The 72,089-nt window shown below is 40.0% G+C and overlaps 1 protein-coding gene across 3 annotated transcripts; it reads left to right on the top strand.

The window, feature by feature from the left end:
• Positions 1-13,026: 13,026 nt before the first annotated feature.
• Positions 13,027-47,182, top strand: LOC128686734 (calpain-7). Of its 3 annotated transcripts, none has more exons than XM_070082370.1 (12): positions 13,027-13,167; positions 14,775-14,994; positions 16,253-16,413; positions 16,952-17,060; positions 18,979-19,095; positions 20,286-21,130; positions 22,510-22,754; positions 26,549-26,757; positions 30,760-30,968; positions 35,844-35,987; positions 43,541-43,623; positions 46,842-47,182. In XM_070082370.1, exons 2-12 carry the CDS (start codon positions 14,781-14,783, stop codon positions 46,984-46,986), a joined length of 2,481 nt encoding a protein of 826 aa, XP_069938471.1. In that variant the 5' UTR covers positions 13,027-13,167; positions 14,775-14,780; the 3' UTR covers positions 46,987-47,182. The 3 variants fall into 3 exon arrangements, with proteins under 3 accessions (XP_069938471.1, XP_069938474.1, XP_069938473.1); XM_070082373.1 differs by having other exon boundaries at positions 18,982-19,095; XM_070082372.1 differs by lacking the exon at positions 13,027-13,167 and adding an exon at positions 14,436-14,489.
• Positions 47,183-72,089: the final 24,907 nt, after the last annotated feature.

Here is a 72,089-nt window from a genome sequence, read left to right on the forward strand (position 1 = left end):
CCTTGATTATAATAATAATAATAATAATAATGCCAATTTAGGAAGAAGTGATCTTGCATTGACATGAATAAAGTGAAGGCCTGTTTTCATAAAACAATCATAATCATCAATATATGGCAATGGGTCATTTGTATTAAAATTAGGTAAATCAATGTCATCACTGCTAAAGGGTAACTGTGCCAAAGTGCATTTGTTACACACAAAATGAATTCTGGCACCGTTGCTATAATTGTACATACATCCATCATGCACCCACCCCTTACACATTTTACATAAGGTGCCTTTTCTGTTTTTCATGCGTACTTTAGTACAGTGTATGCATCTGTTTGGTAGTGTTTGAGATAATAATGGCTGTATTGTCTCACATTGACCTATGTATGCATTACATATGGAGTTAAGGTTATCATCCCTAGCTACTAGACCGTCATTATCGCCGTCATTTATCTGTCTGTTTTGCCTCTGCACAATAGTTTGAGGTCCTGGATTAATTTGGATATCACCACTTAAGAGCGCTACAATAAGAGCTGTGTGCCACTGTTTTTGTTTGGGTATGCGGTGTTGCCATACCTTGCGGCGATAGTGACATTTACTTTTCTGGTAGGATGGCAGCTGTTGGGCTTTTACTGTCCAGGGCGCTGTTACTCCATTCGCTTTTTCCAACCCCCATGACTGATTTCTTTCTTCATGGAATTGAAGAAGAAATATAAATATAATTATGGCAGCCTGTACCCCTCTAATGCCTGCCATTTTCACTCTTCGCTCTTTTACTCATATACAATAATATTTATTTCTCTTTTCCAGTCCCTAGTACACTTAGTATCTGCTTTAGCAATCACCACTGAATTACTAGTAAAATTTCCTCTTCAAAACCCTCTTCACTGCTCACTTTTCCCTTAACTTTTATTTTATTTATTTATTTATAATTTGAGCACACTTACAGAGGTACAAAAAAAAATACAGATAAGAGCAGCATGCCAAAGCCACTTATACTATGCATAGCATTACGGGCTGAACTTCACAAAACCCTTACAGTTAACCCCTTATTACACTTTCCCCTACCCACCTCACTTCACAGTCTGGCTTCACCAATTAACTTCTAACTCCTTTCCATTCTGGTAGACCAGAAAGGTTTAATCAATGGTTTTATCCTTCCAAATCCCCCTCAATTCCATTTATCGGGGGTTGTGTGGTGTTGTTGTCTCCTGACCTGTTCTGCTGACTCAGCCATTTTTAAAACACTGAGGGGAGTAACGCCACCTACAACCTGACTTTCCTTGAGTTTATAGATATATTTGGCTTTTTCTGCTATGATTCTCTCACTGTACACTGGTCAGCTGAATATAGGTCAGCTACTAAAACATTAACCTTGACTGTTTAACTATTCACTTCTTTCTCACGACTGGCACTGAGGGATATCTGACCTATAACCTTGGAGTTTTGTGCTGTTGATTTGACGATGTCTCCTGTGTTTCCCTTTCGTTAGCACTGGTACAGATGATATGATGGTGGTACAGATATGATGCTACTGTCAACAGATGAACGTCAGCAAAGATGAGAATTTCACTTCGCTAGTTGTACGTCTGGCAGTAGCTGCTGTTTGAATGCCGGTCAGCCATGTTTAAGATAAGATAAGATTTCGTTCGGATTTTTAACCCCGGAGGGTTAGCCACCCAGGATAACCCAAGAAAGTCAGTGCGTCATCGAGGACTGTCTAACTTATTTCCATTGGGGTCCTTAATCTTGTCCCCCAGGATGCGACCCACACCAGTCGACTAACACCCAGGTACCTATTTGCTGCTAGGTGAAGAGGACAACAGGTGTAAGGAAACGTGTCGAAATGTTTCCACCCGCCGGGAATCGAACCCGGGCCCTCCGTGTGTGAAGCGGGAGCTTTAGCCACCAGGCCACCGGGCCTGGTGGCCTGGTTTGGCACTGACGAAAAAAGTCCTACAGACTTGGCATTTCCTTGGAGATTTAGTTGATCAGGTTTTCTGCCATGTTGTCTTCCCGTTAAACACTGGTGCAGTTGATATGGAGGTCAGTTATTTCATTTAGTGGAAAACGTCTCATGTCTGGTTCACGTCTGGCAGCAGGTCTGGTACTTGAATGCCGGTCCCTCTTCTGTCATATTTAGTCCATTTCGTTGTCGTCACCGTCAGTTTTTATGTCACTATAGGTTCCTTGCATGTTGTTGCAGCAGTACTTGCAAATTTGGCCATCACTGGAGTTCGGATAGGCCCAGGGGACGGCAAGATATAGGAGCAGCCTTGTTGCTGCGGCTGCGGCTGCAGCTGCAGCTATTGGTCTTTACGACGGTCTTTACGACGGTCTCTACGACGGTCTCTACGACGTTTCTACAAGAAATTATAGTCATTTATATCAGGTATGGTGACGGTGATGTGGGTAGCGAGTCTGCTCACAGCACATATATATTTTGGAATTTTTTCCTTGTTTTTTATCGCTTTTTCTTGCATTATTCTTTCTAATAAAATAACTGACTATTTGGCATCATAAAACAGTAGGCGGAGATTATCCGTAGACTTAGAGACAACCAGGAACCATCTGGGAACACTGGGCAGTGTTCTCGCTCCAGAGAGTGCCAGGAGAAATCACTTCATTATTACGCTTATATCAGCTTATATTTCAACTCCACGGCTTATTTATCTATCAGAATTGATCTAATATGATATAATAAACACTATAAATAACATACAAACGTGTTATATACTCTAGACTGAAAAAAATAGGTCATAATATTACAAGATTGTCGAGAGTATTTTGATATAAATGAGTTACTGCTCTCCATGTCGTATTCTTTGGTCTCTAAGTAAGAGAAAACGGTGTTTTGAAGAGGATAACTGCACTAGAACATCAGTTTACTAACAAATACACCCAAACAAACGCGATTATCGCGATTTTTTTTTTTTTTTGAGACGGTGGGCCGGCCGGCGCTCCAGGCCAATATCTCGGAAGTAACTTATTCACCTAAGGTACCTATTTCTGCCTTTATTACTTAATTAAATGAAATAATATTCACAGAAATATAACTAACGGATGAGAACCTACACCTGAACATATATAATAAAATTGTCACTAGCCAAAACTGACATTTGTATTCATATCTTGTATGAAACTGTATATACAAAAGTTTTTATATATAAACTAATGCTTTGGCCTCTTACTGTACATTGTAATATTAGCATTTTATGTACCTAAACATTCCATAGCTATTCATCCCCTAATTTTGTATGTTTTATTTAGAGCACAGGTATACAATATACATGTAATCATACATGATTGACTGAAATCACTAAACATGAAGCTATAATAAGAAATACACCATCCTTGTAACTAAACGATTTACTACCCACACCTGAGTATACGTAACAAAAAAAGCTACAAAACTTGCATGTATAAACTCTGTATATGTAACTGTAACCATACATGAAAAACTTGCATCAACAAAAACAGTACCAGGGTTGTGACCTAAATTAATATACACTTAAAATGTAACAAAACCAAACGTATATAATTTTTTACATAAAACAAAGTGACATTAAACAAGAAGTTGATACATGCCTCCTCTCACTACACACAAGGTACACAGTATGGAAAATTTTATAGGAGTGATTACTTGTACGTACCTCAACATTACATGCATACGAGTAATCTCCTTGGGAGACAACAACGATATTGTTTACCGTAGTCACCCATGTAGACATGTGAGAAAACTTAACCACCTCTGGTCACTGCGGGGGGCCCCCTCGACCCTAAATTTTTCCCATATCTTCCGGGAGCCCAAAAAGGGGGGTTGCACCCTCAGGCGGCGCTACTAATTTTGTGGACTGTATAGATTATATAGTTTAACTGAATGAAAAAGGGGGAAAAAAGGTTTAAAAACCCCCCATTGGATTTTCCCATTAAGGGGGAAAAAAAAAAAAAAACTTGTACAGGGGGATCCACCCACCTTGGGGCCCAGATTTTCCCCTTCCGGGGAGGGTAAACCCTTGGGGGGAGGGGGTGGGCCCTGGGTTTTCCCCCCATTAAAACCTAAAAAAAAAAAAAACCCTTTAATCAATTTAAAAAAAAAACCAAAAAAAACCAAAAACCTAAGGCCAGAAACCAGTCTGCTATAACTAAAACTTTCCCCAACGGGGGATTGATGCCCCTTTTTTCCCCTCCATTCGCCACCCCTTTTTCGATGCCCTGCTACCCCGACACATTTTTCTTTTCCCAGCGGAGGGAAAATATCCGTTGGTTTGTCCCCCGGTTTTTAGAAGTCGGGTTTCCCATAAAAATTTCGCTATCTAGGGAGAAAAACCCCGGGGTTCCCCCGGAGCAGGCGATTTATTTCATTTCCCCGCATTCTTTTAAACAATGTTATTATCACTGATTTTACCATTCCCCAAGAGGGTTTAACGTCCCCAAATTATTATAAAATTGTTCTCCATTAAGATCAAAGACCGATGATGGGATTAACTCACGGTTTTTCCCCTGGACACATTCCATGGCGGGGGCCCGTCCTGGCCCTACTTTATCCACTTATTTTACCACTTTTCACGGTGGTCACTAAATCTCGTTCCCTCCTCTTCCCCCGGGAAAAATTCGACACTTCCTATTAAAATGAGGCCTATATTAATCCTTAGGCGCCGTAAACCCCAAATTTTCCCTGCCCCATGTTTCAAAACTTCCCCCACTTCAAAACACTCCCGCCCCTGGCCCCATTTCCCACCCTCGATCGCCCCCTCGCGGGGCGCAGTGGGAACAGTTGGTTCCATTAAAAAATACAAATTTTTGAAACCCCAAAACTTTAAAACACTTATTGGGCACTATGGCCCGGGAAATTAAATAATTTCCACCCGGGGGCAATTTGCCGGGGCCGGGGAAGGGGGCCCGTTGTTTGGAACCCCGGGCCCCTTAAAATTAAACGTCTTCCCCCGGGAAAACGTTCCCACCCCCCTCTCTTTTTGGCTGCTTTTTTTCCTAGTGGGTCTTCTAAATTTCTTCTTGCATTACTCGGTCAGTGTTTTTAATACCCCAAAAATTGTCATTTTCCCCTTAGATTTCCATCTGCACTGGTTAAACACCAAAAATTGGGGGAATTAATTTATTAATAATCAGAAATTTTCCCTGACCACGACACAACACTTTGACTTTCAAAACCCTTTGTCATCTGGTATAATGTAACTCCCTTTTTGGGGCCCCCACAATTTCGATGTTTTCAGTATCAATCAACACAATGTCACCGGGTTTGGGAATTTTTCTGTGGTTTTGCCTCTGGCGCACCATAAAAGTGTTCACGTGGTGTAAAAAAGGTATTTTTTCGCCAAAATTGGACCAATGATTTAATTCCTTATTTTTAAATCTTGAATTTTATCCTAAACAGGTCACGTTTTTGGGAACCCTCCCTTCCTGGGATTATCCCCTAAAATGGGTGCAGCTTCTAGCACCCTCCGCATATTCGTGGGAAGTCAGGATCCCCAGCGCCCGGGGGTGTGGCTCATGTATGACAGGGGGCGATTTTTTTAAGTTCTCTGCCTCCACCAACACTGGGAATTCCTCCAAATTAATTCTCTTCCCTGTGTAGCACCTTACGAAGACATCTTTTCACTGTGCCTATCTTTTCTTTCCCTTAATCCTTTTTTCCAAGGGGCTCTGGGAGTAAAAAATTTTCCAGACACACCTGCGGGGTCAACAAAGACTTACATCATCACTCTTTTTTAAATTCCATCAAGTTTTGAGCACCCCTACAAAATTTTAAAAATTATCTGGATCATCAATCTTGGACAGGATCCCCCTGTTTGCAAATTTCGGAACAGCTGTATGAACTGTTCTGCAGACAAGTCTGACCCACTTTGGAGGGGCGGCCCTGGTGGCTGTACAAGTAAATAAACATACATACCCTTCAGGGGAACACCATCAAAATTACCTGTTTAAAATTTTGGGCCCCTATGGTCCCCCCGGGTTAATCAAAGGGTTTTTCCAACTGCCGCATTTTGGGGGTGGGGAACCTGGGAAATTTTTGGGTTCATCCACCCCAAAACATATTACCCCGACTTGAAAACCCCTTTTCCCTTTTGCCGCCCTTTGGAACCCGGGAAAGGTTTTCCCAAATCATTTTAAAGGTTCCTGTACCCCGTGCATCCGTTATTATGTGCTTAAAGACAATAAAGGTTGTCAGGTGATGAGTTTTGGGCAGCAAGATGGGTTGCTTCCCATTTCCCCCAATTCAGCTTTTGTAACCTGCCTCGGGCCCTAATTACATCATCCTAAAATACACCCCCCAGCTTTTTTATTGACCCTTTTCCCAAATTTTCCGTCCTTTAAATTTAATCTCCCTGTGGGTTTCTTCTTGTACCCTCTTTTGGGAGTATTTCGGGGGATGGGGAAAATTATATGAGATTTCATCTTACTTAAAAATTTTTAAACCCCCAACCTTGCCCGCTAATCAGCTTGGTGGGGAAGAATCCTATTAATGTGGGCCCTAAAAAGGGACTCGCTGGGCGGTGCTCCCCGTAATTTCGACAGGAGCAATATGTCCCTTTTTGAAAGGCCATTTAAATTTTTGCCCACCAGCCAATTCCCCCCTTTTAAACCACTTTAAAGCACCCCAAAATTTTCATAAGTCAAGCCTCGAGACAAAAAATTCCCCCGGATTCTCACCCAAAGGAATTTTAAAAAGGGTTCATATCTGCCCCAAAGCTTTTATATTTCTCCTGCTTTTTGATTGATTTCGCGACTCTTTTTTGTACATACACAATCTTACTGTTTTCATTACGAATCCATTGTAAGGATACCTCGTTATCAGACCAAAAAACGGTTAATTTATATTTATCTCTCTTTAAATTTTGTTCTTATATAATTGGCTAATTTTCCCTTTCATAAAAAAAGGGGTTTAAATTTCCCTTTTGGGTAAGGGCGTGATTTTATTGGGGGATTTGCCTTAGACATAACAAAAGAAATGGCACTAATTTCATTGAAGGTAAAACGGCTCTCCCTATGCTAATTTGAAGCATTCAAAAAAAGTAGTACATTTTTTTCCCTTTGACAATTGCCCTTGTTGGAACCCAACATTGGGAATTTTACATATTCACCTTTAGTTCTTCCCACCTTTTTAACAATTCCTCAAAGGGGGGTTTTATCCCAAAAACATTTAAATTTCCCTCTTCTTGAAAAACAATTTTTCCTTTATGGTAAGTGGGGGACAAAAAAGCCTAGTGGATGGGAAACATTTTGAAAATTCCGAATAAGACTCTCTTGGTTTTTTTTGGGCATACCCGTGGGTTTTGGGCTTTAATGATAACAAGTTTTTCTGTGTCCCAATCAGTTCCCCGCCCTTTATGTTGGACCTTCAACTCCAGGTTTTTCTTTATTTATTTTGCCCCCTTTAAAATGGACAAAAGCTTTCCATTCCCTCAGGGGGTATTTTACCTTTCATTTTTTTCATTGCCCTTTATATATTATTGGGTTTTCTTTGTTTAGGGGTCCCCCCAAATTCCCTAAAATTTTTTCCATTATCCCTCGGGGGACCACCCGTCCGGGGAAAGGGGTGCATTTATGTTGCCTGGGAAAACGGACTGGAGGTTTGCCCAAACAATACACTCCGAAACGAAAAGTCTTGGGGATGGAAAAGGGTCATTGGTTTCGACCCCTAAAAACCCCGGTCAATCCCGGTCAGCCCCCGCAGACCCCTCCCGGGAAAAAAACCCCTTTTGTCCCCATAAAACCTAAATTTTAACCAAATTTTAATATGTCTCCCCAAATTTTTCCATCAAAAATTTTGGGTGTCTTTAAACAGTCATTCCAAAATTGGTACATTTTTTTTTCTCCTGGCCCCAAAATTAAAAAAACAATCCTCAAAAGAGTGGTTTTGGGTTTTTTTTTAAAATGGTGTGGCAAATAGTGACCAAAAAATCTGGGCTGCTCGGAGGTACCTCCTCTGAATTTATTTTTAACTGCTCCCTTAATATTATCATTTAAGCAGTCAACAGTTCAGGTGTCTTGTCAGTTTAAATTTGGGGGTCCTTTAATTTCCTCCCCCCATCCCTGGTGGTTGGTGGTCCCGGATGGTTCCTTCCCCCGGAAATCTCACCCAGTATTGTCCCGATTCAAATTTTAAAATCCTTCTGGTTTTTGTTCTTGAGTAAAGTTTGGACTTTTTTATTTCATTGATCCCCATGTTCCCAAATTTCCCAAAATTTTCCCCAGGTTCAACTTCATCCCCCCTTTGAAGTATATTTATACTTGGGGGGGTTTCATGATAAGACACAAAATGTATTTATGGCTTCCTCCATTTATTCATTTCAATTGAGGGAAACCTGCCATACATCCACTGACCTCCTGCGGTCCTTGGGAAAGGGGGACTCCATTTTCTTTTTCATTTCCCTTTTCAAAAGGGGGCATAATTCCCTACCTATAAAAATATTATTTAAAAGAATCATTATTTCGAAGGTTTCCCAAAATTTTTTACTTGAAACCCAAAGTTTTGTATTTTCAAGGGCCCCATTGTAGATTTTTCTCCCGGGACCCATACAATTATGGCATTAATACTTTTTTGTCATTGCCCAGCCTGGCAGTTACAAAACAGTGTCGTTGACTGGGCCTTCTTATTGAGGAAAAAACCAGATAACTTAGGGATAGCAGGATCTCCCCTTTTGTACCTTCATCCCTTTAAAGGGAATTACGTTTTATGGAAAAGGGACGTTGTGATCCCTGGTCCCGTAATGCTGTTCGGGTTTTTGGGTTTACGCCGTTTATCAAACAACCATCCCAAAACGGTAAAGGGGTACCTCAGCTAGGCCTCATTAAGCATTAGCTGCAATCTTTGGTTTGGCTCTGTTGTGTGGGGTTTTTTTACTATGGGGCTATTTTTCCCAAATTTTTAAAGATTAGATCCCCCCTTAACCCCCAGCTATTTGGGGTTTTTCCCCTTTTTACACCCATTAAAAAATTTGCAAGGATTTGGCAATCCCTTTCATTTGGGTTTCCCGGGCACCTGATACATCTGGGCTCTTCCAATCTTTCCCTTTCTTTCCCCTGAATTATAGGCATTACAGTTCTTAGAGAAATGAGTACCGTTGCAGAAGATACAATCTCTCCTTTCTTTGCCTGACCTCTTATCAACTGGGCTACCCTTATTGTGGTACTTCCTCCTCTTGCTTTGATGTGGAGAACCACTATTACTGGCCCCCTGTCACTTGATATGTGCCTACGTAACCCCGTTTAGTAGGTGACTTATGATTATTGATATTAGGATAAAGTTTCCTTTTGTGGAACTTGACAGGTGCACTGGGGTCTGTAGACGTGGTATTCCTAGAGGTAATGGGTTGGCTGGTCTGCAGTTGGACAATTAGCTCCTGCAGGCCCACTCTTATTTCTTCCAACCCGAAGTAACCCTTGTGATATCTGTTAGATAGCCACTCTACTGTCTTGTGGTTCAATTTATTCTGAATCAAGGCACTCAACAACCACTCTGCTCCCTCCAGATCATATTACTCAAGGTCTTAAGAGTGCTTTCTAGTTTGATCCTAAATTGCTGTAAGCTGTTGCGGTTGTGATCTGGAGTCTTCAAACTAGCCAAATTAGCTACTAGATCCAACCTACTTTGCTCCAAGTTACCGTAAGTGACCTCCAACAAGTCAACTGCCTCACTATAGGAGTCATCTACATTTGGGAATGCTTGTATGAGAACATGCGCATCTCCCCTTACTTGTCCCTTTAAATAGCATAATTTGGTAACACTTGCAAGATCACTCCTATCATGTACGACTGCTTTAAAGATAGACCAAAACTCCTCCCAGTTTTCTCCCGGATTAAACACAGGCATGCATAATTCTGGGAGTTTTGGTAGACACCTCTGATTTTCCTTACTAGGTTGACCAACAACATTGTTTACACCCTTTACCTTCTCCAAAGCCTTAGTTTTGCAGGACACAATGTTGTCCTCCACTTCATAATATTGATCCAGCAGCCACTCCCTTTCAGCATCATCTGCACAATTCACCAGAAGATCGCTCTCACAGTCCTTATACCACAATCTATATGACTCATATCTATTTTCTAAGGCATCTAGGTGTAGCTTTAATTCATCAGGGTTTACAGTTTCTTGTCTCATTAACTCCATACACTTGTTGTATGATTTAGTAACATGACCCTTCCGAGCTTGTAGTGACGCTTTCTTTGCTTTGGCATCCATGGACTTGCCAGCCACACTAACTTCCTCAGACCCAGCCATGGTTAGGGGATTAATAATCACCAATTATACAACTTAAGTAGACACCTTGTGAGAGTAATTCTTGCACTTTACTCTTGTATAAATCCTAGCCACCCATGTGCTAGTAATTAATTGGGCTAATTATCATCCACCACACGACCAATTAAATTTGTGTACCCTATACCCACTTTCTTCAATCAGTCACTTAATTATTAAGTAATTAATTCAATTAATTTTTCACTGATTGCATCCGGTTCGAAGGACCAGCGGGCAGATATGGAAAATTTTATAGGGGTGATTACTTTTACATACCTCAACATTACATACATACAAGTAATCTCCTTGGGAGACAACAACTATATTGTTTACCGTAGTCACCCGTGTAAACATTTGAGAAAACTTAACCACCTCTGGTCACTGCAGGTGGCCCCTCGACCCTCACAATCTTATCCATATCTATCTGAGACCAGTATAAATTGGGTAGCACCCTCAAGCACGGCGCTACTAATTAATTGTGGATTGTATAGATTATATTAGTTTAACTGAATGAAGGGGGGGTAGGTTACACATGGATATATCCATTAAGGAAAAAACATTTGTACATAATCCCACCACTTACCAGATATTCCCTGGTGGTCACTTGATGTGGCTGGATCACCCTTAACCTATCCAATTAAAACATACCTAACTGGCCAGTATCAGTCTGTTATAACTAGAAGGGTTACTTAACTGGGGGTGATTGATGCTCCTTATTTCCTCCATTCACCATCTCATTTCGATGTCCCGCTACACCGACACGGTTCTTATTCCAGCAGGACAAGGTATCCATTGGTTTGTCCCGGTTTAGAAGTCGTGATTCCATAAACTTCACTATCCTCGGTACGAGAATCACGCATTCACTCGGAGCAGGGTGATCTATTTCACATCCTGCATTCTCTTTACTTAATGTTATTATCACTGATTACATTACCATTCACAAGATGATTTAACGTCTCATAATTATTATACACATTAGAGGTCACTCCATTAAGATCTGAGGCCGATGAGTGAGGATTAACTCACAGGTATTTCCCCTGGACACACACCATGGCCGCGCACCAGTCACACCCGGTCGAACCATTATTCACTAATTTTACCACCTTTTTACGGTGGTCCCGTAAATCACGTTCCCTCACTCTTCACCAGGAACAGTTACGACACTTCCTATTATGAAGTGAGGCCTATATTAATCCTTAGGCCGCCGTGAACGCCAATTTCCTGATCCCATGTTTTCACAGCCTCCTCACTACATTCAAAACACTGCCACCACCTCGTGCCCCAGCTCGACCTATCCCCCCCCCTCACATCTGTGCAGGAGCAGCGGGAACCCAGTTGGTTCCATTCAAAATACAAATACATTTTGACCCAAATCAACACATTAAACACTTATTAGGCACCATAGCTTCGGAAATTAAATAATTTCCACAACAACTATTACTACTACTACTACTACTAATAATAATAATATCTTTATTTCTACAAGTACATGTACAAGGTATACAGTCCTAGCTGACATCAATGACATACTACTATATAGAAAGCCGCTTGTTATGCTGAGCATTTCGGGCAGATTAGGTCAATTTTGTCCCAGGATGCGACCCACACCAGTCGACTAACACCCAGGTACCCATTTAACTGATGGGTGAACGTGGACAGCAGGTGTCTTATAGAAACTACGTCCTAATGTTTGCAACCCTATTGAAGATGGACCCCCGAACCTCATTGTGTGAGCTGTCCCATAGCAGTCGAGATACGGGATATGATACGGGTATGATAATTGTACTAATGTGGACCTGTACCTAAATAAACTTATTTAATTTGAATGGTAGCACACTCCACCAATATTCAAAACTCTAAACCTACTCACCATACAAAACATCCATACTTATTACTGCATCTACTACATACATAGAACACTTAACTCGGATATAAACCCTCCCCTCAAACGTCTCCTTACCAACCTCAACAGAACACATGACCATAACACAAGGCACAGATCACTCTTTGATGTTTCTCGTGTCCATCTCGCACTATGCAAAAACTCAATGCACATAAAAGGCCCTAAAATCTGGAATTCATTACCTGTGAATGTAAAAGAAACACTGTCTGTTTATAAATTCAAGTCTCTTCTCAAAAATCACTTACTCACCCACAACTAAATAAATACCGAATAATTGTATCTCAAATTGTATCTCATAAATGTTTCTCATAATTGTATCTCATAAATGTTTAACCTGTGACCCAATCAAACTTTGTTATTTTTTTAATTACATTACCTAACAGAATACTCCATTCTACTGAATACACAGCAACACAGTAAATGACCATATGACCTGTCTTTGTAATACTCATTTGTGCTAAATTGTTATCTGTTTACAATAATGTTTTACCACTGAATATATCATTGCTTAGTTAATCTTAAGTTAATTTTAAGCCTACCCATAATGCTCTGCATACAAGGGGCTTTGGCATGTTGCACTTTAACTACTGTATTCCTAAGTACTTCTCTGTATCATGTTCAAATTAATAAATAAAGAAATAAATGAATAAATGGTGTTCCGACATCATGAGGAACACGGGTTCATGGGAAGCGCGGGTTCGTGGAGAGAAGCACAGGTTCATAGGGAGGAGCTTGGGTTTATGGGAAGGAGCATGGGTTTATGGGAAGGAGCATAGGGTTCATGGGGAGGAGCATGGGGTTCATGGGGAGGAGCATGGGGTTCATGGGGAGGAGCATGGGGTTCATGGGGTTTTGGGGAGGAGCACGGGTTCATAAGGAGGAGCAGGATTGCTGGTGTCCCCCGGCCTTGCCAACCCTTCAACCCAACAACAACAACAACAACACAGAAATGTCACAGCTGACCCAGTTGTTCCATGACGGCAGCCTTTAGATTATCTGTGTTACCTTCACCTGAGTGAGTTAAGTGCACTAACAGTTCCTAGAACAGTGTTAAGATTACTGTAACAAGATTCATATTCACGTAATGCTCTCAGAATAAAACCACAGTGTTTGGCTTTGTTGAAGTAGATTTTATTGGGATTATTAACCCAGTGGGTTAGTAATGTGAGGTTAAGCCAATAATGTCACTCATTATGGCGTATTACCTTTAGGGTCCTACGATGATCTTCCCCAACAGTTGGCTAACATCCAGGTACCTACTTGGTGCTAGGTGAGTTGGTGCAACAGGAAACCAGAGGAAATGACTCACATTGATTTTGCTTGGTTATAATTAAGATAAATTTCTGTATCTAGGCCTCAAACGTAAGTAGTAACTCAAAATTTTTTGAACAGTGTACAGAAATTTAACCTGTAACCCAGTAAAATCAGTACGTGTTATTTCCTCTGGTTTCCTGTTGTACCTACTCACCTAGCAGCAAGTAGGTACCTGGGTGTTAGCCTACTGTTAGGGAAGATAGTCTTAGGACCCTGAGGTAATACACCATACTGAGTGGCATTCTTGGCTTAACCTCAGGTTACTAACCCACTGGGCTGATAATCCCAATAAAATCTATTTAAAGAAAGCCAAACAAAAATTTTAAGGTTTACTACTTAAATTTGAAGCCTAAATATGCATTAACTAACATGCCTAATGTTTCCATTCATGATGTGGACGAACCCCAGTCCTTCAGATGTTTCATTACAATATTTTTATACAATACCAATAAGATGAGACATTAGGCACATACAACACTTGCATATATCTACATCATTTAAGAAATTTTGCCAAGCCCCTGGTTAGCACAGCATCTTCAAATAAAAGCACCTAGGTACTGCAAATGTCCTATATACATATATGTAAAAATATTATCTCGTCATATTCTGTAGTAATACATAAAACTAGTTTCACTCCTATGGTTATTTTTATTATAATTATATTTTGAATTAACAGAAGACTCTTAGTATAGTATAATCTAAGTTTTCTTATTCTTGTGTACCTTGTTATTATTTTATCTGCTTCATATACATTTATTTTATATTAATGTAATCTATTTTGTTGTGAAAGTCCTTAGTGTCTTGTATACATAAATGTAAAATATTCTAGTCCTTCAAAATCTAAGTTTGGTTTAAGTTTGCCTGAAATGTCCTGCATAACTATGGGGCTTTCCCTGTGAGCGATGTAATGTTATCCAGTTTTGTACAGATGATGTATCATGTGGAAATAAGTTGACTGATTGATAGATATGTCCGATTCCTCATCTTCGGAAGTGAGCTGAAGATTCTGCCACTTTAGCCAAGGTTCATACTCTTCAGTCTTATTTTTAGAATAGCTTAGAAAGTAAAAGTGGTTTCTTCTTGAGTCTTCAAAAGTACTGAATTTCTTTTTTTTAGTGTTGATTCTGGCCCTAATAATAAGGAAAGTTTGTAAATAAAGCAAATGTAAAAAATACTGCCTTAATCTCTGCCTAATCTAGAGGTTAGATACATTGAGAGATGTGTATAGTTGATAAATGCCTTTTTTTTTTTTTTACAATTATGTACTTACCACCTGTGACATATTTTAAATACTTATTTTTTAAATAGCTCAAGATGTCTAGCCCAGAGGAATGTGTTAACTGCGCAGCAGAAGTCGCACGACAGGCCACGCATTTTGACACTATAGGAAGCCACCAGGCGGCCATCTACATGTACCGCCAAGCAGCAGAATATCTTAACCGCGCTACAACTCTGGGGTTGTGTAATCCAGCTATTTTAGATAGAATCGCGCAGTACAAAAATAGAGCTACTGCTCTTGAGCATAATGGTATGTATGCAAAAATCGTGAACAAGCGATAGAAGATGCAAAACAACCATAGGGGGAGTTGAATGATAGCCACCTGTGATTGTATTTTCTTGGACCACCTCCTCTTTTCTGCAACATTGCGAACTGCTAGTGATGTGTTGATTGCAACATGTCATTCAACTCCTCCCTGTGGTTGTTTTACATAATAGTATGTGCTTTTCTCTCTGTACTATATTATTAACACTGGTTTCTTTTCTTATCTGAGCTCATACTTTAAGTAAGAATTCTTATTATATAAATAGAATTGTCATTGTTTTTCACAGAAGCATATAAATTGTGCAATAATGTGATGAATGATCATCTTGTAAGATTTATATTAATGGTGATTGGAAAAATACAAATGTATATATAATTTGCCAGAATTAAGTAATTGCCCATAATTATTTCTCTGTATCCAAGATCTCATATTCTTCAGTTACAGTGTAAAGTAAAAGTTGCTATCAGCTTTCCTGTATTGTATAGAACTCCACTGGAAACCACATACAGCCTCTCCTCACTTAATGATGGAGTTCCTTTCCTAAGATCACATTGTTAAACGAATTTGTCGCTAAGTGAGGAGCATATTATAATGGTAGTAGGTTTGTGTCAACCATCTCTGATATTGTTTTAATGCCACCTTTGCACTATTTATAACATTTTTAAATGTTTATACAGTAGTGTACTGTATACTGAAATAAACAGAATAGAGGAAATCATCTCTAATATACATTATTTAAGTATAAATACTGGTCAGAGAGCCTGTCATAAGTCCAAGGTGTTGGTAAATGAGTACGTCGCTAAGTGAGGAGAGGCTGTATTTAAATTTATCTCCCACATCCCAACAGAATGTCTCTTGCTCAGAGTCATACATACATGCCTCGCCTTCAGCAGCTCTAGATCCTCCCTCACTTTTGGGTGAAAAGCATAAACAGTAGTTCTGCTCCATCCTCTGTAAATTCCCAAATTGTGAAAGTTTATTTAACTGTTTGGGGCAGCTTTGGTGTTCACACACAAAATATGGATATATGAACATGTCTTTACTTTTCTTTCAGTCAGCATTTATATGAAAATATACCAAATATACTTCAAAATTTTCTTATTTAATTTTTTTACACATCAGAGACTTAAACTTAGAAACTGTTAAAAGCTCATGCATAGTCATTCTTCAAGTTTTCTTGCTATATTAACGCTGTATGCACATCTTTAACCATAATTCATATTTACCTTTATTGTAACTCAGAAACTCAAGCTCATTCAGTGCAAATTACAAAAGAAGGAGGTCAGAGTGAGCTTAGCCGAGCTAACTTTCTGCTCCTGGAGGCACTAGATGAAGATGAGGCGGGTAATGCTGAAGAAGCCATTGAACTTTACTCCAATGCTGTACAACTTTGTCTTGAGGCCGTGAGTTGTACTTTAAATATTAGAAAGTACTGAACCTTATGTTTGTGATGTATTCTATTTCTTGTGTGTTTAGTATGCACATACACTGTAGAACATCCTAATTCACTGATTTTCATTATGCAGCATTCTCAGCAGATGGCTTTGCACAAACAAAATAGCTAGATTATTCGTGAGTGTTTTTGTTTGGTGCAAAAGTCCTAAATTGAAAATCAACCATAGAATTCTATTGAAAATGTATACAATAGATTTTTCCATACCCAAACCAGTTTTTCTGTTTTAGACTCATGACTTTCAATATTAACCAGATTAGAGTGATATTTAAAATGATTTGGCCTTTGAAATGCAAAATAAGTTCAAATCTAAAATTTGTTTATTATGAGAGTCCTAATTTTGTAGCATTCACTGATTCTAAATTTGTGAATCTTTAGAAATGCAGTCTCTGCAAATTTGGGGAATTGACTTATCTTTTTTAAGTTTAAGATATGTTTTTGATCCTTAATCATTGCAATTTCATCTTAAGTATTAATTCTTTCAACAGTGTAACAATGCCAGCAATGCCAGAATAACAGACAAGCTGCGGAAGTTGGCTGAGCAAGCACTGACTCGAGCTGAAGTTTTGAAATCCCAGGAGACTGGAGAAGAAGCCAGTGAGTATGTTACTACAAGTAAAATCATAAACAGGAAGTTTATCTCTCTCTTATTTAGAAGTGATTTATTTACATTGCTTAAGGTATTAATAAAGATGATTTTTTTTTTTAGATACTAATAAAGCAAGAGAAGTCTTAGGTTTGTACTGTAACTACAACTGTCTATCAATCATCAGCCTAACCCCCTCATTTTTTGTACAAAACTAAAAAATATTTATAAAAATTCTATTATTGCTTTCTTTGTTTTTCTTATGATAAAATGAGTATTCTGGAGTCCTGGAAGTGGAAAGCACTTTGAAGAATAGGTGGGGATATTGCAGCTTGGAGGATTATTTGAATTGTTATGTCCACGATTTTCAGGCAAAATAGCTAATGATGGAGTGAAAGTGAATATGTTTTCGTCTCTGTGTTACCCTGTCTTGGTGGGAAATGTCTGATGAAGAGACAGCAAGGTAGGTGATGCATTGAGGTATCTGTGGAAACAAAGAACCATATCCATTGTGTCAAAATGGAGAATTTACCTGAGTATAGCACAAATACAAATTTTTATTTCTTTATGTACAAAATAATATAGTTTACATGTAATAAAACATTGGTAGTCACAAAAGAAAGCCACTAGTGTGCACTGTTATATATCAGGGTTATCTCCATCCAAAATAATAATATGGAGTGAAGCATGGGTTTTAAACATTGCAGCAAGCAAGTGGTTGGTAACAGGGAACATGTCACATTCCAGGACAATATGTAGTGTGAATATATTGCAAGGAACTTGCAGACTGGAGATAAGGAGGCAGTGTGGAATTACTAAAAGTATTATTCAAAGGATGGAGGTGGTTTTGACATATAAAGATAATGGTGCAAAATAGGACAATTAGGAGGGCATATATATCTGTGGTGGAGGGAAGGAGAGATAGAGGCCCTTTCAGGAAATGTTGGAGTGAAGGGGTAAGGGAAGTTTTAAATGCTAGGGGCTTGTGTGAACCTGTTAAATAGGAATGAGTGGAGGCAATTGGCTTTTATGATTTGACATTTTGTTGGAACATGGGGAAACAGGTTAGCTGGACTGAGCCCAGGAGATGAGAGGTACACTGCTTTCATTCTGAAGTAGGGGGTGGGGATGTTGCAGTCTGCAGAGTTATCAGAGCTCTAATGTTGGCATTCTTCTGGCAAGGCTGTGATTGAATAAATGATGGTAAATTACTGTTAAATAACAGTATTAATAATTTTTCTTTATTTTTAACACATCAATTGTTTCCCATCAAGGCAGGGTGGACCAAAAAAGAAAAACTTTCATCGTTCACTCTATCACTGTCTTGCCAGAGGTGCATTCACACTACAGTTATAAAACTGCAACATTAACACCCTCCAGAGTGCAGGCACTGTACTTCCCATCTCCAGGACTCAAGTCCGGCCTGCCGGTTTCCCTGAATCCCTTCATAAATGTTACTTTGCTCACACTCCAACAGCACGTCAAGTATTAAAAACCATTTGTCTCCATTCACTCATATAAGAGCGTTGGTAAAACTATACTCTCATACATTCCCCTCTTTGCCTCCAAGGACAAAGTTCTTGTCTCCACAGACTCCTAAGTGCACCACTCACTCTTTTTCCCTCATCAATTCTATGATTCACCTCATCTTTCATAGACCCATCCGCTGACACGTCCACTCCCAAATATCTGAATACGTTCACCTCCTCCATACTCTCTCCCTCCAATCTGATATTATTATTAGTATTAATTATAATACAGTAATATAAAACTTTTCAACCAGAATTAGGAAATTTCAATGGAAAATTTAGATACTGTAATACAGCAGTATAAAATTTTATTCAGATATCAGACATGTCATATTAGTGCACTTAGCAATTAATGACTTTTAAATTACACAAGAAAACTCACTGTTCAAAACCAACCCAGCAGGTATGAGTTCAGACAAGGCAGCTAACAAAACTCAGCATCGCAAGGTTTCACCAACCCGCATCATCCCTCCTCTGGGCATTGGAAATTTGGTCAATTCCAAACCTCAGGCTCAAGGTAGGTGAATCTGCTGTCAGATCAGCAAGACCTTGCTCTAAGCTCAAGCACTGGCACCCCAATAATTTTTTTGCTGCTTACATAATTTGACCAACCTACGTGACCTCTTAACACTTAGGCTTGTTTCACTGAATAATGGCCATGACAGATGTGTATGATTGAATCCTGTGTCCTTAGGTGGGAGCCCACATGCAGAGAGAAACGAATAAAAGTTATCTGTATATTTCTACTCCTATTTGAGGTCCTCACCAGTAAACATGAGTGAGAAAAGATTGTAGCTATATTTAGGCTGGTAGTCCATTAATATGAAGTTGAATCTTCCATGGAAAGCCAGTGTTAAATTTCTCTTTTTATTATGTCTTGTCATTAATACAGAACAGCACAATGATACTCTCATCTTAATTATTAATAACTATCCAAATCATATCCCTTATTTGTTATTTTCTAGGCAAGATTTATTTGCATTGTACAGTTCCTGTCATATCATAATTAAAAATTCCCCGTACAGTTTGTACTATGTAAATAGTTTTTAAATTTTATTTTGTAGATGAATTTAAATGAAGAAGTGCATCTTAGGTTTTAAATTTTGCTTCACGTTCTATGTGCATTAACAAACAAAAATTTATGGAATCAGTATCAGTTTTGTATTGTCCCTAGAGGAAATAACTCCCTTATCATCTATGTAAACTATTAGAGGGCAAGAAATAAAAGTAAAAGATTTGCACATTTGCTGTTATGTTGGGTGAAATTTATGAAGGCTAAGAACTATTCTTTCAGACAAAATGTTTTATCCAAAATTCTTTTGTAGACTTCCTTAGAAGCTGAAGTGTGATTTTCTAGCTTGGGGAATAATTGGTTCTTGCTAAGTAAGTTGTTGTTGGGCTAATCTATGGTCAGTTATGAACCATGTAAATTAAAATGACTGTACTATGTGTTTTCTCCAGAGTTACTTTTAATTTGCTAAACCACACAAAAATTCATGTTAGCTAGGGTATAGCAGGCTTGGGAATCTAATTCTGTAGATTATATGGTGTCTTCTGTGTTATAATAGGATATGGCTGTCACTAGTTCGTTTAAGAAATTTTTCTATACTGAAATAATCCATCTTTAAATTCAGGGAGGGTAATTTTAAGCATTGACAAAATATTATTAACCTAAGACTTGCATTTTTCATGTATCTTATTTTACAGCCAGACCCAATGTTGTTAACAAAGTTGGTCTCCAGCTATCAGGCAAATCTGAATACACAAAGGAGGAATTAGATGTATTAAAAAGAACTTCCAACATTAATGGCCGAAACTATGTTCCATTTTTGGCCATTGATCTCAAAGAAAAATTTGCTTTTTCTTTGCCCTTTTCTGATAAGGATGGCCTGCTTCCTCTAGCACCAAAACAGAAAAAGAACTTTGCTAGATGGGCACGGCCAGAGGATATATCCAGTGACCCCAAAATGATTGAAGTAGTGGATTGCTTTAGTATCAAGCAGACTTGTGTTTCTGATTGTTCCTTTGTAGCATCTGTTGCCATCAGTGCTCTCTATGAGAAAAGGTTCAAGAAAAGACTCATAACGGACATAATTTTTCCAAAGAACCGCAGTGGTGATCCTGTGTATAATCCCTGTGGGAAATATATGATTAAACTTCATATAAATGGAATCCCAAGGAAAGTTATTATAGATGACAGATTGCCTGTAGGTCATCATGGTGAGTTATTGTGCTCATATTCAACCAATAAGAATGAATTTTGGATTTCACTTGTGGAGAAATCCTATCTCAAGGTGATGGGGGGTTATGATTTTCCTGGCTCCAATAGCAACATTGATCTCTATGCTCTGACTGGTTGGATCCCAGAGCGTGTTTCTATCAAGGATAAAGATTTCAACAAGGAAGGAACATTTCGCAAGATAATTGACCGCTTCCATCATGGTGATGTGCTGGTTACCATGGCAACTGGGGAGATGAGTGATGGTGAAGCAGATCGAGCAGGACTTGTACCTACTCATGCATATGCAATGCTTGACATTAAGGAAGTAAAGGTAATGCCTAGTATATGTTTGTTAAGGTGTTGAAAAACAGAATTTAAACATGGAGGTGTTAGCAGTATTTATGCAGTACATGATAATGCAGTCAGACCTCGAAATCCAAGAATGTTATAGTCCTATAGATCCCAGGGAAACTAAAACCAACAGATATTAGTATTATGACCCAAGGTTATGATCATGATTTTGATGCTTTCACTGTTGAGACTTCTGAAATTAAAAGTGCTGACAGTATCATGATTTAAAAAAAATCTTTCAAAATGGTAATCTTTTTCTGAATGTAATGATACCAAAAATGTGAAATTTGATGGAAAACTTATGGCATTATGCATGCACAAAATTGGTGGTCTGGGTGCAATTTAAGCTTCAGCGATTTTGATCAATTTTTGTCCTATTTTAAGTCGATCCTTTGGCTTAATTTAACAAAATTCTTAGCTACTCCATTAGTATGTCTTCTATCAGTTGAGCATATGAAACCACCCATTCAAATGTGAGAACTATCCTGTAAAATGCACATATGTCAGTAACTTGGTTAATTTTACACAAAATTCAATAAATTTTAATTTAAAAACAGACTTCAAAATAAGCACTGCATTCCAGCTTCTAATCAGCCTATCCTCTGTGCATTAGTCACATCCTCAGGCCTTTCTCATATTACACTTGTCCTCCAATCTGAATCCAAAATCATAGTTTTACCATATTTCTCAATTAAAATATAACCAAAAATAATTAGTCAGGATGTCCCTGATCTGTTTTATAGACTTTTACATAGTAAAAATCCATAAAACAGACCAGGAAAGGAGTACGTAGGAGGCCTCATCCTTCCTCAGGAAAATCATCAAAATCTAATATTTGCACTATTTAAAACTGATACTGCTCTTGGAACCGACCAAAATCATTTCTCCTTCAGTAGTATGGAAGAACTATCGGTTGATATAAGAAACAGCCAATAAAAATCATAAAAAACCATCTTAGAAAATACTTCAGAGACACTATTTTAAACCAAACACAAGGTCAAAGGTTTGTTTTTCACATCATGTACTGCATGGGGCACAATTTTTTTTGTACCATGCACACTTGCAACTCAAATCCATTCTCTCATGTCTAGGCCAAAATTTACTGCTCACAACATATTTGAGTGTTGTGTGTAAAACGTAGATCTACATGAGCAACACTGGCATCAGTAGCATAGATCTATGCAAGACAGAGTGAAGGGTTAAATATGAAAAAAAATATTCAGATGTAATCCTACTCTAATTAATCTGAATGTAAATTTCAACTCTTGATCTTAAATTAATTCATGTCATGTTCTATACTCCAAAATTTCACCTGAGTAGGAAAAATTCTCTTAGGCTTCATTTTAGCCTGTATTTCAGGGAAAACGTTTGTTGATGTTGAAGAACCCATGGTCCCACCTGCGCTGGAAAGGAAATTACTCTGAAATGGACCAAGAACACTGGACTCCAGAAATGTGTAGACTTCTTAATTATGACCCCAAGAGTGCTCAGACATTTGACAATGGTGTCTTCTGGATTGATTATGATAGTTTATGCCACTTCTATGATGTAATCTACATGAACTGGAATCCTCGGCTTTTCTCTCACACATATTGTATACATGAGTGGGTATACTTTTTTTTTTCCTATCATTACATTTTCTGTACATAGCTTCAGTTTTTCCAGTTTTTCCAGTGTGGCTTATATACTATATTTTTGTCTTTTCAGTATTGTATAGAGATACAGTATACTGTATTAAGGCTTTTTATTATATGGGTAGTTAAAAACTTAGGTAGCAAGTTGGTAGACAGCAACCGCCCAGGAAGGTGTACTACTGTCCTGCCAAGCGAGTGTAAAATGTAAGCCTATAAGTGTTTTACATAATGGTAGAATTGCTAGTGTCTTTTACCTGTCTCATAAACATACAAGATTGTATGTCTTGCTACTACTTCTTACATTTCACATGCATGTACAAGCATATATATACACACCCCTCTGGCCTTTCTTCTATTTTCTTACTAATTCTTGTTCTTGTTTATTTCCTCTTACCTACATAAGGAAGCAGAACAGAATTCGTCCTCCATAAGCCATGCATGTCGTAAGAGGTGACTAACATGCCAGGAGCAAAGGGCTAGTAACCCTTTCTCTTGTATACATTACAAAAGTTTTTCTTTCTGGGCCACCCTGCCTTGGTGGGATACAGCCAGTTTGTTGAAAGAAGAGTAATAGTAGTTAAAAACAAATTACTAATTACATAGAAATACAAACTGTTTGAATTTCATGCATTAAAACTATGCATTTCTTAATAAGAGTACTTATTACCTTTATACTGTATTTAAGAGAAAATGCTAAACTCACTGGGGTCATGCAGTGCTTGGGAAATGGGAGGCAGTTAGGTTTGAATCAATTCCTTGGATCATGAGACCCTAACTAGCATAAAGGCACCTTCCTTAACCCTTTGACTGTTTCAGGCCCCTTTCTGAAACTGTCATTCTATGTCGCTAAATTTTTGAAAAAAAAAAAATTATTTTTTCTTATGAAATGATAGAGAATCTTTTCCTGATGGTAATGACACCAAAAGTTCGAAATTTGGTCGAAAACTCATGGAATTACACTCCCGCGAAGTTATCGGTCTCGGCGACATATGCGTATCGGCGATTTTGCCGACTTGGAGCCCTATTTTCAGCCAATTCCATTGTTCCAGTTGACCAAACTCATAGCTATTTCTTTAGAACTCCATTTTATCTATCAGCTGAGTACAAGAAACCTCCCATTTACCAATTTGGACTACCCAATATTGTGGTCAGAAATTGGCAATTTGGCCAATTTCACGCAAACTAAAAAAGATGCCAATTTCAAAATAGGGTCCAGAATAAACAAGGTAGACATTCTTGGCACTAAAATAACATATCCTCTGTTCATTAGTCACATCTCTAGGCCCCTCTTATATTATTATTGCTTTCTATTTTGATTTTTTATTCATTCAAAAAAATACAAAATTTACTGTTATGCAGACTACTGCATTATTGTAAAAATGGTATAAATAATATCAGTGCACTAGTGAAAGAATATTAGACTCCCCAGTTGACGTGTATTGGACGTGTGGTGTGATTTGTTTACTCCTGAACATTGGTAAAAATCGAACATTTCTGCTACTTTGAGCTCAGTTTCAAGGACGTTTTCATCGTCAAAGTAATGAAAATCATCTCTATTTCTGTAATATGTTTTCCATTTTATCACCTAAGACCATGAAAACGCAAATACATCGATAAATACTATACGAAAATACACCTCAAAGTCGGCGTTTTAATCCAAAAAAACGATCAGAGTTTTTTTTTTTCTCATTACACACTGTGTGCTGCAGGATTTTTTTTATGTGGTGCACACTGACCATACAGACCCATTCTCTCATATGTGGGCCTACCAGCTTTCTTTCGCTTGATTTGAAGCCGCTAGAATTATTGAGTATATATACGTCTGAAACACTGGCTCGTAAGACGTATATATACGACCAAAACAGTCAAAGGGTTAAGAGGATAATAAAGTGCCAGTCAGATTATCCAGTGGAGTCATAGGCTCCTTATTAGTAGTACCATACCACTACAGCAGCAACACACCTAAAGCCAATAACAACTCAACAAAAAGCCGCAGTAAGAATAATCACTAAATCCCATCCCTGGCAACACACCCCCCCACTCTTCATAGATCTAAACTTACTCCCTGTTCAGAACATCCACACTTACTACTGTGCAATCTATATCTACAGGACCTTAAATTCCAATATTAACCTTGACTTAAAACACTTTCTTGATAGTTGTGACAGGATCCACAGGCATAACACCAGACACAAACATCTCTATCACATTCCCCGTGTTCGACTAAACCTTTACAAAAATTCAATGTATTTCAAAGGACCTAAAATCTGGAACACCCTACCTGAAAACTCTAGAATTGCAGACACATTCATCACTTTCAAAACTACAGTTAGAAAACATCTTATCTCCTTGATCCACCCCGACAACTAACTACATGATAACCAACTGGTGGTTCACAATTACACTCACTCACCCACTGACTATAAACCCAGAAATACTAATCTTAATCTTAAAATAATAAATCCTAACTAGTCATAAGTTTGCCTATGATACTCCAATATAGATACGTTTTTTTTTTTTTTCAACAAGTCAGCCGTCTCCCACCGAGGCAGGGTGACCCAAAAAGAAAGAAAATCCCCAAAAAGAAAATACTTTCATCATCATTCAACACTTTCACCTCACTCACACATAATCACTGTTTTTGCAGAGGTGCTCAGAACACAACAGTTTAGAAGCATATACGTATAAAGATACACAACATATCCCTCCAAACTGCTAATATCCCAAAACCCCTCCTTTAGAGTGCAGGCATTGTACTTTCCATTTCCAGGACTCAAGTCCGGCTATATAAAAATAACTGGTTTCCCTGAATCCCTTCACTAAATATTACCCTCCTCACACTCCAACAGATCATCAACCCCAAATACCATTTGTCTCCATTCACTCCTATCGAACACGCTCATGCACGCCTGCTGGAAGTCCTAGCCCCTCGCCCACAAAACCTCCCTTATCCCTACCTTCCAACCTTTTTGAGGACGACCCCTACCCCGCCTTCCTTCTCCTACAGATTTAAATGCTCTCCATGTCATTCTACTTTGATCCATTCTCTCTAAATGACCAAACCACCTCAACAACCCCTCTTCAGCCCTCTGACTAATACTTTTATTAACTCCACACCTTCTCCTAATTTCCACACTCCGAATTTTCTGCATAATATTTACACCACACATTGCCCTTAGACAGGACATCTCCACTGCCTCCAACCGCCTCCTCGCTGCTGCATTTACAACCCAAGCTTCACACCCATATAAGTGTGTTGGTACTATTATACTTTCATACATTCCCCTCTTTGCCTCCATAGATAACATTTTTTGACTCCACATATACCTCAACGCACCACTCACCTTGTACTGTGCCAAAACAAAAGCATTCACATTGCTAAACTCACAAATTATGATGTAGTCACTTAGCCTTAATACCATAATCTGTAAGGATTTAATGTTAAGAATTAATCTAAGTCTGCTCGAAATGCCTAGCCATGCTAGGTGTCCTAGTGGCCCCCCTCTGTAATTAGTATTTTATAACTTGTAAACCACACAATACCCAAAACCTGTAAACCCCACATTGTAACCCTTGTAGAGAATAAACTTGAATTGAATTGAATGGTGGGTGTCTTAATGCAAGTAGAGAGAGTTCTTGATTCATTGAATTTGAGTTTCAATCCTCCTCCTCAGATCAAACCAAATTACCTTCCATTTCCCAACTGGTTTATAAAGTAATTATATAGACCATTTTCAGGGTTACATAACTTGCCAATATTTCAGAACCTGGAATGCTGGTTCAGGCCCAGTACGAGACTTGTACAACATTGGGGAGAACCCGCAGTATTCGCTGGATGTGCAGTGTCCTGGGGGTACGGCAGTCTGGATTCTTCTCACTAGACACATTACTGAAATAGAAGATTTTCGCAATAATAAGGAGTATATAACCCTTCTTGTCTACAAGACTGGTGGGAAAAAGGTCTTCTATCCCTGTGAGTCAAATTATATTTCTCTCAAGTTTTTTTTTTTTTAGTTACTTAATCCCCTAACATTCAGATATAACCTGTGAATTGAATATTTGTACATAGAAGCACTTTCCAAGGTTATTACATCAGTATGGCAACATCCTAATGAAGGATAGAATTTTCCAACTTTTATTTATAACACACCACTTGTTTACTACAAAGTAAGGATGACCTGAAAAAGAGGAAACATGCCCAGTGTCATTCATTCACTCTTGGTCTTGGTAAAAGTTTACTAACTTCACTGTTCAGATGACCCTTCGAGCTGCAACATCCTCACCCCTCTAAAATGTAGGCCTGTACTTCCCATTTTCAAGACTGAAAAGTCTGGGTTTCCATTAATCTCTTCATAAATGTTACCTTGCTCTCACACTAGCAGCATGTCAAATCACAAAAACCACTTTGATCCACTCACTGATCTAAAGGGCTCACACAGGCCTATTGGATGTTTAACCCTTTCAGGGTTTCGGCCGTACTAGTACGGCTTACGCACCAGGGTCCATGACGTACTAGTACTCATAAATTCTAGCGCCTTCAAATCTAGTGAGAGAAAGCTGGTAGGCCTACATATGAAAGAATGGGTCTATGTGGTCAGTGTGCACAGTATAAAAAAATCCTGCAGCACACAGTGCGTAATGAGAAAAAAAAAACTTTGACTGTGTTTTTGGATTAAAACAGCGACTTTGCACTGTATTTTCGTATGGTATTTATTGTTGTATTCTAGTTTTCCTGGTCTCATTGTATAGAATGGAAGACATATTACAGAAATTGAGATGATTTTGACTGGTTTTACAATGAAAAGTACCTTGAAATTGAGCTCAAAGTAGCAGAAATGTTCGATTTTTACCAAAGTTCAAAAGTAAACAAATCATGCTAAGTGTCCAATACACGTCAACTGGTGAGTCTAATATTCTTTCACAAGTGCGCTGATATTATTTATACCATTTCTACACTAATGCAGTAGTCTGCATAACAGTAAATCTTCTATTTTTAAACAGAATAAAAATTCAAAATGGAAAGCGAAAGAATGTAAGAGGGGCGTGGGGATGTGACTAATGAACAGAGGAAATGTTATTTTAGTGCCAGGAATGTCTTTCTTGTTTATTCTGGACCCTATTTGGAAATTGGCATCTTTTGAAATTTGTGTGAAATTTGTAAAATTGCTAAATTCTGACCACTGTATTGGATAGTTGAAATCTGTAAATTGGTGGTTTCTTGTACTCATTCGATAGAAAAAATGGAGTTCTAGTGAAATAGTTATGATTTTTGTCGACTAGTACATTGGAAATGGCCGAAAATAGGGCTCAAAGTGGGCAAAATCGCCGATGCATAAACATCGTCGAGACTGCTAACTTCGCGAGAGCATAATTCCATAAGTTTTCCATCAAATTTCATACTTTTGGTGTCATTATGATAGGGAAAAGATTCTCTGTCTTTTCATAAGAAAAATATTTTTTTTTTTTTCGAAAAATTTCTGACCCTGGGAACAAGTCTCTGAGAGGGCCTGTGGACCCTGAAAGGGTTAATAAGCTCCCTAGCATTCATATTTTTTTTTAGTTTTTACCCCTTGCCCCCTATATAATATAATGAATAAAATATTTTCTTATTCATTTGGAACTGAAAAGAATAAATTTTTATGTATGAGTTAGCTTTACAAATAAAACATTAGTATACAAAGACATGAAAATTGTTGCAGATTTCACCTGTAGTTTGGTTTTAACATTGCCCTCTTGCTTTTTGAATTCTTAAACTTTTCATTCTGCATTCTATACGATAAAATGCTATACAGACAAATATAAGCTAAATCTGGGTAAGACAGAGGGTTTGATTGTCAGGGGAAAACCTCAGGAAGTACGGATTGAAGATTTTGGTGCCTTTGATTGTGGTACTGTCAGTCTCATTCTCTTCTTAATCATCCCATTTTTTGTACACACAGTTTAACTATCTTTCATTAGAAGCTAAAGATTCTCTTTAGGCCACCATTGATGAGAATTAAAGATGCCAGAAGAAGCATGTCACCATAGTATAGAGATAGAATAAATTGATTTTTTTTTTTAACCTCATCAATGTCTTAGCTGCCGGAAGGCAGTCATTTCTATGACTGCCTTTCATTAACATATTATTTGTTAATACTGGCTTTATTTTAATATTAGCCACAAACATTGTAAAGCATTTTTGTGCTTATTTATAATAGGCACATATGATCTTCAAGAATACGTTGTTCTAGAATAAAAATTTAAGTGATAAAGACACTGCAAATGCATTTCCTTCCCCTTTAGTGGGGTTAGATCAGGTAGCTGTAAAGCCTTTTATTCCACTCAAGAGACTTGCATACGGTGAATCAAAAGTAAGCAATTTGTTCTAGAGTGCACATTAATTTTAACTGAGCTAAGACACGGAGATGATGCAGACATTTCACACTTAGTTACCATGTTTTAAAAAATATTGCTGTAGTGGATACTGCTGTCTAGTTTCCAGTTTTGTTGTACAATATGCAGGTAGTTACCTCTTATGTATATATCAAGTCACTGATTTTTTTTTTTTTAACACATCGGCTATTTCCCACTGAGTCAGGGTGACCCAAAAAGAAAGAAAAAAACTTTCGTCATCATTCAGCACTTTCACTATCACTCATACATAATCACTGTCTTTGCAGAGGAGCTCAGATGTGACAGTTTAGATGTCCCTCCAAACTGCCAATATCTCAAACCCCTCCTTTAACCCTTTCAGAGTCAGCAGGCCCTCTCCTAAACTTGTTCTCAGGGTCAGAAATTTTTCAAAAAAAAAAAAATTATTTTTTCTTATGAAATGATAGAGAATCTTTTCCTGATCATAATGACACCAAAAGTAAGAGATTTGATGGAAAACTTACCGAATTATGCTCTCACAAAGTTAGCGGTCCCAATGATGTTTACGCACCAGCAATTTTGCCCACTTTGAGCCCTATTTTCGGCCAATTCCAATATACCACTCGACAGAAATCATAACTATTTTGCTAGAACTCCATTTTTTCTATTGAATGAGTACAAGAAACCACCCATTTACTGATTTCAACTATCCAATAAAGTGATCAGAAATTGGCAATTTTGCCAATTTCACACAAATTTCAAAAGATGCCAATTTCCAAATAGGGTCCAGAATAAACAGACATTCCTGGCACTAAAATAACATTTCCTCTGTTCATTAGTCATGTCCCCAGGCCTCTGTTACATTTTTTTTGCTTTCCCCTTTGAATTTTTATTCTGACAAAAAACAGAAGATTTACTGTTATGCAGTCTACTACATTAGTGTAGAAATGGTATAAATAATATCAGCATACTTGTGAAAGAATATTAGAGTCACCAGTTGACATGTATTGGACGCATGGCATGATTTGTTTACTTTTGAAATTTGGCAAAAATCGAGCTTTTCTGTTACTTTGAGCTCAATTTCAAGGTACGTACTTTTCTTTGTGAAACAAATCAAAATCTTCTCAATTTCTGTAATATGTCTTTCATTCTATAAAATGAGACCAGGAAAACTAGAACAGAACCATAAATAGCATACGAAAATACAGTGCAAAGTCTCTGTTTTAAACCAAAAAGACGGTCGGAGTTTTTTTTTTCTCTGTGTGCTGCAGGATTTTTTTTGTACTGCGCACACTGACCACATAGACCCATTCTTTCATATGTAGGCCTACCAACTTTTTCTCGCTAGATTTGAAGGCGCTAGAATTTATGCGTACTAGTACAGCACCAACCCTGGCATGCAAGCCGTACTAGTACGGCACCAACCCTGAAAGGGTTAAAGTGCAGGCATTGTACTTCCTATTCCCAGAACTCAAATCTGGTTAACCAGTTTCCCTGAATCCCTTCACAAAATATTACCCTGCTCACACTCCAACAGCTCGTCAGTGAAGATGTTGCACTATATTTGTCGTTAGTTCATAGTATGTATATTCATGACTGATATATCATTTCTTACTTTGGCCAGTTGATCCTGCTCCATTCATTGATGGTGTGCGCATCAATAGTCCGCACTATTTATGCAAGATGGTTCTGAAGGAAGCTGGGACACACAAGTTCACACTGGTAGTATCTCAGTATGAGAAGCACCTCTCTATACACTACTCACTGCGAGTTTATTCTACATGTCCATTTTTATTGCACAAAATTAAGAATCTCTGCAAACATAAACATGAGGTAAGAGTTGCTTTTTTATTATAAAATGCTGAGTTCTAGTAAAATAAATAAATAAATAAATAAATAAATAAATATATAAATAAATATCTTTCTTTCTTTCAACACACCGGCCGTATCCCACCGAGGCGGGGTGGCCCAAAAGGAAAAACGAAAGTTTCTCCTTTTACATTTAGTAATATATACAGGAGAAGAGGTTACTAGCCCCTTGCTCCCGGCATTTTAGTCGCCTCTTACAACACGCATGGCTTACGGAGGAAGAATTCTGTTCCACTTCCCCATGGAGATAAGAGGAAATAAACAAGAATAAGAACTAGAAAGAAAATAGAAGAAAACCCAGAGGGGTGTGTATATATGTGCTTGTACAGGTATGTGTAGTGGGACCTAAGTGTAAGTAGAAGTAGCAAGACGTACCTGAAAACTTGCATGTTCATGAGACAGAAAAAAGGACACCAGCAATCCTACCATCATGTATTACAGGCTTTCGAACTCACTTGGCAGGACGGTAGTACCTTTTGCTTCTACCAACCTACTACTAAAATGGGGAGCAAGGGGCTAGTTCTTCTTGTATATATTACTTTTTTCGGGGCCACCCCGCCTCGGTGGGATCCGGCCGGTGTGTTGAAAGAAAGAATATATATATATATATATATATATATATAGAAATGGCATATGATAGAGTGGATAGAGGAGCAATGTGGCAGATGTTGCAAGTTTATGGAATAGGTGGTAAGTTACTAAATGCTGTAAAGAGCTTTTATGAGGATAGTGAGGCTCAGGTTAGGGTGTGTAGAAGAGAGGGAGAATACTTCCCAGTAAAAGTAGGTCTTAGACAGGGATGTGTAATGTCACCATGGTTGTTTAATATATTTATAGATGGAGTTGTAAAGGAAGTAAATGCTAGGGTGTTCGGGAGAGGGGTGGGATTAAATTATGGGGAATCAAATTCAAAATGGGAATTGACACAGTTACTTTTTGCTGATGATACTGTGCTTATGGGAGATTCTAAAGAAAAATTGCAAAGGTTAGTGGATGAGTTTGAGAATGTGTGTAAAGGTAGAAAGTTGAAAGTGAACATAGAAAAGAGTAAGGTGATGAGGGTATCAAATGATTTAGATAAAGAAAAAATGGATATCAAATTGGGGAGGAGGAGTATGGAAGAAGTGAATGTTTTCAGATACTTGGGAGTTGACGTGTCGGCGGATGGATTTATGAAGGATGAGGTTAATCATAGAATTGATGAGGGAAAAAAGGTGAGTGGTGCATTGAGGTATATGTGGAGTCAAAAAACGTTATCTATGGAGGCAAAGAAGGGAATGTATGAAAGTATAGTAGTACCAACACTCTTATATGGATGTGAAGCTTGGGTGGTAAATGCAGCAGCGAGGAGACGGTTGGAGGCAGTGGAGATGTCCTGTCTAAGGGCAATGTGTGGTGTAAATATTATGCAGAAAATTCAGAGTGTGGAAATTAGGAGAAGGTGTAAAGTTAATAAAAGCATTAGTCAGAGGGCAGAAGAGGGGTTGTTGAGGTGGTTTGGTCATTTAGAGAGAATGGATCAAAGTAGAATGACATGGAAAGCATATAAATCTATAGGGGAAGGAAAGAGGGGTAGGGGTCGTCCTCGAAAGGGTTGGAAAGAGGGGGTAAAGGAGGTTTTGTGGGCGAGGGGCTTGGACTTCCAGCAAGCGTGCATGAGCGTGTTAGATAGGAGTGAATGGAGACGAATGATACTTGGGACCTGACGATCTGTTGGAGTGTGAGCAGGGTAATATTTAGTGAAGGGATTCAGGGAAACCGGTTATTTTCATATAGTCAGACTTGAGTCCTGGAAATGGGAAGTACAATGCCTGCACTTTAAAGGAGGGATTTGGGATATTGGCAGTTTGGAGGGATATGTTGTGTATCTTTATATGTATATGCTTCTAAACTGTTGTATTCTGAGCACCTCTGCAAAAGCAGTGATAATGTGTGAGTGTGGTGAAAGTGTTGAATGATAATGAAAGTATTTTCTTTTTGAGGATTTTCTTTCTTTTTTGGGTCACCCTGCCTCGGTGGGAGACGGCCGACTTGTTGAAAAAAAAAAAAAATTAGCAAAATCAAAAGTTTTCTGTTCCTTGTCCAAAAAACACTAACTTTCAGACCACTGCGTCTGGACAGTAAGCCAACAGTTACTCTGCTGTGGCCTAAAGCATGCAGTACAGTAACAATTAATTTTTAATATTGTGATAATTTTTTTTATGTTGGTTTGGAATGAATGGCCAGACATCGCTAATTGTATTTGCTGGTATTTCTATTATATCATAGGATACCCCAGATTATATTTGTATTCAGGTTTCATGAAACACTAATGGGAATGGTAATCTTTCTCCATAATATCTATATAGCACCAGTTAAATCACTTTTTTGTTCTTCTGTTTATATCTCTCACTGTACTGGCCTCCTGCTCCCATTGGCTGTTCATTGCATCTCTCTCTCAGCAACATGAAGGATGTTGCTTATGTGGACATGTAACTTTTTTCTCCATCCATGAGGACAGTGTTGAAGTGGGATGGCTTGTTTAGAATGTTAACCTGGTCTTTTAATGGATCTGAGTGGGAACCAGCACTCAGGTCTTTGAGCTCTACTCAAAAGCATTTTAAGTGCCATCTGCACCACTAAAATAACTTGCTAGCTAGTGCTGCAAGTGTTGTTGATATTTCAGTGGTCCAGATGCCACTTAAATATGCTGTTCACAGATTAGCTGAGTCATTCACTTCTCATCAATTAGTGGATGACAATCATTTTCTAGTACATATCTACACCTAGTGAGAGATCTCATTTGCCACAAACTACTGTACTCATCTACAAGCCAGCACACACACTCCAATTCCTTGTTTGAGCATGTTAAGGGAGATAACATGCTTGAGGGATTACACGGAGGAACATGTATGTATTATCTCTATCTTGATCATTTGAGAGTTTTTTCTTTTTTTTTTTTAATACATCGGCCATCTCCCACTGGGGCAGGATGACTCCCCCCCCCCCCCCAAAAAAAAATAAAAACTTAAACCATTACTCACACACTATCACTATTTTTGCAAAGGTGCCCAGATACGACAATTTAGATGTCACTCCAAACAGCTAGTATCCCAAACTCCTCCTTTAAAATGCAGGCATTGTACTTTCCATCTCCAGGGTTCAAGTCTGGCTAACCAGTTTCCCTGAATCCTTTCACAAAATATTACCCTGCTAACAATCCAACAGCTTGTCCTGTCCCAAAAACCATTCATCTCCATTCATTCCTAACACGCTCACACATACCTGCTGCATGTCCAGGTCCCTTGCACACAAAACCTCTTTTACCCTTCTCTCTGTCCTTTCCTAGGATGACCCCTACCCCTCCTCCCCTCCTCTACAGATTTATACACCCTCCAAGTCAACCTATTTTACTCCATCCTCTCTAAATGACCAACCCACCCCAATAACCCCTCTTCAGCCCTCCACACCTCCTCCTAATTTCCACACTATGAATTCTCTGAAAAATATTTACACCACTTGTTGCCCTTAGACATGACATCTCCACTGCCTCTAGCCTATTTCTCACTGCAGCATTTACAACCGATGCTTCACACTTACATAGAGTGTTTGTACCACTATACTCTCGTACATTCTCTTCTTTGCCTCCATGGATAACGTTTTTTGTCTCCACAGATACTGCAGTGCATCACACTTTTTTTTCATGAATTCTGTGGTTAACCTCATCCTTCACAAACCCATCTGCTGACAAATCTACTCCCAAATACCTGAATACATTCACTTCCCAATTTTTCTTTACCTAACTCATTTGACACCCTCATCACCTTACTCTTATCTATGTTCACTTTCAACTTTCTTTACAAACAATTGAGAGTTAATGGCAAATATTCACGAGGCCTACCCATTCTTGATTTATGTTCAAGAAATGAAGAATAGTTATTGACCAGCTTTGCCTTTCTAGATACTGTTACCAATGATTAATTCCAGCTCATTCCTGAGTTTTTTTGGTGCAATTCCAGGTGACTTTGCCTACTTATAGGTTTGTCCTTTCCACACATTCTTCACAAAGATGACTCCAACACTCCTTTGCTGACTTTTCCACACTTCCATGAGGATTCAGAAGCTAGAGTTTTTTAATTTAGTTTGAAAGAAAATAAGTTTTCTATCTTGGGATGTTCTCAATCTTTGTTCACTAAAAATGTATAGGTTAACATTTCTGCTTTCTCTCCTTTTATGAAATAGGACATTTTAGTATTTTCATCACTGACGATGCATTGATATCACGGCAACTTATTTCTTGTTTTGGTCTGCATTCCTGGGCCAGAATATTTCCATCTTTCCTGACATCTCATGACTGCAGAACAAGTTATGCACTGTTTTCTCCATGGTTTGGACACTGGTGGTAGGATTCCTATTAGTGAGTCATGGAACCTGAGCATAGAATACCGTAACATTTTGATATAAGAAAAATTAATTTTTGTGGTTAGTTTCATAAACTCTGGTGTTTACCACTTTCTGTTGTTAACTCCTCCTCACCTAGCTATTCTGAATGAAGCTGAGGCTTGTTCAGTGAATAATGCAGACAGCTAAGAAGCAAAGTTTACAGTTGAACATAAGCAGATAGCTTACCAAGTGAAAAGTGACCTAACACTCAGTGGTTACACTGATAAGTTTCTATTCTTAGTAGCTATTGAACCCCTTCACAAAAAGTAGTTTTCCTTCTTCAGACCATTATAATATATAATAACCTCCTCTTATGGTATGTGAATTACCTCCTCCAGTGTTTATCCAGCTCTTAACTTAAATGATATTGAATGACTTCCATTGAATTATGTATTTATAATTACATCTGTTTTACAGATCACTGGGAAGTGGAGTGGCGAAACTGCTGGCGGCTGCCCCAATCATCCTGCTACATATAAGAACAACCCAGTTTACCAGTTTAGAACTGAGAGTGATTTGCATTGTCTCAGAACTGAACTCAAGGCTCCTAAGGATATTCAGGTATTAATCTGCTATTTAGTGAAATGCTTTGTTCGAAATCATTCTGTATACTTCATCAGCAAAAAGAAAAAAATCAGCAAAAAGAAAAAATCATACCTTCTAAAACTGTTAGGACCATTTGCACTATGGTATTTATCAGGGCTGTTCTTAGACTGGTATTGTTTACTATTTATGTTGTAAAGTAAAAGGACACAAGTGCAACTAATGTGACATTTATTGTGGCAACATTTTGCTCTCCAGGAGCTTTATCAAGCTCCTGGAGAGCGAAACGTTGCCACAATAAATGTCACATTAGTTGCACTTGTGTCCTTTTACTTTACATATTGTCGGTAATTCTACCAACTTTATTACTATTTATGTTAGTGACTTAGTCTTACTGTTGGATGACCATGGGGATGATTATCAATTTTAAGCTGACAGTACACAAGTCTACATGCAGGTTCGAAATGTAAAAGATGAAAAACTCTGCTTTAGTTCTCTTTTTGCTGGATATTTGTAGTCTGATTATAAACAGAAAACTGAAACTCAGTGAGTGTAAGACAGAGATTTTGATTGTCAGAGAAAAACTTCAGGGCAGTACAGATTGAAGATTTTGGTGCCTTTGATTGTGATACTGTCAGTTGGCAGCCTGTGGGATCAGAGAGGGATCTGGGTTTTTTACTGGACACATCAACCAAATTCTAGATAGTAGGTTGGTAGACAGCAACCACACAGGGAGGTGCTACCGTCCTGCCAAGTGAGTGTAAAACGAAAGCCTGTAATTGTTTTACATGATAATAGGATTGCTGGTGTCCTTTTTTCTGTCTCATAAACATGCAAGATTTCAGGTACGTATTGCTACTTCTACTTACACTTAGGTTACACTACACATACATTTTTTTTTTCAACAAGTCGGCCGTCTCCCACCGAGGCAGGGTGACCCAAAAAAAGAAAGAAAATCCCCAAAAAGAAAATACTTTCATCATCATTCAACACTTTCACCACACTCGCACATTATCACTGTTTTTGCAGAGGTGCTCAGAATACAACAGTCTAGAAGCATACACACATAAAGATACACAACATATACACACCCCTCTGGGTTTTCTGCTGTTTTCTTTCTTGTTCTTGTTTATTTCCTCTTATCTCCATGGACTTCCAGCAAGCGTGCGTGAGCGTGTTAGATAGGAGTGAATGGAGACGAATGGTACTTGGGACCTGACGATCTGTTGGAGTGTGAGCAGGGTAATATTTAGTGAAGGGATTTCAGGGAAACCGGTTATTTTCATATAGTCGGACTTGAGTCCTGGAAATGGGAAGTACAATGCCTGCACTTTAAAGGAGGGGTTTGGGATATTGGCAGTTTGGAGGGATATGCTGTGTATCTTTATATGTGTATGCTTCTAAACTGTTGTATTCTGAGCACCTCTGCAAAAACAGTGATAATGTGCAAGTGTGGTGAAAGTGTTGAATGATGATGAAAGTATTTTCTTTTTGGGGATTTTCTTTCTTTTTTGGGTCACCCTGCCTCGGTGGGAGACGGCCGACTTGTTGAAAAAAAAAAATCTCCATGGGGAAGTGGAACAGAATTCTTTCTCCGTAGGCCATGCGTGTTGTAAGAGGCGACTAAAATGCCAGGGGCAAGGGGCTAGTAACCCCTTCTCTTGTATAAATTACTAAATTTAAAAAGAGAAACTTTCGTTTTTCTTTTGGGCCACCTTGCCTTGGTGGGATATGGCCAGTTTTTTGAAAAAAAAAAATCAACCAAATTCTAGATAGTAGGTTGGTAGACAGCAACCACAAAGGGAGGTGCTACCGTCCTGCCAAGTGAGTGTAAAACAGAAAACTAATTGTTTTACATGACGGTAAGATTGCTGGTATCTTTTTTTCTGTCTCATGAACATGCAAGGTTTCAGGTATGTCTTGCTACTTACACTTAAGTCATACTACACATACATGTACAAGCATATATGTACACACCCCTCTGGGATTTCTTCTATTTTCTTACTAGTTCTTGTTTATTTCTTATCTCCATGGGGAAGTGGAACAGAATTCTTCCTCTATAAACCATACGCATCATAAGAAGTGACTAGAATGCCAGAAGCAAGGGGCTAATAACCCCTTCTTCTGTATACTTTACTAAATTTAAAAAGAGAAACTTTCGTTTTTCTTTTGGGCCACCTTGCCTTGGTGGGATATGGCCAGTTTTTTGAAAAAAAAAATCAACCAAATTCTAGATAGTAGGTTGGTAGACAGCAGCCACAAAGGGAGGTGCTACCGTCCTGCCAAGTGAGTGTAAAACAGAAAACTGTAATTGTTTTACATGACGGTAAGATTGCTGGTATTTTTTTTTTCTGTCTCATGAACATGCAAGGTTTCAGGTATGTCTTGCTACTTACACTTAAGTCATACTACACATACATGTACACACCCCTCTGGCATTTCTTCTATTTTCTTACTAGTTCTTGTTCTTGTTTATTTCTTATCTCCATGGGGAAGTGGAACAGAATTCTTCCTCTATAAACCATACGCGTCGTAAGAAGTGACTAGAATGCCAGAAGCAAGGGGCTAATAACCCCTTCTTCTGTATACTTTACTAAATTTAAGAAGAGAAACTTTCGTTTTTCTTTTTAGGCCACCCTGCCTTGGTGGGATATGGCCTGTTTGTTGAAAACAAAAAATCAGCCAAATTGTTAAATCTTGCATTTTTCACATTCAAATCTCTATGTACAGATGCCCCTCTGCTTATGAAGGGGTTATGTTCCAATGAACTCATTATAAGTTGATAATATCGTAAGTCAAATATGATATGATAAATAAATAAGTAGATACAGCCTCTCCTCACTTAGCAATGTACTCATTTACCAACGGCTCGGACTTACGAAGGGCTCTGTGACCAGTATGCATACCTCAATAATGTATATTAGAGCTGATTTCCTGTAGTTTGTTTATTACAATATACAGTACACTGCTGTATAAACATTTTAAAAATATACCAGAAATGTTATAAATGTTGCAAAGGTGACATTATTATATAATATCAAAGATGGTTAACACAAACCCACTACCATTATAGTATGCTCCTCACTTAGTGACAAATTTGTTTACCAACGTGGTCTTAGGAATAGAACTCCATCATAAGTGAGGAGAGGCTGTAATTACTGTCACTGAATAAGTAAATAAAAAATAATTACTGTGACTAAATACCAGGACTGAAAAGTGAGTAAATGAATACAAGTTTATCCTATCAATAAATGTACAGTACAAAAAAATGTCTTACAGCACATTGATTTGATTACCCAAGGATGATACAGGTACTGTACATGCAGTGATATGTTGTACAGTGGTACCTTGAGTTATGAACTTAATTCTTTCCAGAAGGCTGTTCGAGTGCCGATACCGAACGAATTTGTTCCCATAAGGAATAATGTAAATTAGATTAGTCAGTTTTAGACCCCCAAAAATGCACTTACATAATTGTTCAAGTTGGGAGCTGTTCGAAACTTGAGGTACCACTGTACATGTACTCACCATTAACTCTTTCACTGTTGAGACCCCTGCTTACAAACTTCTTCTCAGTGCTGAAGAATTTAAAAAAAAAAAATATTTTTCTTATAAAATAATAGATAATCTTTTTCTGATGGTAATGACACCAAAAGTACAAAATTTGATGGAAAATTTACGGAATTACGCTATCGCGAAGTTAGTGGTCTCGGCGATATTTACGCATCGCCAATTTTGCCCACTTTGAGCTCTGTTTTTGGCCAATTCCGTTGTTCCAGTTGACCAAACTCATAGCTTTTTCACTACAACTCCATTTGTTCTATCGATTGAGTATGAGAAACCTCCCATTTACTGATTTCAACTACCCAATAAAGTGATCAGAAATAAATCAGAATAAACAATGGAGACATTCCTAGCAGTAAAATAACATTTTCTCTGTTCATTAATCACATCTCCAGGCACCTCTAATATTACGCTTGCTTTCCATTTTGAGTTTTTATTCACACAAAAAATAGAAGATTTACTGTTATACAGACTACTGCAGTACTGTCAAAATGGTATAAATAATATCAGCGCATTTGTGAATACACATTAGACCCATCAGTTGACGTGTATCGGACGTGTGGCGTGATATGTTTATTCTTGAACATCGGCAAAAATCGAACATTTCTGGTACTTTGAGCTCAATTTCAAGGTACTTTTGGTCTGTAAACCATTCAAAATAATCTATATTTCTATAATATATCTTTCATTCTATCAAATGACACCAAGAAGACAAGAATACAACCACAAATTCCATACAAAAATACACTGCAAAGTCACTGTTATAAACCAAAAACATTCCGTTTTTTTTCTCATTATGCACTGCGTGTTGCAGGATTTTTTTTATACTGCACACATTGACCACTCAGACCCAGTCTCTCATATGTAGGCCTACCAGCTATCTCCCGCAAGACTGGAAGCTGCTAAAATTTTGGCGTTGTATTACGGGACCGACACTGGCCAGGAAGCCATAATATTATGGGACCGACAGTGAAAGGGTTAATGTAGTAAGCTGAAAGCACACCGGGCCTGAAGAATGTTGCTGGAACAGATCAGAATTCAAAGTTCAATGACTACTGAATGTGCACTGCTATCACACCATCATAAAGTCGAAATATCGTAAGCCAAGCCATCTTAAAGTGAGGAGCATCTGTAGTCAGAAAATATCTTAAGCATAATGTTTTGGTCTTATCCTTACATTTGTTGCCTCTCAAACTGATTTTTGCAATTGTTTGTAGCTTTGCCTAACTACTTGCTGAAAAAAGACTTAATCCTGTGCTGAAACCTGCAGCTGGACTTATTTTTGCTTCCATCTGGGGTTCCCACTTGTCCCTAATTGTTTGAGTTGCAATGGCTCCCTATCAAAGCACGAATTGAGTGTAAACTATGTTATCATTTAAAGTTATTAAGGTTTATGAAGCCAAGTATCTTACTGATATTTTTGTTCCATATACAGTGGAACCTCTACTTACGAGTTTAATCCATTCTGTGACCTTGCTCACATCTGGATTTGCTCGTTTGCAGAGTCAATTTTCCTCATTTAAATTAACTGAAATGGAATTAATCCGTTCCAATGGAATTCCAGGCACAACAAAATACTAAAATAGTTTCCTAATATCAACTCTACGGCTTATTTATTTATCACAATTCATCTAATATGACATAATAAACAATATTAATAACATAGAAACATGATGTATACACTAGAATGAATAAAATACATGTCATTATGTAGTATATGGCTAGTGGTGGTGATAGCGGCCATTGTTGTTGGGGTTTATAGGGTCACCACAGCAGCCATTCCTGCTCCTGACTACATGTGTAGAGAACCTGGGATAACCCATAAAAGTCAGACACTGCTATTTCATGTTGTCTGTCACTGCTGCTTCATGATGTCTGTCACTTCTGCTTCATGTCTGAAACTGCTGCTTCATGTTGTTTGCCACTGCTACCTCATGATGTCTGCTCCCACTTTTGCTAGCGTGTTGAAGAGCTTTCCAATATGTGAAGGTTGAGGGGCAGTACCAATTGGACAGGTATTGGACTGTGACATCATTTGTTTACTCTTGAACATTGCCAAAGCATTGAACATTTCTGCTACTTTGAGCTCAATTTCAAGGTCCTTTTTGTCCTGAAACCAATCAAAATCATATCTATTTCTGTGGTATATCTTCCATTGTATCAAATGAGACAAAAAAAAAATGAGAATACAACCATAAAAACCATACAAAAATATACCACTAAGGGGAGGTTAATGGCTGAGAAGTGAACTCCATTATTTATGGTCAGATTTCTTTCATTTTTGGTGTACATTAAGAAGCACCTTTCCATTATACATTGCCCAAGTTTCAGTAAGATAGTCCAACAAACAGCTGAGATCCAATTCCCAAGATCAAGAGCAAGAGCCCCTCACCAGCATCATGGAACCTCCCTTGAGGCCCGCTCGCGTCTGGAAGCAAAAAATCGACTGAGTGACTGCTCATATCTGGAAAAGCTTGCACATGGATGCACTTGTATGTAGAGGTTCCACTGTCCTTGGGAATACTTCTGCAGGTTGCTGTGGATCTTTTTAAGCTGATTGAGCCTCATGCTGTTGTGGACAAAACATTCGTAGATTGTTCAACAGGTTGCCAGTGTCTGTTAAGAGTCTAGACTCTGTGCTTGTTTTTAAGTCTCAGTTGGGAACACATCTCTTTTCTAGAGCTTATGATCCTGCTGTCACTCTTGAATATGAACTTTAGTACAGTAGACCATCGATTAAAGTGGTTTCTCCATTGAACTATTGTCAAATTGCGGCACATTTTCGTTTTACACTTCGTAAAATTCAATTTAAACAATTCTGTTTTTCGGTAGGGGAAAAATTTTAGTGCCACAAGCACTGATTTGATTTGACTGACAGATTTACTGAATGACTTACTTGGCTGACCTACTGACTCGACTGATTTACTTGACCAACTTGACTGATTTACTGATTGAGTTGATATACTGACTGCTTACTAGTTGATTGACTGACTTAACTGATTCATTGAATGACTTGACTGACAGACTTGAATGAGTGACCTACTGAATTGAATGACTGAACTACTGATTCACTTGACTGACTGGACTACCATCCACCTAAGCCCAGATGGGCCTCAGCATGCCTCTCCACTCCCTCCTTCACAATCATTGACAAACACTGGCAACCACAATTTTTTTGTTATTTTTTCTTACGAAATGGAAGAGAATCTTTTTCTGAAGGTAATAAAACAAAAATTATTAAATTTAATGGAAAATTGACGAAATTACGCTCTCGTGAATTTTGCTACGTGAGCGATATTTACTCGTCAGCGATTTTGCCGACTTTGATTCCCATTTTAGGCCAATTACATTATTCCAGTCAACCAAATTCTTAGCTATTTCGCTAGTATTACTTATATTTTATCAATTAAACACAAGAAATCACCCAGTCAACTGTTTCAACTATCCAATAAAGTGATCAGAAATTGGTAATTTGGCCAATTTAACACAAAGTTCAAAACACTCCAGTTTCAACATAGGGTCCAGAATAAACAATGCAGGCATTCCTGGCACTAAACTAACATTTCCTCTGTTCATTAGTTGCATTTTCAAGTTTTAAAAATTAATTCCATTTTTATTTTTTATTCACATAATGAATTTTTATTCACACCAAAAAATGGAACATTTACTGTTATGCAATATTGTAATAATTGTATAAATAATACCAGCATTTTCGTGAATGTATATTAGACCCACCAGCTGACGCATATTAGACGCGTGACATCATTTGTTTACTCTTGAACATTGGCAAAAATTTAACATTTCCACTACTATGAGCTCAGTTTCAAGCCATTTTCAGTACCAAAACTAATCAAAATCATCTCTATTTCTGTAATATATCTTCCATTCTATCAAATGAGACCAAGAGGATATGGCTATGGAATTTTTCTTTTTCTTTTACCATTCCATGTCCCTATTGAATCATCTCTCAGCTTCATGTATGTGCTAACATTTTTAATCTTTTTCAGATTGGTTTTGAAGTTGTGTGTGTTGAAGCGAAAAACACAGAAGCTAGTGGATATTTCAGTAAGAAGCAGTCAGGAGCATACAGGTATTAATGAATAATTTTCAGTATTTTTTTTTTTTAATGTGGCAACATCATGTTGATTTGGTAGAGGTCAGTCAAGAAATAGGATTTTTTAAAAATTAATTTGGTATGTAATAAATATTTTTTTTTTAATTAATTTATATTTAATGTCAGTGGAGATGGCAAAAAAGGGGAATGTACCAGAGTATAATAGTACCAAATCTTTCATATGGGTGTGCAGTATGGGTTTTAAAGATTGCAGCGAGGAGGAGGCTGGTGGCAGTGGAGAAATCATGTTTCAGAGGAATATATGATGTAAATATTATACAGAGAATTTGGAGCATGGAGATTAAAAGATTCACTTTAATATGTCAGGCATCCTGAGCTTGACTTGAAAGTAACAAATAATGTCCACTATTACTATAACCATTGGCTAGCTAGTGTACTTTCTTTTAATTATCTGAGTCTCACTAGAGTTCAGGTATATCACAGATCATCAACATTGCTAAAGAAAAACTGTCTCACTAGAGTTCAGGTGTATCACAGATCATCATCAACATTGCTAAAGAAAAACTATTATTTTTATGACATTTAAAAATTTGTTATTGCTCTCTCAGAGGTCTGAAGAACATGGCCCTATTTTGCCCATATGTTTTTCAGTCCATTAGTTGTGCAGTTTTTTGGAACATACTCGTCACAAATTATGATGGTCCATCAAATAAGCATATAAAAAAAATCCAGAAGTCAGCTGTAATTCCTATGCAATTCAAAATTTGGAAAAGATCCATGTTTCTTATGCCAAAAAATTGAGCATACCAAATAAACACCAAATTGCCATATACACCAAAAATAGATATCATTGGTTACAAAATAACCAAGAAAAAATTAAAAGATTCATTTATAATCCTCCTCTCTTTTACTCTCCTTCACTCCTTTAACCAACCAGCTTGTCTTTGGCTAGATTAACCCTTTCATTGCCTGAAATGCCCCAGCATGGTAGTGGCTTTCTTTGTACTTAACAAATCAAAATTGTAATTACACTTTGTAACCTTTGCAAAGAAATAAAATCTTTATTCTTTAATCTTTTTAATCTGTTCTGTAGTACTGTGAGTTTGAGGTCACTGTTGGTGCCGTAGTACTACTCCACGAGCTCAGCTCACTCAGATAAACTGTGAGCGGTAAATGTGGGCCTAGATATGAGATAATGAGTCTGTGGTAAGTGTGCACCATATAAAAAAAATCCTGCAACACGCATTGCATAAGAAAAAACTGCGACACTGTTTTTGGATTAAAACAGCGACTTTACGGTTTATTTTAATGTGGTATTTATGGTTGTATCCTCTGTTTCTTGGTCTCATTTGATAGATTGTTATATATATTACAGAAGTAGAAAATAGGTTGAAATTGAGCTCAAAGTAGTGGAAATGTTTGATTTTTGTCAATTTTCAGGAATAAACAAATCATGTCACTCATCCAATACATGTCCATCTAGTGGGTCTGATATTCATGAATGTGCTGATATTATATATACAATTATTGCAGTACTGCATAACAGTAAACCTTCTATTCTTTGTGTGAATAAAAAATAAAAAATGCCTAATAAAGAGAGGAAATGTTATTTTAGTGCCAGGAATGCTTCCATTGTTTATTCTGGATGCTATTTTGAAATGGAAATATTTTGAAATTTGCATGAAATTTGCCAAATTACTATTTTCTGATCACTTTATTGGGTAGTTGAAATAGTTGATTGGGTGGTTTCTTGTGCTCAGTCAATTGAATGGAAGACATGCTAAGAAAATAGAAAAGAATTTGTTCTACTGGAACATTGTAAAATAGGGCTCAAGGTGAGCGTAAATATCGCTGACACAGCAAAACTTGCAAAAGCTTAATTTCGTCAATGTTTCATCACTTTGTATTATTACCTCAGAAAAAAAAAGCATATTTTTTGTTTTAAATCTTAGACACTGTGGACAAGTTTCTGATCAGGGGTCTGGACAGTGAAAGGGTTAAGGTGCACACACATTATGAACCTGAGAATACTACCTCGCTGCTACTTTTTCCTCTCTCCTCCCCTCCTAGTCTTCACTGTATGTCAATGCAACCCAACTTTGTTAGTGTCCCATTTTTTTTTTTTTTTTTTTTTCTTTTGACTTGGTGCATAACTCTTAAATTGAGAACTAACCATAGGATTTTGTTCAAAATATGCTCATTTAATTTTTTTTCAACAAATCGGCTGTATCCCACCGAGGCAGGGTGACCTAAAAAGAAAAACAAGTTTCTCTTTTTAAATTTATTAATGTATACATGAGAAGGGGTTACTAGCCTCTTGCTCCTGGCATTTTAGTTACCTCTTACAACATGCATGACTTACAGAGGAACAATTCTATTCCACTTTCCCATGGAGATAAGCAAAAATAAACAAGAACAAGAACTAGTAAGAAAATAGAAGAAAACCCAGAGGGGTGTGTATATATGTGCTTGTACATGTATATGTAGTGTTACCTAAGTGCAAGTAGAAGTAGCAAGACGTACCTGAAACCGTGCATGTTTACGAGACAGAAAAAAAACACCAGTAATCCTACCATCATGTAAAACAATTACAGGTTTCTGTTTCACACTCACTTGGCAGGACAATAGTACCTTCCTGGATGGTTGCTGTCTACCAACCTACTACCTAGGGCTCATTTAATTTCTCATTCCCAAATCTGTTTTCTTTCTGTACGTTCCCATTTTTGAATGTCATTGTATACCAGTTTAGATGGATGTCTAGATTTTTTTTAACACACAAGCCATTTCCTGCCAAGGTAGGGTGACCCAAAAAAAAGAAACAATTTCACCATTCAGTTCATTACTGTCTTGCCAGAGGCATGCAGATACTATAGTTCAGATGCCCTTCCAAACATTCCACCTGTCCTTCAGAGTGTAGACACTGTACTTCCTACCCCAGGACTCAAGTTCGGCTAACCGGTTTCCCTAAATCCCTTCACAAAATATTACCTTGCTTTCACTCTAACAGCTTGTCAAGCCCCAAAAACCATTTGCCTCCACTCCTATCTAACTCGCACACAAAATCTCCTCCCTCCAATCTTTCCTAGGTTGGTCCCTATTCCGCTTTCCCTCCACAGTAGATTTATACAACTGTATATGGTATACATATTCATATTTTTCAGTGTCAAGACGTGTGTACAATAAACCCGCTTTTATGCGCTACACAGTAATGACTGAAATTAATTTCTTTACAGGTCAGGATTTGTGGTTCTTGAGATGTTTGATGTTGTCTCAGGTGTGTACAACATCATTCCTAGTACATTTTACCCCAACACAGAAGCTCCCTATTTCCTCAATGTCTTCTCCTCATCTCCTGTCAAGCTCAGCAGGCTTAAATAAATTCTGTGAAAGCAGAATAGGAGTTGTAATGAAATAAGCAGTTTTAATGTATAGTACAGTGTGTTCCAGAAGCCTGGGCCCATATAAAGCAATTTATTTCATATTTACATTTAATTCCCTTATCATGCAGATAATTCTTGTACAAATGTTATATATTAACTTTTTTTAAAATAAAAGCACTGAAATAATTACAGTATTCTGAGTGTTTATTTTGAATCACACTGTAGTCTTGTTACTACAGGTCCAGAGTTTTGGGACATCCCTGTTGACTAAATTCTGCTTATATGACTTGTGACATGGTACAATGAAGTTTTGACCATACTTACCTTTTTTGCAAGTTGAGGATAAAACTAACTGCATTATGTGAAAAATTTTTTAATGATTGTATATTATTCAAGAGTCTTTTTTACATAGAAATCTTTTACCTTACAATAAGGGATATTGATATGTACAGTGGACCCCCGCATAACGATATTATTTCAATCCAGAAGTCTGTTTGGGTGCCGTTTTAGACCGAATTTGTTCCCATAGGAGATATTGTTAATTAGATTAGTCCGTTTCAGACCCCCAAAAATACACCTACAAAAGCACTTACAAAAATACACTTACATAATTGGTCGAGTTGGGAGCTGATTGTTTTGCAGGGGTCCACTGTAGTATTTCACTTGCAGAGGCTTAATGGATATCTTTGGGATTACTGTGAAAGGTTATCATATGCAATAAAAATGGCTTTATCAGTATATTTTAAAGATATACTTATGTATAAGTGTGTACTTATTACACTATATGGTATTGTTGTAGTTTGATTAAATAGACACATACAGTACTTAATTTTGTTTGTGCTGCATTTGTTCTATATTTGAAATATGTTGCACAAAACAGAAGGGTGTGAACTACATACTTTCTTGCCAGGTAGAGCAAAAGATGTCAGGGCAATATGATTGTGACAGCTCATTGATTTTCTTCGTCATCTTAAGCCTGCGTCATAAAAAAGAAAAATTGGATAGAGGCCATTTTTTTAATATTTTAGTTAGGAAACAGACTTAACAAATTGAGTTGAGAATATAATTCTAGCATCAAATTTTACTCATAACTCATTCGAGTTTTTATTCATAGGGTTCCGCCATGTTAACAGGTATTTGTCTAATATGATATTGCTGAAAAGTTCCCAACTAACAAAGAAATAAATTTTAGCAAAGTGAATGAATGGGCTGACAAACTACTTAAATATCATGCTTTTTATTGTTATATTTTATTCATTATTTTGTTTGTTTTATTTACACTGCCATCTCGAGCAGTAAGATAGTTCTTTAGACTTTTTTGATGTATTATTTTAATTATTTAGCCTGACATGGAGTTCTGGAGGTGGTAATTGCAGTGATTACCCTCTGAAGGATAGACATGGATGTTGCATTTTGGATGGTCATTTGAATTGTGGAAATACCCTTTACTCCAACATTGGGTCACCTTAACACAGTGATAGGTTCTGAGTGGTTTATGCCAGGGGGTAGGAGGGTCTTCTCTGGGAGGGGTGTCACTCCCCACAGGGCTTTTGTCTTAAACTCAGCATATCTTTCAGTGTAAATGGTGGGGATATTTTCCCTTTCACTTATATTTGCTTGGACTGAGTTGGATCACAACACGTTGTTTTCTTTGAAACCATGTTTAAACTTCTAGCCAGCTTCCCACTGTCAGGTATGAAAGACTGCACTCGTACTCACATATTGAACACATGCGACTCACTCCCAGATACCACATAGAGAAACAACTGGCACTACTCTGCAAGGGACTGTTAGGTTTCTCTATCAATCCAGCATATCTTAATGGATGGCCCTGTATATCGAGAAGTATACAGGATTCATTGCTGACTTCTACACTGCTCTAACACATTCATTCTCACTTTCTTTCTTTCAACACACTGGCCGTATCCCACCGAGGCGGGGTGGCCCAAAAGGAAAAACGAAAGTTTTTCCTTTTACATTTAGTAATATATGCAGGAGAAGGGGTTACTAGCCCCTTGCTCCTGGCATTTTAGTTGCCTCTTACAACACGCATGGCTTAGGGAGGAAGAATTCTGTTCCACTTCCCCATGGAGATAAGAGGAAATAAACAAGAACAAGAACTAGAAAGAAAACAGGAGAAAACCCATAGGGGTGTATATATATACATGCTTGTACATGTATGTGTAGTGTGACCTAAGTGTGAGTAGAAGTAGCAAGACATACCTGAAACCTTGCATGTTTATGAGACACAAAAATGGACACCAGCAATCCTACTATCATTTAAAACAATTACAGGCTTACATTTTACACTCAATTGGCAGGACGGTAGTACCTCCCTGGGTGGTTGCTGTCTACCAACCTACTACCTAGAATTCATTCTCACTGACCTCATTAAAAGTTCCACCTTTGATGTAGACTCTCTGACTTTAATGGAAACTAACCAACATTGATTTCAAATTTACTCTTACACTAGCCTCTGCCTTTGTGGACCCCTACCCCTCACTCACTCCTATGTTTTGCACATTCCTACTTTTTCACAACCCTGCCCACAGTGGTGCATGATCTTTATGGGTTTAGTACCTTAATTGATGATGATGATGATAAATTTTTTTTTAACACATTGGCCATCTCCCACCAAGGCAGGATGACCTAAAAAAAGAAACACTTTCACCATCATTCACACATAATCACTGTCTTTGCAGAGGTGCTCAGATACGACACTTCAGATGTCACTCTATACAGCAAATATCCCAAATCCCTTCTTTAAAATGTAGGCATTGTACTTCCCACCTCCAGGTCTCAAGTCCAGCTAACAATAATACACAAATAACCCACACATAGAAGAGTGGACCCTATGACGGCATTTTGGTCCGACTTTTGTGACTTTGTAAATGGTCTAATCAGACCGAAACGTCATTGTAGGCTCCTCTCTCCTATGTGCGGGTTATTTGTGTATTGTTCCAGTCGTGGTATTGTGCCTTTTTTTGTTATTTAACAATAATGATACTAATATTATTATTATTATGGGAAAATAGGTTCTAGGTTCTGAACAATCATCTTGTGATGAATTTTCAGGATTAACATTATAAGAAGGTGGCCAGGTGTACTATGTCATGGATTTAAAATGTCTGACAAATTCATTCAAGCATTTCCTTCTCTCTCTTCAATAGAATTAAGAGTAAATTATTTACTTTTCCATTTGTGGCATTGTCCATCATTTAGACTTATTTGGGATTTTACCTTATGTGTACTACTAAGGATAGCCATGGTGTTACTTTAACAGCAGTGACAGATGTTCCCTTTGCTAGGAGTGAGCCTGTTATACCTTCTTTACTTGAATTCATCTCTTATTCTGAATATTTTAGAAGTTTTTAGCACACCCAGTACAGCTAACATAATAGTTATATCCTTGAAAACAATGTGTAATTTAGAAAACAGTAAAATGAACTAGAGGAGATGTGGAAAAAATAGGTGGCATTCATTTGACCCCCAAAAAGCCAACCAAAATTTTTATAGATTTCAAAAATGTAAAAAAATGATGATAATGTAATTGTAGGTGGATACAGTGATGTGTTATACTAATAAAATGCTTAGAGCTACAAATTTATCATAAATATTACTTCTTGCCTTTAGTTCTGGTTGCTGGTGTATGTCAATGATTTTGAAAGGAGTGGAGGGGGATGGTGCAGCCCTAATGGGCTGAAATGGAAGATTGTGAACCAGTAGCCAAGGTGGATGTCATTTTCAAGTGTGAGAGCAGGGGTCATGACCCTGCTCTCAAACTTTTTTGTTTTATTAAATTGTTCTGATCTATTTGTCATTCTTTTCAGACAACAACCTGGGTTACTTATTGCACAAGCTCATATTTTTACCTCATTCAGGTCATGTAAGCTTACACTTTCTCCATTGTATGTGTGCCACCCTTAAGCTTATCTAATACAGTGGAACTCCAGTTTTCATACTTAATCCATTCCAGAAGGTCATTTTAAATTGGAAACTTACGAAAACCGAAGCAATATTTCCCATAAGAAATAATGTAAACACAATCCGTTCCAGACACCCAAAAATATTAACAAAAAATACACTTTTTAAAGAATAACTATAGTTTTACATACGGAAAACAATGAGAAATAAATATAAAGCACTAATGAAATGGATAAATGAACATTTAAATCACTATTACCTGCACTTATTGAAGACAGGACAAAATACTTAAAATATGATGCACTAATATCAACTCTATGGCTTATTTATCTATCACAATTCATCTTATATGACATAGTAAATAATATTAGTAACATAGAAACATGATATATACTCTAGAATGAATAAAATATGTAATTACATTTGTAAGGAGTGGTGGTGTTGGGTTTATCAATGCCACTGACAGCATAAACCATACATATAGTGGTGGTGGTGGCAGCAAGAGAGGTCACCACTACTATTCACACTGAAACAATGTATGTAATTTATAAATAAGAAATATTTACACTTTATAAATAAGAAATATTTACACTTACCTTGGAGGAGCTGCTGACATTGGTTTAGGGTGGTGGAAGATACGCAGGTGGCATATGTTGTCAGTGGCCCTATATACCTCCAACAACATTGGAGGAGTTAGTTTTGTGCTGTCCTTTTTCTATCGCTTAATTGCTTACCTTACTTGCTACACCGTTAATGTTACACTTTATTACTGGCTGGCGCTATAAGCATTATCGACTCCTGCTGCTTTAGTATCGTACAGTTCGTAGAATCACTGAAGAAGGCACATTCTCCCCTCTCCCTCAGCCTTTTACCAAAGGGCTGGCACTAGAAACTTTTTTTGGGCCCATTGTGGTTTATTTCACAGTCGCAATCAATAAACAAGCACAAAAATTGCTAAATGTTTCGGATGAATGCTCACTCAACCAGTGACAAAGTCAGATTGACGGCATCTTTGGGCGGGCGGACGTGTCTGATACATATGATTTCCGGATCGAGATCCGACATCCAGAACATAATTTTGCCCAAAAGAGGGTTCTAAATCTGAAAAGTCCAATATCCACTACATATGAAAACCGGAGTTCCACTGTATCTTGAATTTCTTCAGAACGCCAAGACTTACATGCTTATGCTTCTTTGATGATCTTTCATGATCACTTATATTCCTCTTAGGTGCTATGGCTAATATCCAGAGATAAAATAAGATGATGAGAAGGTAAAAAATTAATCCATTAACACAGGTTGAGCATGGTATTGGATGTATACAAATAGAGCACTGAAGTGAGGGAGGTTGTGTGCATTACATAGGCTTTTCCCCATAAGACTTATCCTCAGGGTCACTGTGAGACAGAAGGGAAAGTACCCAGCACTAGTCACATTTTTGCCCTGTATGTCCTCTGCCATGTACACTGATTAATACACTGTGCTCACCAAAAAATATGCTGCAATTTTGGAACCATGTTAAGGTGAAAACATGTTGCTATATCACAAGCTAGTTGATAGTCTACTGTATAATATGTTAGACCATTTTGGGGTAACATCCAATACAACTTGAGGAGAGCATTTTCTTTTTTAGAAATGACATTGATTCATTGATAGGAAGAAATACTAATTTCCATTAATGTAAGTTGTGTTATTGACATTTTATCTGCAATTGTTGCTACTATTTTATGCAAATATGACAACACTGAATGAATAGCACATTTGGAAGTGTTTCTGAAATTTGATATACTACATTCTGGTAAGGCAGCAGGCAAAAAATATGTTTTCCCTCTGCACAGTTCATTGCTAGAAATAAAAGTAAAAGTTTACCAGAGAAAACTGGACCACTTCCTGCACAGTGTCAGGTAAGACAAGCTGTGATGGCTTTGTAGTTCTGCAGGGTGCTAGCAGCAACACCCTGATTGACCAGGCAAGTAGTGAAATCTGGCATCAGACCAGGCTTTAAGAGTAGAACTGCTCTCGAAACCAGTCACAGGTACGTCGGTATTTAATTCTGCATGTCTAATGGTGTTATACCTTAGTGCAAAGAAGTAAACTCATAGAGAGGGGAAGCAGGTGGACAGATATGAGATGTTTTACTGTGACTGTAATAATAATGGACAAATTTGGAACTAATGGACTTTGTCCACTGTTTCCTAATTATTTGTTTTGTATTCCAAAGTCCATTAAATTGAGGATTTTATATCTGTTCTTTTTGAAAAAGAGCATCTGTCTACCATCTAGCATTAAATTTAAGATGCAGCTTTATTGGCCAAGATTATTCTTTCAATCCTTACTGTGATATAAGATTATTTTAATGCTTGTTATAGTTTGTGTCATATAAAGCATACCAGATTATTCCTATATAACATGAACAGTCCATCCAAATTTTGTTTTTATATACAGTATTATATATATATTGTATCAGTGTATTTCCATATTATATAACTCATTTTCCCAGAGTTTTATTTATCCCAATGATATACTGTATTCTCCATGGGGAAGTGGAACAGAATTCTTCCTCTCTAAGCCGTCTGTGTCTTAAGAGGCGGCTAACAATTTTCAAATTTCATGGACCAGCACAACCAGCATAACCCGAATCAGCATGGTTTTAGAGCAGGACGATCATGCCTGTCACAGCTGCTGAACCATTATGATAGAATTATGGAGGCATTGGAAGATGACCAAAACGCACATGTGATTTACACAGATTTTGCAAAGGCGTTTGACAAATGTGATCATGGAGTGATAGCGTACAAAATGAGGGCCATGGGCATTATGGGGAAGGTAGGCAGATGTATTTCGGGTTCCTAACGCACACAACACAAAAAGTAGTAGTGAACAGGGCAACAGTAGTAGTGAACAGTGCCCCAAGGCACTGTCCTAGCACCTCTGCTGTTTCTCATCCTCATAGCAGACATAGATAAAAACACTTGGTACACTTTTGTATCATCATTTGTAGATGACACTAAAATAAGCATGAAAGTCACTACAGTAGAGGACACTGAAAAAAGTGAAGGAAGACATAAACAGGGTTTTCCAGTAGGCAGTGGAGAACAAGGCATTCAGTGATAAGTTTCAGCTGCTCAGGTATGGAAAGAATGAACTCAAAAGGAACACTATATACAAAACTCAAGGGGGTCACCAAATAGAACATAAGGAACACGTAAAAGACCTGGGAATAATTATGTCAGCTGACCTTTCTTTTAAAGACCATAAGAAGACAAAGATTATGACAGCCAGGAAGATGACAGGGTGGGTATTGAGAACTTTCAAAACAAGGGAAATAATGCCAGTGGTGACACTCTTCAAATAACTAATGCTCCTTCACTTAGAATATTGCTCAGTGCTGATGGCCCCGTTCAAAGCAGGAGAATATCGGAGCTGGAACAAATACAGAGATCGTGTATAGCTCACATTGAGCCAGTAGAGCATCTAAATTACTGGGAATGCCTTCAAGTCTTGAACATGTACTCATTGGAGCAGAGGAGAGAGAGATACATGATAATATATACCTGGAAAGTACTCGAGGGCCTGGTCCCAAATCTGCACACTGCCATAATATACTGGAGTGAGAGATATGGGAGGAAGTGTAAAATAAACTCAGTGAGGAGCAGGAGTGTGATGGGGACAATAAGGGAACACTGTATCAACATCTGGGGCCCCAGACTATTCAACATCTTACCAGAAGATATCAGAAACACAGCTGGAACAAGTGTAAAAGCCTTCAAACGGAAACTGGACAAGTATCTTCAGCAGGTGCCAGGTCAACCAGGCTGTGATGGATATGTGGGACAGCAGGCCTCCAGCAGCAACAGCTTGGTTGACCAGGCAAGCACCAGACGAGCTTGGCCCATGGCTGGGCTCAGAGAGTAGAGAAACTCTCGAAACTCTTCAAAGATATATCAAAGGTAACATGCCGGGTGGAAGGGGCTAGTAACTCCTCCTGTATACATTACTAAATTTAAAAAGGAGAAACTTTCGTTTTTCCTTTTGGGCCACCCTTCCTTGGTGGGACACGACCAGTTTGTTGAAAGAAGAAGAAAGATATACTATATACATTCCCTTCCCTCCTTCCAATGAGGTCCCATCTGCTTGGTAGGGGGATTATAGTCTTCTCTTCCATGGCTGTACTGGATGGGCTTCTGCTCCCTCAGGATAACCATGGCATGTAAAGGCCTGACTCAACACTGTCCTGTATTTACAATGCACAGTGACCTGTAAATTCCTTGTTATCTCTTGCCTGAAAGTTGAGCAGACTGGTAGTTTACAGTCTGCTGGTGGCAACACACTTCTTTCATAAGAGCGGTCAGACGTGAGGTTCAGTGTTGGCCCACTGAATCAATCGGCTAGTTTAGCATCGCTCTCCCTTGTCTGCCCCTCAAGGAAGGCTCCTTGATGTTGGTGAGGGGCTCTTGATTTAGGGAATTGGATCTGTGCTCCAGTTCCCCGAATTAAGCCTGAATGCCTTCCACATAGGCGCTGTATAATCCTCCCGCTTCCCCCTTGATTATAATAATAATAATAATCCCCGAATTAAGCGAATGCTTCCACATCCCCCCCCCAGGCGCTGTATAATCCTCCGGGTTTAGCGCTTCCCCCATGATTATAATAATAATAATAATCTCCCTTGTCTGGTCAGGACCAGGAGAGCATCAGCAAATAGTTGCCACATTACTCATATATAACTATATTAACCCTAGGGTCATTTGTTTTAGTAAACAGTTAAGTCTCCTCTTATTAGATTTGGTGGTGGGTGGGGACTGGTGAGCTGAAGGTGATTCCTGTTGTTTTATGAATAATCTCTCCTAGATATATTACATATTCTTGACCACCCTGCATGCCCTGGCATGTCCTTGGCATCTCTGACCTTCACACTATTTTGATCATGCTCCTAGCTCCCTTTTATGATGCAGCGTCAATTTTTGGGTTATTTGCTCATCACACGATGGAATAGCTCAGCGCAATCATTCAAACAACCTTGACACATAATAGGCGACTTTGACTTTGCAGCCTTTGCAGCTCATATCATAAGAAATAAGCTACCTGGATACCTCGTTCCCCTCACATACATACTGTAAAAGAGATAGGAAGGTGAGTCAGAGAGCTTGTTCCCAGGAACTGGTGTTGGCAGAGTCAACTGGTTGGATATCATGTCAGGGTGTGGTTCCACTTAATAGCATGGGATAATTCTGAATTGCTAATACAAGTAACATTATGCAACATACACACACCACACATTCTTACCTTATATACACACGCACATTATTAGAGATTATATACACAGAATACACGCACACGAAAAAAAAAATACATCCACTTAACCGTCAAAGGAAAACGTTGCACTAATCATCGCATCCACAACAGTGATCAAATATGGGTAATAGGACTACATGCAGAAAACACACATTGTTAACTTCCATATCTGGTCATGTTCCAAACATGTATCCCAGGAGTCCCCAAGCAGAACGTTACCAGGTATCAGCCACATGGCTAATACAAGGAAAGTATAAAATGAAAAACTATATACATAAGTTGCACGAGGCGCTTTTACGTAACACCTGTCATGCCATGCATGAGTTTGCTTTACAATAGATCCACTCCCTTAACCCACATCAATATAACAACAACAAAAAAATAGTATCCAAGTAATATTATATATATTTGTATGAATAAAACATCAACATAACTAACGATCATACCTATTTTCAAAACAGGTGACAGGTCCTTAGCTTCGAACTATAGACCAATAAGCCTAACCTCCATAGTGGGAAAATTTATGGAATCAATAATTGCCGAGGCAGTTCGTAGCCACCTTGAAAAGCATAAATTAATCAACGAATCTCAACATGGTTTTACAAAGGGGCGTTCCTGCCTTACGAATTTATTAACTTTTTTCACTAAGGTATTTGAGGAGGTAGATCATGGTAATGAATATGATATTGTGTATATGGACTTCAGTAAGGCTTTTGACAGGGTCCCACATCAGAGACTATTGAGGAAAATTAAAGCACATGGAATAGGAGGAGAAATTTTTTCCTGGATAGAGGCATGGTTGACAAATAGGCAGCAGAGAGTTTGCATAAATGGGGAGAAATCAGAGTGGGGAAGCGTTACGAGCGGTGTTCCACAGGGGTCAGTGTTGGGCCCCCTGCTGTTCACAATCTACATAAACGACATAGATGAGGGCATAAAGAGCGACATCGGCAAGTTTGCCGATGACACCAAAATAGGCCGTCGAATTCATTCTGACGAGGACATTCGAGCACTCCAGGAAGATTTGAATAGACTGATGCAGTGGTCGGAGAAGTGGCAGATGCAGTTTAATATAGACAAATGCAAAGTTCTAAATGTTGGACAGGACAATAACCATGCCACATATAAACTAAATAATGTAGATCTTAATATTACGGATTGCGAAAAAGATTTAGGAGTTCTGGTTAGCAGTAATCTGAAACCAAGACAACAGTGCATAAGTGTTCGCAATAAAGCTAATAGAATCCTTGGCTTCATATCAAGAAGCATAAATAATAGGAGTCCTCAGGTTGTTCTTCAACTCTATACATCCTTGGTTAGGCCTCATTTAGATTATGCTGCACAGTTTTGGTCACCGTATTACAGAATGGATATAAATTCTCTGGAAAATGTACAAAGGAGGATGACAAAGATGATCCCATGTATCAGAAACCTTCCCTATGAGGATAGACTAAGGGCCCTGAAACTGCACTCTCTGGAAAGACGTAGAATTAGGGGGGATATGATTGAGGTGTATAAGTGGAAGACAGGAATAAATAAAGGGGATGTAAATAGTGTGCTGAAAATATCTAGCCTAGACAGGACTCGCAGCAATGGTTTTAAGTTGGAAAAATTCAGATTCAGGAAGGATATAGGAAAGTACTGGTTTGGTAATAGAGTTGTGGATGAGTGGAACAAACTCCCAAGTACCGTTATAGAGGCCAGAACGTTGTGTAGCTTTAAAAATAGGTTGGATAAATACATGAGTAGATGTGGGTGGGTGTGAGTTAGACCTGATAGCTTGTGCTAACAGGTCGGTTGCCGTGTTCCTCCCTTAAGTCAATGTGACCTGACCTGTTAGGTTGGGTGCTTTGGCTTAAGCCGGTAGGAGACTTGGACCTGCCTCGCATGGGCCAGTAGGCCTTCTGCAGTGTTCCTTCGTTCTTATGTTCTTATGTTCTTATGTACCAATCGTATGCCACCTCCGCACACCCATAGTCAAGAAGCCAGCCTCGTGTACCCTCTAAATCCCTGACATGGAATCTGCAATATCCCTCTGAAAATAATAAAAACCATCTTTTTCCTGCAATGTCTTTATTTCGCTGCTGTGTACCATAAAAAATCGCTACCAGTGCCCCGATTCTCTCCCTCACAGATAAATGCCTATATACCCATGATGTGTATACAAAATCCGTCACTAAATATCCGTTGCATTCTGTACCGGTGTTCCGACCCCCCGCCCCCTACATCTAAACTTAAAGCTCTTAAGACACTAATCCCACCCCCACCCACCATTCTTAAAACCTTACTAAACCACAACCTTACGGGTTCCAATCTCGTACAGAAATAAACTGCATGAAAGATCGTATCAAGATCCCCACACACACAACACTGCCCCCCCCCTCCTGCACGCGCCTATTCGCTAACACTTCCCCAGACGGCAATGTATTAAGTAAAAATTTAAACATTATCTCTCTGACCTTGGCCCGTAACCGTAACGCTTTTAAATGACCCCATATGTCCTTCCATGCATACATTGGATATATTCCTTCCACCTTGGCCACTACCTCCCTGCTCTCTACCAGTGCCAGTTTGCCAATCTTGATCTTACGTGGATCCCTTATATAAATTAGCATCCTCAACATGTCCTCACATCTCTTTACGTCCGTGCCGCTCATCCAACGTACCAGGTCCCTTCTTATCCAGGTCAAACCTGTGCCAGCCATTCTACCCTCCCTCAAGTAGCTATGCTTGACATACATGCCTAACATTCTATTATGCAGATTCATTAACCCCAGGCCACCCCGGCTAACCGGAAGAGACACCACATCCCTCGTTAACCAATCACATCCTGAACCCCAAATATATCTATATACACGCGTTAACATACGCTTCTCATCATATGGATGTAACGGATAAATACATGCCACATGCCACAACTTACTGAACAAAATCACATTCACCACAATTGCACGCTGATGTATAGACAAGCCTCCTTCCCTCAATCCTGTCAAACGACCTAAAACCCTCTCTACAGCCTCACTTGAATTCACCTTCCTCGCATCCTGTATGTTTTCCATATGCACAATCCAACACACCTTAATCTGATTTACTAAAGGCCAGCCTTCCCCTGACCCAATACCCCACCCGCACAATCTCCCACCGCCATAAGCATTGACTTCTCCTTATTGACCGTCATCCTAGTTGCATTCCCGAAACATTCCACCAATTCGCTCACTTTTCCTGAAACCTTTGCTCCACGAAATAAAACCGTCGTGTCATCCACGTAACCTATAATTCCTGATTGTACCCCCACCTCACCTTGCATTTCATCCTTTCGTACAATCCCCCGCACGGCTCTAAAAAATGGGTCCTGAATCAACGCAAAAAGAATTTGTGATACAGGACACCCCTGTCGCAATCCCCTATGCATCCTAACTACTTTTCCCAACCTACCATCTACCTGCACCCTAAATATAGCCTGCTCGTACAAAACCTGTGCCCAACTAACAATTTTCTTTCCGAAACCTTGCCACTGCATAAACTTCCATAATGCTTCTCTCTCCACACAGTCGTATGCAGCGTGCCAGTCTAAAGCTAATATTCCACCTTTAATACCCCTCCTGCTTTCCTCAATGAACCTGCGAATAATTCCCTGCCCCATACACATAGAACGTCTTGGCACACCATATTGTCCCTCGTCCAAAACCCTCTCCAAAACCCGTTTTATCCTATTTCCTAACATTTTCGCAAAAATTTTATAATCGCCACACATTAATGAGTTTGCCCTATAATTATGTATATAATTCCCAGATTTCTTTTTCGGGACCAGAACAACAACACCCGTTCGTTGTTGCTGTCCCATGATGCCACCATTTTTCATGGCATTAAATAACATCACTAAAAAATCACGAATACAATCCCAATTTTCCTTGTAAAAATCACAAGGGATTCCGTCAATCCCCGGTGACTTCCCTATACTCATACTCTCCACAGCCAACCTAATCTCTTCTTCACTTATAGGTCCAGTCAAATCCAACCTGTCCATGTACTCTAGATCACAACGTACCCATTTACCCATTTCTCCTAGCGCCCCCTTAGAAATTCCAGCATTTTTATATTGCAATTCATACCATGCGTCTACAAAGGCATTCATGCCTCCCAATGGCTCCTGAACCTCTAATCCCATTAATTCTGTCGCCCTGCGACGTCTGCCCTGCTCTCGCAAGACAAACGCCGAAGGACGGTCACCCAATAAAACCTCATCAATTCCACTCGCTATCCTCGCCGCATCAAAAATACGATTGTCAATGTCTCCAATTAAGCGTTTTAAATTTTCAATTTCAACCACCGGATACACTCCCCCACCATTCGTGGTGGGGTGTTGACGAGGGTGTTGTTGTGGTGGTGGTGGTGGTGGTGGGGTGTTGACGAGGGTGTTGTTGTTGTGGTGGTGGGTTGTTGTGGTGGTGGGGTGTTGACGAGGTTGTTGTTGTTGTGGTGGTGGTGGTGGTGGTGGTGGTGGTGGTGGGGTGTTGACGAGGGTGTCATAGTGGTGGTGGTGGGGTGTTGACGAGGGTGTTGTGGTGGTGGTGGTGGGGTGTTGACGAGGGTGTTGTGGTGGTGGTGATGGTGGGGTGTTGACGAGGGTGTTGTGGTGGTGGTGGTGGGGTGTTGACGAGGGTGTTGTTGTTGTGGTGGTGGTGGGGTGTTGACGAGGGTGTGGTGGTGATGGTGGTGGTGGTGTGGTGGTGATGGTGGTGGTGGTTTGTTGACGATGGTGTTGTGGTGGCGGTGGTGGAGTGTTGACGAGGGTGTTGTGGTGGTGGTGGTGGTGGTGGTGGTAGGGTGTTGACGAGGGTGTTGTGGTGGTGGTGATGGTGATGGTGGTGGTGGTGGTGGTGGTGGTGGTGGGGGTGGTGGTGGGTTGACGAGGGTGTTATAGTGGTGGTGGTGGGTTGACGAGGGTGTTGTGGTGGTGGTGATGGTGGGGTGTTGACGAGGGTGTTGTGGTGGTGGTGGTGGGGTGTTGACGAGGGTGTTGTTGTTGTGGTGGTGGTGGGGTGTTGACGAGGGTGTGGTGGTGATGGTGGTGGTGGTGGTGGTTTGTTAACGATGGTGTTGTGGTGGCGGTGGTGGAGTGTTGACGAGGGTGTTGTGGTGGTGGTGGTGGTGGGGTGTTGACGAGGGTGTTGTGGTGGTGGTGGGGTGTTGACGAGGGTGTTGTGGTGGTGGTGGTGGTGGGGTGTTGACGAGGGTGTTGTGGTGGTGGTGGTGGTGGTGGGGTGTTGACGAGGGTGTTGTGGTGGTGGTGGTGGGGTGTTGACGAGGGTGTTGTTGTGGTGGTCGGGTGTTGACGAGGGTGTGGTGGTGATGGTGGTTTGTTGACGATGGTGTTGTGGTGGCGGTGGTGCAGTGTTGACGAGGGTGTTGTGGTGGTGGTGGTGGTGGTGGTGGGGTGTTGACGAGGGTGTTGTTGTGGTGGTCGGGTGTTGACGAGGGTGTTGTTGTGGTGGTCGGGTGTTGACGAGGGTGTTGTGGTGGTGGTTGTGGGGTGTTGACGAGGGTGTTGTGGTAGTGGTGGTGGTGGGGTTTTGACGAGGTGTGGTGGTGGTGGGGTGTTGACGAGGTGTGGTGGTGGTGGGGCGTTGACGAATTATGGTGGTGGTGGGGTGTTGACGAGGTTGTTGTGGTGGCGGGGTGTTGACGAGGGTGTGGTGGTGGTGGTGGTGGGGTGTTGACGAGGGTGTGGTGGTGGTGGGGTGTTGACGAGGGTGTTGTGATAGTGGGGTGTTGACGAGGGTGTTGTGGTGGTGGGGTGTTGACGATGGTGTTGTGATAGTGGGGTGTTGACGAGGGTGTTGTGGTGGTGGGGTGTTGACGAGGGTGTTGTGATAGTGGGGTGTTGACGAGGGTGTTGTGATAGTGGGGTGTTGACGAGGGTGTTGTGATAGTGGTGTATTGTGTTAGTTGGGTGTTGACGAGGGTGTTGTGATAGTGGGGTGTTGACGAGGGTGTTGTGATAGTGGGGTGTTGACGAGGGTGTTGTGATAGTGGGGTGTTGACGAGGGTGTTGTGATAGTGGGGTGTTGACGAGGGTGTTGTGATAGTGGGGTATTGTGATAGTGGGGTGTTGACGAGAGTGTTGTGGTGGCGGGGTGTTGACGCGGGTGTTGTGGTGGTGGGGTGTTGACGAGGGTGTTGTGATAGTGGGGTGTTGACGAGGGTGTTGTGATAGTGGGGTATTGTGATAGTGGGGTGTTGACGAGGGTGTTGTGGTGGTGGGGTGTTGACGAGGGTGTTGTGATAGTGGGGTGTTGACGAGGGTGTTGTGGTGGTGGGGTGTTGACGAGGGTGTTGTGATAGTGGGGTATTGACGAGGGTGTTGTGAAAGTGGGGTGTTGACAAGGGTGTTGTGATAGTGGTAGCAAAGAAAACAAAAGCCATCTAGTGGTGGTATGCCGATATACATGGTCCAGTAAGGAAAGCCTCACTGTGGTAATGCGAGTGTGCCTGGTCCGAGCACCTCGCATGTGGTAACCACTCTAGCCAGCCAGACTGTCAGGTCGTCAGCTGGTGTACATCTCACTTTGACTTCTCATTCTCTCTCATACTTGTCCTCATTCTTTATTATTAATTGTTTATGGCTTGATATGAAATATGTTCCATTTGTAAATACGGTATGTAGTGATTTTTTGGTAAGATATTATATGTGTTATATATATATATATATATATATATATATATATATATATATATATATATATATATATATATATATATATATATGCAAGAAAGTCGCGAGAGCATGCGAAATATACACAAACACTGATCTCTGGCTGAAGGAGACTCGAACCTACGAACCTTAGGACAAGGTACGCAGTGCTTTACCAATCTACCCACACTGGACCAATACCTTGGCGTGTAGCATGCGCTACACGTTTGATCCAAGGCAGCCAGCTTTCAGGGAGAAGGCTTACAGCTTTTCATCTCATCCCCTGCATGCATCAGCCTTACTAGAGATTTGAACAATGCAAGGAATTCGCGAGAGCATGCGAAATATACACAAACACTGATCTCTGGCTGAAGGAGACTCGAACCTACGAACCTTAGGACAAGGTACGCAGTGCTTTACCAATCTACCCACACTGGACCAATACCTTGGCGTGTAGCATGCGCTACACGTTTGATCCAAGGCAGCCAGCTTTCAGGGAGAAGGCTTACAGCTTTTCATCTCATCCCCTGCATGCATCAGCCTTACTAGAGATTTGAACAATGCAAGGAATTCGCGAGAGCATGCGAAATATACACAAACACTGATCTCTGGCTGAAGGAGACTCGAACCTACGAACCTTAGGACAAGGTACGCAGTGCTTTACCAATCTACCCACACTGGACCAATACCTTGGCGTGTAGCATGCGCTACACGTTTGATCCAAGGCAGCCAGCTTTCAGGGAGAAGGCTTACAGCTTTTCATCTCATCCCCTGCATGCATCAGCCTTACTAGAGATTTGAACAATGCAAGGAACTCGCGAGAGCATGCGAAATATACACAAACACTGATCTCTGGCTGAAGGAGACTCGAACCTACGAACCTTAGGACAAGGTACGCAGTGCTTTACCAATCTATTAAGGCTGATGCATGCAGGGAATGAGATGAAAAGCTGTAAGCCTTCTCCCTGAAAGCTGGCTGCCTTGGATCAAACGTGTAGCGCATGCTACACGCCAAGGTATTGGTCCAGTGTGGGTAGATTGGTAAAGCACTGCGTACCTTGTCCTAAGGTTCGTAGGTTCGAGTCTCCTTCAGCCAGAGATCAGTGTTTATATATATATATATATATATATATATATATATATATATATATATATATATATATATTATATATATATATTGAGAGAAAGGTTGCTTTATTTCCTTGGATCAAGAGACCGTCACGTCTTTTAGGGTCATTATAAACAGAGTTGCTACATAGTATGGGCCAACAGGCCTCCTGCAGTGTTCCTCCTTTCTTATGTTCTTATAAACTTTCCCTCCAAGATCAAAGTTCTCTCTCTCCCACCCCTCTCTCTCTCCCACCCCTCTTTCTCCCACCCATCTGTCCCCCTCTCTCTCCCCCCTCTCTCCCAACTCTCTCTCTCAGTAACTTCCACAGTGGTTTATTGAATTGGTTGTGGATAGAGTGGAAACCCCGCAGTTGTGTGTGTACTGCCGCCTCTATGAACAATATTACTCTCTCTCTCTCTCTCTCTCAAGCACGATTTCAATTATGACCAAAAAATCACCTCCCCACTAACACTTGACAGCTCCCCACCAACACTTGACAGCTCCTCACCAACACTTGACAGCTCCACACCAACACTTGACAGCTCCCCACCAACACTTGACAGCTCCCCACCAATACTTGACAGCTCCCCACCAGCACTTGACAGCTCCACACCAACACTTGACAGCTCCACACCAACACTTGACAGCTCCCCACCAACACTTGACAGCTCCCCACCAGCACTTGACAGCTCCACACCAATACTTGACAGCTCCCCACCAACACTTGACAGCTCCACACCAATACTTGACAGCTCCCCACCAACATTTGGCAGCTCCCCACCAACACTTGACAGCTCCCCACCAACACTTGACAGTTCCACTCGAATACTTGGCAGCTCCCCACCAACACTTGACAGTTCCCCACCAATACTTGACAGCTCCACACCAACACTTGACAGCTTCCCACCAACACTTGACAGCTCCACACCAATACTTGACAGCTCCCCACCAACACTTGACAGCTCCACACCAATACTTGACAGCTCCCCACCATCACTTGACAGCTCCACACCAATACTTGACAGCTCCACACCAATACTTGACAGCTCCCCACCAACACTTGGCACCGCCCCACCAACACTTGACAGCTCCCCACCAACACTTCACAGCTCCACACCAATACTTGACAGCTCCCCACCAACAATTGACAGCTCCCCACCAACAATTGACAGCTCCCCACCAACACTTGACAGCTTCCCACCAATATTTCACACCTCCCCACCAACACTTGACAGCTCCCCACCAACACTTGACGGAGCCCCACCAGCGCTTGACAGCTTCCCACCAATACTTCACAGCTCCCTACCAACACTTGACAGCGCCCCACCAACACTTCACAGCTCCCCATCAACACTTGACAGCTCCCACCAACACTTGACAGCTCCCCACCAACACTTGACAGCTCCCCACCAACACTTCAAAGCCGCAGTGAAGTGATCCAACGTCCGTTATTCCACGTAGTGATCCAATAACGTACATTAATCCACGTACTGATCGAACAGCGTCCATTAATCAAAGTAGTGATCCAACAGCGTCCATTAATTAAAGTAGTGATCCAACAACGTACATTAATCAAAGTAGCGATCCAACAGCGTCCATTAATCAAAGTAGTGATCCAACAGCGTCCATTAATCAAAGTAGTGATCCAACAGCGTCCATTAATAAAAGTAGTGATCCAACAGCGTCCATTAATCAAAGTAGTGATCCAACAGCGTCCATTAATCAAAGTAGTGATCCAACAGCGTCCATTAATCAAAGTAGTGATCCAACAGCGTCCATTAATCAAAGTAGTGATCCAACAGCGTCCATTAATCAAAGTAGTGATCCAACAGCGTCCATTAATCAAAGTAGTGATCCAACAGCGTCCATTAATCAAAGTAGTGATCCAACAGCGTCCATTAATCAAAGTAATGATCCAACAGCGTCCATTAATCAAAGTAGTGATCCAACAGCGTCCATTAATCAAAGTAGTGATCCAACAGCGTCCATTAATCAAAGTAGTGATCCAACAGCGTCCATTAATCAAAGTAGTGATCCAACAGCGTCCATTAATCAAAGTAGTGATCCAACAGCGTCCATTAATCAAAGTAGTGATCCAACAGCGTCCATTAATCAAAGTAGTGATCCAACAGCGTCCATTAATCAAAGTAGTGATCCAACAGCGTCCATTAATCAAAGTAGTGATCCAACAGCGTCCATTAATCAAAGTAGTGATCCAACAGCGTCCATTAATCAAAGTAGTGATCCAACAGCGTCCATTAATCAAAGTAGTGATCCAACAGCGCCCATTAATCAAAGTAGTGATCCAACAGCGCCCATTAATCAAAGTAGTGATCCAACAGCGTCCATTAATCAAAGTAGTGATCCAACAGCGTCCATTAATCAAAGTAGTGATCCAACAGCGTCCATTAATCAAAGTAGTGATCCAACAGCGTCCATTAATCAAAGTAGTGATCCAACAGCGCCCATTAATCAAAGTAGTGATCCAACAGCGTCCATTAATCAAAGTAGTGATCCAACAGCGCCCATTAATCAAAGTAGTGATCCAACAGCGTCCATAATATATTTTCCAGAGCTAATACTAACAACCTGACTTTCTAGTATTAACTTATTGAAGACCTGACGCAAGATGTGTTTGATGCGAGGAAGAGGAGGGGAGGGGAGGAGGACACAAGAAGCCCTCCCTCCCACCTCTCCATCCCTCTCTCTCCCACAAATACCTCTCCATACCCCTCCCTCCCATAAATACCTCTCCATACCCCTCCCTCCCACAAATACCTCTCCATACCCCTCCCTCCCACAAATACCTCTCCATACCCCTCCCTCCCACAAATACCTCTCCATACCCTTCCCTCCCACAAATACCTCCAGTGGTGGTCACCACTGTGGTAAATCCTACAGGGAGCAATATTGAGTAGAAGCACCATTCACTGCTTCATATTGTGTGGACGGTGGGGGGCGCCGCCCCTGCCCACATCTTGCACCCATTTCCATATTACATATTCAACCCCCTAGTGAACCACACCACGACACTGCTGCTGCCTGCATAACTTTCTCTTGGATACACGCCCTCACCCACTCCAGCATACATATCCCTTGCACACCAGAGCTGAGGACACGTACATGATCTATGTATGTCTTCCATACATACACATGGGGACAGGAATTGTGAATCGTCCCCTGCAACCACATAAAGGAGAGTACACACACACACACACACACACACACACACACACACACACACACACACTTATTGAAGAGTATTCAAGACAGGATACATATCTGATCAGTCCCTCGTTGCATACGCAAGCTAGGGACACATACATGCTCCGTATATGCGTACCACACACACACACGGGGACAGGAGCTGTGAATCGTTCCCTACAACCACATAAAGGTGAGTACAGAGACACACACACATTATTGAACAGACTATTCGGGACAGGGCATAACACATGGCACCCGCTCCTGGCTCACCCATCCAGTACTGGTGATCCCAGTACTGGAGAGGCGGGTCCAGGAGCTAAGACAACCCCTACAACTATAAATCAGTGAGTACAAATGGGTGAACACACACCACATTATTAATTATTATTTTTGCCAGAAGAAATGGGACGTTTTCTCTAGACGCAGTGTTGGTTACATGCTTCTCTCAGTAGACCGTCTAACACAGATATTAATTATGTAATGACTTCAGCGGAGCCGTCCGTCGACAACGTAAACAAGCGTAAAGATTGAGACATGCAACATATGGGAATCTTTATTGAAGAAACGTTTCGCCACACAGTGACTTCATCAGTCCTTTGTGGCAAATTTATGATGTAAATTGATGATTAGTTGATGCGAGGTCTGGTTACATCTCTATCTGCTGTAGATACTATGGTTAGTGAAGAATTACATGTGAAACATCGTTATTTGTAGACGTTTTGCCCTCCAGTGGCTTTATCGATACAAATTCAAGGACATAATGGGAAGACAGTAGAGAACTACATACAAAAAACGAGGTAAACAGTCCCCCAGCCTTGGAGTTCGTGAAGATCACCGTAGAGAACAAAATGGCACAATACCGTGACTGAAACACAAATAACCCGCACATGGGAGAGAGGAGCTTATCACGACGTTTCGGTCCGACTTGAGCCATTTACAAAGTCACCCTTCAATATCAAAATGGTATAGAATACCGACAGATTGGTAAGTACTACTTACCAACCTGTCGGTATTGTATACTTACCAAAGCCACACTAGTAAATCATCCAAATCGGACCGAAACGTCGTCGAAAGCTCCTCTATGTGCAGGTTGTGTAGAGCACCGCAGTATTGAAGAATCCGAAGCACAGGCATGAAGACTGGGCCAGTAGGCCTGCTGCCATGTCCCGCCATTGTTACCCTCCTCCTTGATTCGCCGGTACTCTCCCGGCCCGGGTCTTTTGGCAGTGTCTGAGACCTATGTCTCCCATGGGATGAGGTACAAGTACCTCCTCATTCTCTGGGACCAACTGTCTCCATTGTTACGTTGCTCTATAACACCAAGAATGTGATGCACAACTACTCACATCTTCATCTAAGAGCCAAAAGGAGGTTAGCTCACTGCCATGTTCTTAGTTCCAACAGCATCTGCAAACAAGAATACCTGGAAGAATGCGAAGCCCTAAAATCCATCTACCTTATACGAAATTTTCCCCACACACGTCATCCATAACAAAGTATCGACCATATATAGTGTGACTTCTCCAAAACCCAGAGAACAGCAGACAAAAGATTCGTTCTTCTTCCAGGCCACAACAGTCCATCAAATCCTTCATCGAGAATAAAAAGAACTGGAAGGGCTTCAGTAACGTTGTGTCTGCATCCCACCATGCGGTAGCCGACACCAAAAATAAACTTGAAACACCTCCCGCATCCTGAGAACAAACAGCAGTAACACGAATAAGCGTGCAGCAATCACAACACCAACAATGCCTTTGTAGAAGGCTTCTGTAGTCGAATACAAGCGATTACACTCGACAGAAGAAAATTTTGAGGTGATCAGTCCCTCAGCTTTGTCGATACCGTTTACCATCAACAAGCATGGTATCAAATAGACGAAACACAACGAAGATACCTAAAACCAACTTTGGTATTCACATCAAATATTCTCTGATAGAATCAAGCTGCTGCCAGCTCTTCCAAACACTGAGCTTAACTTCTTACACATACAAGGTCATTAACAGTGTACCAATGTACATAAAGACTGATAGCCTAGCACCTACTGATAGCACAGCACCTATTATAGCCCAGCACCTGATAGCCTAGCACCTACTGATAGCCCAGCACCTACTGATTGCCCAGCACCTACTGATTGCCCAGCACCTACTGATAGCCCAGCACCTACTGATAGCCCAGCACCTACTGATAGCCCAGCACCTACTGATAGCCCAGCACCTGATAGCCCAGCACCTACTGATAGCCAGCACCTGATAACCTAGCACCTACTGATAGCCCAGGATCTGATAGCCCAGCACATACTGATAGCCCAGCACCTACCGATAGCCCAGCACCTACCGATAGCCCAGCACCTACTGATAGCCCAGTACCTACTGATAGTCCAGCACCTACTGATAGCCCAGCACCTACTGATAGCCCAGCACCTGATAGCCCAGCACCTACTGATAGCCAGCACCTGATAACCTAGCACCTACTGATAGCCCAGGATCTGATAGCCCAGCACCTTCAGATAGCCCAGCACCTACTGATAGCCCAGCACCTACTGATAGCCCAGCACCTACTGATAGTCCAGCACCTAATGATAGCCCAGCACCTACTGATAGCCCAGCACCTGATAGCCCAGCATCTACTGATAGCCAGTACCTGATAACCTAGCACCTACTGATAGCCCAGGATCTTATAGCCCAGCACCTACTGATAGCCCAGCACCTACTGATAGCCCAGCACCTACTGATAGTCCAGCACCTACAATTAGCCCAGCACCTGATAGCCCAGCACCTACCGATAGCCAGCACCTGATAACCTAGCACCTACTGATAGCCCAGGATCTGATAGCCCAGCACCTACTAATAGCCCAGCACCTACTGATAGCCCAGCACCTACTGATAGCCCAGCACCTACTGATTGCCCAGCACCTACTGATTGCCCAGTACCTACTGATTTCCGAGCACCTACTGATTGCCCAGCACCTACTGATAGCCCAGCACCTACTGATAGTCCTCTGCCTAACTTACCCTCCATCCAAGCGGTGACCTACTGTCCCGGTGACCTACTGTCCCGGTGACTTAATTAACTGCCCTTTTTGAATATACCTGAATATGCTTACATAAATATGCTACTGTAAACATATTTGTATATGCTAGTATATACATAAACATGCGTCTTTCCTGCCTCTGTATAATGACTGAAGAAGGTTGTTCAACGGGCGAAACGTTGCAATCATGCTTCTATAAATTAGATCCATATTTTACACTTTCCGACCTCACACTCTTCGTCTCCCAACGTTTCACTTATAATCCGTATTACTTAACGTTTCGAACCGAGACTTGGTTTACTTTCATGGTCGATATGTGACCATTTAAAAGGTCTGTTTCTAAGTTCTTCTGTATCTCATACCAAGTCTCTCTTTCTCTCTTAATTCCTCTCTGTATTTCTCCATTTCTTTCAGTATTTCTCGCTGTATTTCTCTCTCCATTACTTCTTCTATTTCTCTCTTCACTCCCTTTCAGTCTTTCTCTCTCTCTCTCTCAATATCCTGTGTGTGTACTCACCTAGTTGAGGTTGCAGGGGTCGAGTCCTAGCTCCTGGCCCCGCCTCTTGACTGGTCGCTACTAGGTCACTCTCCCTGAACCGTGAGCTTTATCGTACCTTTGCTTAATGCTATGTATGGATCCTGCCTCCACTACATCGCTTCCCAAACTATTCCACTTCCTGACTACTCTGTGACTGAAGAAATACTTCCTAACATCCCTGTGATTCATCTGTGTCTTCAACTTCCAACTGTGTCCCCTTGTTACTGTGTCCAATCTTTGGAACATCCTGTCTTTGTCCACCTTGTCAATTCCTCTCAGTACTTTTTATGTCGTTATCATGTCCCCCCCTGTGTGTGTGCACTTCCCTAGTTGTATTCTCCTATTTGTGGTTACAGGGGGTCGAGACACAGCTCCTGGCCACGTCTCTTCACTGTGTGTTTGTGTGTGTGTGTGTGTGTGTGTGTGTGTGTGTGTGTGTGTGTGTGTCTGAGTGTGTGTGTGTGTGTGTGTGTGTGTGTGTGTGTGTGTGTGTGTGTGTGTGTGTGTGTGTGTGTGTGTGTGTGTGTGTGTGTGTGTGTGTGTTTACAAGCGAGACGGACCAATCAGAGAGGTCGAGAACCGATAAGTGATCCTCTCTTCCGGAGACCAACAGAGCAGAGGAAGGCAGCAGACCAGAGTACGTGATGAAAACCTGACGCTTCCTTTGATACCAGAGGCTGCCAGGGTAGGAGGCTGCAAAGGAAGAAGGCTACCAGGGTAGGAAGCTGCCAGGGTAGGAGGCTACAAAGGAAGAAGGCTACCAGGGTAGGAAGCTGCCAGGGTAGGAGGCTACAAAGGAAGAAGGCTACCAGGGTAGGAAGCTGCCAGAGTAGGAAGCTGCCAGAGTAGGAAGCTGCCAGGGTAGGAGGCTACAAAGGAAGAAGGCTACCAGGGTAGGAAGCTGCCAGAGTAGGAAGCTGCCAGGGTAGGAAGCTGCCAGAGTAGGAAGCTGCCAGGATAGGAGGCTACAAAGGAAGAAGGCTACCAGGGTAGGAAGCTGCCAGAGTAGGAAGCTGCCAGGGTAGGAGGCTGCCAGGGTAGGAGGCTACCAGGGTAGGAGGCTACCAGGGTAGGAAGCTGCCAGGGTAGGAAGCTGCCAGGGTAGGAAGCTGCCAGGGTAGGAAGCTGCCAGGGTAGGAAGCTGCCAGGGTAGGAAGCTGCCAGGGTAGGAAGCTGCCAGGGTAGGAGGCTGCCAGGATAGGAAGCTGCTAGTGTAGGAAGCTGCCAGGGTAGGAAGCTGCCAGGGTAGGAAGCTGCCAGGGTAGAAAGCTGCCAGGGTAGGAAGCTACCAGGGTAGGAGG

Source organism: Cherax quadricarinatus, chromosome 7 (assembly GCF_038502225.1).
Source record: "Cherax quadricarinatus isolate ZL_2023a chromosome 7, ASM3850222v1, whole genome shotgun sequence".
Taxonomy (NCBI): Eukaryota; Metazoa; Arthropoda; class Malacostraca; order Decapoda; family Parastacidae; genus Cherax; species Cherax quadricarinatus.

Bases quoted from the DNA above. Each gene is read 5' to 3' on its own strand.
- LOC128686734 (XM_070082370.1), top strand. From the start codon at position 14,781: ATGTCTAGCCCAGAGGAATGTGTTAACTGCGCAGCAGAAGTCGCACGA. The intron at 14,995-16,252 runs GTATGTATGCAA...ATTGTAACTCAG, and splicing joins TACTGCTCTTGAGCATAATG to AAACTCAAGCTCATTCAGTG. The intron at 21,131-22,509 runs GTAATGCCTAGT...CCTGTATTTCAG, and splicing joins TTGACATTAAGGAAGTAAAG to GGAAAACGTTTGTTGATGTT.